The sequence below is a fragment of the Musca vetustissima genome, unplaced genomic scaffold (genome assembly GCF_032173495.1).
Source record: "Musca vetustissima isolate MV318-11 ecotype Yass unplaced genomic scaffold, APGP_CSIRO_Mvet_v1 utg3401, whole genome shotgun sequence".
Taxonomy (NCBI): Eukaryota; Metazoa; Arthropoda; class Insecta; order Diptera; family Muscidae; genus Musca; species Musca vetustissima.
The window spans coordinates 251,621-323,709 of NW_026884888.1; the positions used below are offsets into that span (position 1 = coordinate 251,621).

At 34.6% G+C, this 72,089-nt stretch overlaps 3 protein-coding genes across 3 annotated transcripts; 2 read left to right on the forward strand and 1 right to left on the reverse strand.

Annotated features, from left to right (window-relative positions):
• The first annotated feature begins 22,687 nt into the window (after nt 1-22,687).
• Nucleotides 22,688-29,236, forward strand: LOC133331965 (F-box/WD repeat-containing protein 5). Its single transcript, XM_061540350.1, has 9 exons — nt 22,688-22,970; nt 23,038-23,195; nt 24,871-25,054; nt 25,113-25,445; nt 25,495-25,967; nt 26,151-26,278; nt 26,345-26,557; nt 28,923-29,073; nt 29,141-29,236. Exons 1-9 carry the CDS (start codon nt 22,688-22,690, stop codon nt 29,234-29,236), a joined length of 2,019 nt encoding a protein of 672 aa, XP_061396334.1.
• Nucleotides 29,237-30,164: 928 nt separating this feature from the next.
• LOC133331966 (uncharacterized protein ZK945.8) lies at nt 30,165-33,406 on the reverse strand. Its single transcript, XM_061540351.1, has 3 exons — nt 33,326-33,406; nt 30,427-30,535; nt 30,165-30,367 (listed from the first exon to the last, which is right to left on the reverse strand). Exons 1-3 carry the CDS (start codon nt 33,404-33,406, stop codon nt 30,165-30,167), a joined length of 393 nt encoding a protein of 130 aa, XP_061396335.1.
• Nucleotides 33,407-47,897: 14,491 nt separating this feature from the next.
• LOC133331980 (NADH dehydrogenase [ubiquinone] flavoprotein 1, mitochondrial) lies at nt 47,898-51,291 on the forward strand. Its single transcript, XM_061540367.1, has 4 exons — nt 47,898-47,971; nt 48,295-48,648; nt 48,724-49,558; nt 51,102-51,291. The coding sequence occupies exons 1-4, from the start codon at nt 47,923-47,925 to the stop codon at nt 51,286-51,288; spliced, it is 1,425 nt and encodes a 474-aa protein (XP_061396351.1). The 5' UTR covers nt 47,898-47,922; the 3' UTR covers nt 51,289-51,291.
• Nucleotides 51,292-72,089: the final 20,798 nt, after the last annotated feature.

Sequence of the window (72,089 nt, forward strand, 5' to 3'; positions counted from 1 at the left end):
CTTCAAAGAACAGTTAAATGGAGACATTATTTATGAAATAACGTGAGCCGAAAATTTCGAAATATTAATAAGAATTAATATTTTTAGTGTGGCCATCTTTAAATATGGGCGTTATTAAGTTAGTTCCTCCACATCCAATGTTAGGGGTCCCCATGACAGGTCCAAAATGGCGCCCGTTTTGGGCCTTTTTTAAAGACATATCGATTATAACGAAATTTTGTAGAGACATTCTTTAATCAGTGTAGATTCCAGTATATCTCAAAAGTTAGGGGTCCCTTAAATGTGACTTGATGTACAAGCTAATAGGCGACTTCGTAGGGCAACTAATTGAAGGGGCCGAAATTTTCGAAACATTTAATAAGACATATCGATTATAACGATGATCGTTATTGAGTTAGTTCATCCACCTCCAAAAAACAATGAGAGGAGAAAGTGGCCCCCAAAGTGTGGCACCTATACACCTCCAAAAGTTTGGGATCCCATGATAGGTCCAAAATGGCGCCCAACGTGGGACCTTCTTTAACGACCTATCGATTATAACGATGAGTGTTTTTGAGTTACTTCCACCTCAAAGAATAGGTGTCCCCATAATAGGACAAAAATGGCGCCCAACATGTAATCTTCTGTAGCGACATATCAGTTATAACGATGATATCTAAGATTTCGGAAAATAAGTTTTTCATTTGATCTGGTATTTATTTGATTTGTTTAGAGCGATTTATTTTGAGGTTTCCTTGACCTTCGTTAATAACGATTTTATGTATATATATTTGTAGTGGTCCATATATATAGCAGATTTATATATGTATATACTCGTAGTTGTATAAAATGGAGATCATATCACTGATTATTTATAGCTTGACAAACTTGTATGGGCATTTAACATAATCAATACCTCTGATGGACCTTCTCAAAGACCACCCCAATAAGTCTACAAGGCCTTTGGTATAATTCAAACCCCCCAAATTTTCGAAACCTGTAGACTTTTGAGAAATTAACATAAATCATAGGAATAATTTGTTTCGCCTTCAATACAAATTAACAGCCATCACACAAATCCACATTGATCTCAAGATTTTCAAAATAATTATTAATGACAGCTGTTGTTCAACTGTCAAAATTATCTAGATAATTTGCAATTAAGAAATGGCTAATACTCTTATACGCGAACATATAATTACATACATACATTGTAATGTGTTTAATTATACCGGCTTTGTACTACAAAATTAATTCCAACACACTCTCACACACACAAATCTCATAGAGAAACAATTATTCAATACACCTGTTCCATCTTCAGCTACAGCACAGTCGATTAGTGTAACCTGAATGAAATAAAAAAGTTTTTCGATCGATGTAATGACTGTCACAAAAATTTGTTTTATATTTTGAGGTGCAAGGAGATTTTTTATATTTGGATCGTAAATTTGTTGTATTTTGAAAAAGGTCATCTGGTTCCATGTGTTTTCTCCTCCTAACGATTTGCAAAACATTGCCTTTGTAGACACGACCCCCAATAGACATACTACCTCGTGTTCCATACATCATAAAATTGGAAAACTGGAAAAAATATGTCTGAATGTCAGTGTCGACAACCGGTAGATAAAACATGAAATGGAATTTGCAGTTATTGTTGTTGCTGCTGCTGCAGGTATTTAAAAAAATTAATACAATTATTTTCAAATACATTTTAATACATTTTTTCTTGCTTCAGTTTAACCCGATTCTGTAGCAATTTACATGATTGACCTGAGGCAAGAAATTATATGCTATTATATGCGAGAGATAGTTGGCAATTAAATAAAATTTAACCTGAAGTAGCCCATCGCATAGAATAGAAGGGGAAAGTATATTTTTTGCAGCTTTTTTTAGTCCAGAAAAAACGTCCTTATTCGGCTCGTTTATAAAGGCTCTTTACTAAAGACAACCTTCAGCACATTTATAAAATCACCCCGCTAGTTTGCATAGACTTAGGTTCGGATTCGGATATAAACTCTCTTTAAGACCTCTTCGAAGATCCATTTACAAAAACCACCTCCAGCTCAACCCCCCTTCATCAAAAACGTTTTCATCATTATAACCCATATATCGTTAAAAAAGTCTAACGTCGGGCGCAATTTTTATTCTATCGTGAGAATTCCCAACATTTAGAGGGGGAAATAACTCATTAACCCTTGGGCAAAGTTTTTATCAAGCCATCATAGACAGTGAGCTAGTTCCACCTCCAAATTATGGGGTTGCTCACGACGGGACAATATTCGAATTTCCATCTCGTCCGCAAAGAACCTCCTCAGCTGGCATATATAAAAACTGACTTCTTCAACTACTCATTTACAAATATTCCCTACAACTCGTTTACTGAAAGACCCCTTCAGGCATCCATATATAAACTCACTTTAGGTCTACTACGAAGATACGTCCACAAAAACCATCTCCAGCCTTCAAAAACACTCTCAGCAAAATACTCAATTCAGCTCGCCTACAAAGAGACTCCCTCAGTTCGACCATATAGACACATTTCAAATCTTCTATAAAGACTCTCTTTAGCTCGTCTACAAAGACCCCCTCAGCAAAACCTTTTTCGAGACTACCATCATTATACGATATATGTCGTTAACCCTTTCAGTGTCAAAAAAATTTTTTGTCGGAATAAAAATCTAAAATTTTTTATTTAAAATCATATGAAGCCACAGAGTTTAGAAAAAAAGCAATTCTTATTTTAACCCTCGGAAAGTTTTGTCTGTCTTTCAGCAAAAACAAAGACATCAGTTGTAACGGTACATGGGATAACCGAAAATTTGCAAAGGAAGAGAGTAATTTTAAATGTCGAATATATTCGACAAAAACACTGAAAGGGTTAAAGAAGCACTACGTTGGGCGCCATTTTTATCCTATCATGTGCGCTCCTAACATTTGGAGGTGTTACTAACTCATTAACGCTTGGGCAAATTTTTCATGAAGTCCCTTCATCTCGTCTACAAACACTCCATTCTACTAGCCTATAAGGACTTCCTTCAGCTCGCCTACAAAGAGACTCCCTGTAGCTCGGCTGTAAATACCCCTCTCAGATCTTCAATAAAGACTCCTTCGAACTCGCCCCAATAAAGACACCCTTCAGCTCGTCTGCAAAGACTGCCTCGTTATAACCGAAATGTCGTTAAGAAGGTCCCACGTTGGGCGCCATTTTTATCCAATCATGGAAACTCCTAACATTTGAAGGTAGAACTAACTCATAAACGCTCGGGCATCGTTTTTATGAAGTCAGCATATTCAGTGAATTCTACTTCCAATTGTTAGGGGTCCCCAGGACGGGACAATATTCGAATTTGTTGATAAGGACTGTACAATAAAATTGAATACAAATATAGATTCTAATCATTTTTTTTCCAAAATTTCGACTCGACTGCCAAGAACCCCTCTTCAATTCGTCTATAAAATTTCTCCCTCTATAAAAACTCACTGCAGCTAGCTTTTACATACCCCCTTCAACTCATCTATAAAAAAACTCCGTTCAGCTAGGCTATAAAAACTCACGTTAGTTTATTACTAAAGACCCCAGGGCAGGACAATATTCGAATTTATTGATAAAAAAAAAATTAACTCTTATCAGTATTTTCCAAATTATAAGCTCATCTGCAAAGTCTTCTTTCAACTCTTCTATAAAAACGTCCTTCAGTATATATAAACCTACTTTCAGTTGGTCTATAGTGGCTCCCTTCAACTCGTCTATAGAGAGACTACCTATAGCTCGTCTACAAAAAATCCCTTCAGATCGACCAAAAAAACCCCGCTTCAACTCTCCTTTTAAGCCTTCCTTCAGTTCACTTTTATAAAGGCTTCCTCCAAAACACAAATGTAGAGACACACCTCAGCTTGTCTATAAATATTCTCTTCATCTCATTCATTCGGACTCTCTCCAATTGACCTATAAATACCCCCTCCACTGCATCTATAAAGACTCCCTTCCGATTGTCTATAAAGGCATCCTTCACCTCATCCATAAATAATACTTTTAAATCATCTATATTGACTTCTTTCAGCTCGTCTACAAATATTCATATTAGCTCATCTATAAAAATTCGCCCAGCTCTTCTATAAACACTCCCTTCAGCTCCCTATGCCTTCGTCTAGTCCATAAAGATTTTCTTCTGCTTGCCTATAAAAACTCTCATCAGTTCGCCTGTAAACACATCCCCATCTCATTTTCAGCCTTTCAGCTGGTTTACAAAAATTTCATTCAGATTTTAAAGACGGCTTTCCGCTTATTCCATTAAAGATAAATATTCCATTAAAGATTCCCTCCTTGTCATCTATAAAGACTCCTTTGAGGTGGTCTATAAAGACTCCCTTTGGTTCCCTATTCCTTCAGCTAGCCTATAAAAACTCCCTTTAATTCGCCTCTGAACATTTCCCCATCTCATTTTCAGCCTTTCAGCTGGTCAACAAAGATTTATTTCAGTTTTTATATAAAGGTTCCGATGAGCTCGTTCAAAAAGACTGCCTTCCGCTTGTCCATAAGTATTCCCTTTCACTACTCCATGGATTCCCTCCGTTTCAGGTGATCTATAAAGACTCCCTACTTCGTGTCTATAAAAACTTCCTTACAATTGCCTATAAAGACCCATTTCAACTCGTATGTAACAATCTCTCCCCAGCTTTTCGATTAATTGTTCCTCCATCCCGTCTATAAAGACCCCTTATCAGTTAGTTACAAAGATTTCTTTCAGCTCATCTATGACGGCCTCACAAGATCTTTTACAAAATCCGCCTTTAAGGCTGCCCTTTAGCTTGGCTCTACGTTTCCCAATTCTCTCTAAGCTATATTGTTGCAATATCAGCCTTCCTAACGGCGAGCTCTTGCAGTAGCCACGAAGTGATAACAACAACAGTAACAATAAAAAATATTCACAATCAAAATGCATATTCAACAATGTCTCTTATTTGTTTGTTGTTGTTGTATTACCCCACAAATGTTATATTCGGAATGATCTTTTTTGTATATTCGAAATTTATTGATAAGGGCTTGGACAAAAATAATTAAAAAAGAAAATAATAATTCTTATCAGTATTTCAGATTTGTTTTCAAAACAATTTTTTTACAAACAAAATCGCCATAGGTCAAGAGAAGGGTCCGCCTCATATACTGCCCTACATATAGCAATTGCATAGTTAAAAATCAGCAGACAGAAAATGAAGAAAACCAAAAGTTTGTGGGCGAACCTATTTGGGGTCGTCTTAGAATTTTTTGGGACCAGATGGAACCACATGCGAACATCGTGATTGTAATAATGAAATGATCAAATTAAAATATTTTGTTCTTTCAAAATCAGAGAAGTTAAAATAGGCTAAATAAATCAGCCCTCTCTTCCATACCCTTTTGATATGATCTCCTGAAGAAACTTAGAAAAAAATCGTCCCCAATATGGTTCCGAAATTTGTTTTCTATTATTTTTTTTTCTTTTTATTATTACAGCAGGTTTTAATAACGGTTTAATCGTTGGCTCTTCGATACCTGTCTAATTTCTTTGTTTATAATTGTTTTGCGCCTGCGCTCTATTCGGACTGCACATGTGCGATCAATGACTCGATTTAACCTAGAGAGTTGGAATATGGGGTGCACAGAACAAAAATCGTAAACGGCAATGACCTTTTTTCTGCAATTAGATGCTAAATATACGACTCATATAAATACCTTAAAGAATTGCCGGTTTATTAATTACACGTTTAGGTAGACGGCACGTGCATGAGACCAGTTGGACGTTTGATAGCTATACAATTATTTAAATAATAATTGAATTTTTAATAATTTTAATGATGATAGAGATAACGAGAAGGTGCGGAGAGGACCCTTTAGATTTTTCTTCGAGTCTAAGGAGGTGTTATTAATCCACGAGGGGTGGATTTTAAATAAAAAATCTCCTAACCACATAGGCGAGGATTTTTTAAAAAATTATATTTATAACCTACACAACTATGAATCGATCTAGACATGTGTGTCCGAGTCGATCTAGACATGTGTGTCCATTATAATTTGTAAACACGATACAGGCCGCAGATCTTCACCAAATTTTGCATGTAGGATGGGTTCTGTCCAATGAATACCCCTATATTTTTTTGGAAAAGATCGGTTAATATGTAGGAGATGAAATGGACTAAAAACTTTATTTTTGTCTGATATTCTGGTCGATCCAGAGCCCGCAATTATGGCCCAAATATTTTTACATGGAGAAGGGGATCGGGCTAAAGAATAAGCCTGTGAATAAAGATCGGTCAATATTTAGCGGGTCAAATGGACCCTGACTTTTGTGTGAAAAATTACAAATTTTGTATTCATAGCGTACATATTTACTCCTGAAGGACATATACCCAAATAAGTTGATTGTATATCCAAGAGGAGCGGTTGATCTTCAAATTGATACTAATTATATTGTCGTATGTGCTCGGATGTGGGAGTTACACGTCAATATTTTCAGGTGCTTACGTATTCAGATATTATCAAATAAACCATTACCAATCCAGGTATGGTCAAGGACAACGCCAATAATTTTCGGTGATGATCTGATAATAACATTGGGATGAAGTGGACCGAAAACTTTTTTCGTGATTTTTGAGTCAATCTATAGGCCACAATTGAAAACCGAACATCACAACACAACCTACGGTGAAGGGAATCTGGACAAGTAATTAGAAGGGCTGTACTGAATATTAGTAATATTTGTTGACATCTAGTCGGTCAAGAGGCCCAAACTCAGAACATAGACCCGCAGAAAGTTGGATTTTCTTGGAAGTTGTGTAGGGTACGATATGGTCGGCCCCGTCCGACTATAATGCTCCGCTCACTGGTTTAAAAATATTTTTTTAGGGATTTAGACGTGGATTTTAAAAAAATATTTTTTTTAGCGACCTACACGAGGTGTCGATCTCAAAAAAAAATTGAAGAAGCCCACAAGATGTCGATCTGAAAAAAGATTAAAAAGGCCACAAGACGTCGATCAAAAAAAAAATATTTTGCAAATAGGTCAAAAGGCGAGGATTTTTTACAGGCGTGAATATTTTAACAATATTTTTTATGGACCTACATAAGGCGTTGATTTTTTAACATTTATAATCCGAATTGGATGATTTCGATGAAATGTGGCATAGCTCATCTATTGAAATTGGGAAAAATCGGTTCAGATTTAGATGTAGCTCCCATATATATTTTCGTCCGATTTTAGGTAAAAAGTGCACCAAAGTCCCTGAAAATCATTCGATTTGCACGATTTTTGGCATAGCGTACTGAATTGAGACCAGACTGATGTGTGTAGAATTTCTTGAAAATCGGTTCAGATTTAGATATAGCTCCCATATATAGTTTCGCCTGATTTAAAGTAAATGGTTCACCAAAGTCCCTATATATCCCTCGATTTGCACGAAATTTGGCATTGCGTACTGAATTAAGTCCAGAATGATGTGTGTTAAATTTCTTGCAAATCGGTTCAGATTTAGATATAGCTCCCATATATTGTTTCGCCCGATTTAAGGTAAATAGTGCACCAAAATCCATATATATTCTTCGATATGCACGAAATTTGGCATTGGGTACTGAAATAAGTCTAGAACGATGTGTGCAAAATTTTCTTGAAAATTTGTTCAGATTTAGATATAGCTCTCATATATATTTCGACCGATTTAATGTAAATGGTTCACCAAAGTCCCTATATATCATTCGATTTCCATGAAATTTGGCATAGCATACTGAATTGAGTCTAGAATGATGTGTGTAAAATTTCTTGAAAATCGGTCAGATTTAGATATAGCTCCCATATATAGTTTCGCCCGATTTCACATTTAGATAAAGGTCACATATTTAATTCATCCAATTTCATTTTAATGGCGCCCTTCTGTTCGGATGCATTCGTTTAATATACCCATAGTGTTGAAGGGTATCATATAGTCGGCCCCGTCCGACTTTACTTTTTTCCATACTGGTGTTAAAATTTTTTTTAGGAACCTACACAAAAAATATATTTTTATACCCTCCACCATAGTATGGAGGATATATTAATTTTGTCATTCCGTTTGTAACTCATCGAAATATTCATTTCCGACCCTAAAAAGTATATATATACTTGATCAGGGTAATATTATAAGACGATCTAGCCATGCTCGTCCGTCTGTCTGTTGTAACTATCTTCTGAAGGAATTGAGATAGGGTGCTGAAATTTTCCAAAGTTTAAAATTTTTTGTTGCAGGCAGGTCACAAAAAATATATATCGGTCCACATTTAGGATAGCTCCGTGTTTCATCCGAATTAGCTGAAATTTGGTATATTGGGTTCCTATTGGGTACTAAATGTCTCCACAAAAAATTATAAATATAGGTCCACTTTTTTTGGTAGCCCACCATATAACAGTAGGCTGCTGAAATTTTCCAAAGTTTTGTTTTTTGTCTGCAGGCAGGTCAAGTTGGAAGATGGGATATATCGGTCCACGTTTAGGCATAGCTCCGTTTTTCATCCGAATTCGCTGAAATTTGATATATTGGGTTCCTATTGGGTACTAAATGCATCCACAAAAAATTATAAATATAGGTCCACTTTTTCTGGTAGCCCCCATATAACAGTACCTCCTAATTTTCAGTATTTTGGGGGTTTTGAGCGTATTTTCCCGTCGAATTGCCTGTAATTTGGTATTTTGAGTTCTTAATAGGTACCAAATCTCTCCACAAAAAAATTATGAATATAGGTCCATTTTTTCGTATAGCCCCCATATATGGGTACCCCCAATTTTCGATATGTTGGGGTTCTTGAGTGCGTTATTCTACCGAATGCGTTGGAATTTGGTATTTTCTAGTCGTATATGGTAACAAATCTCCCTACCAAAAATTGTTAATATTCGACCCCTCCCCTTTTTTGAGTTTGGTTCTATGACTCTGTTGCAATCATTTCACCTGCGGAGGATATCGGAGGATAAAAAACTAGAACGTAAGGTTCGATAATGAACTATAACCCGCATTTAGGCCTTCCCCCCTCTGTGGGAGGTACCAGGTGGAGTAGACCGATATTCCCCATCTTCGAACTTGAACTAAGTTTGGAAGAAAAAATAAGATGGGCAAAGTTTGGAAGAAATCAAAATTTTCTAAAACAAAATTGGTCCAAAGAAACATGGGGTCTAGAACAAAATATTTCGATGAGGCTCATTTTCACCGTGTCAAAATGTATACACCCTCATTAGCCATAAGGCAATAACTATCCATTAAAACTTTCTGAGAGTTGTACCACGGTTTACATAATCGGTTTGTAGAAATGTCGGTATGAGTCCACTTTTTGGTATTTTCCCTATATTATCATTTCAAGTACCTGTCAGTATATATGTATGGTGGAGGGTATCCAAAGTTCGATCCGGCCGAACTTAACGCCTTTTCACTTGTTTATTTTTTAGTCATGTTTTCAGGGTTGTTGTTAAGCCTAGTCTCAGTGTATTGCTGTGGATCATCGACACCCTATTAAAATGTCAAATTGTAATGTTAATACCATTATTAACAATCTACCTTAATGGCTGTGGTGATTAGTCTGCTCACACCCCTATATTACAGCATAATTGACCTTATAACCTAATAATATTAATTTTTTATATTACAAGTCTTAAAGTGAAATGGAAATTTTAATAAAGAAATTTAATTAAAAAATCTCATAAAATTTTTTTATTAGTCGATTGGTGATAAATAAAAATAAATTTGTAATTATTTATTTTTGAAACAGAAATTTACTTCCTTATAAATCATGGATGTATTAAATAAATCTGATTTGCATATTTCAATACGTCATTATGGCTATTCAATTCAATAATCATGACTCTTCAATTTATTAATATTTGAAGAGTGGATATTTTTAAAACATAAATTAAGGAAGACCTTAGTGGTAGACATTTTCAATATTTTCATTGCAGAACTTTCATAACTTAATTTGAATATTCAATTCTGTATTAATTGCTGTGGCGAGGTAGTCATCGTTGTACCATGCCATACCATATAAGGTGTCATTGGTTTTTGTTGTTGTTGTTGTCATTTGTTTACTTCTGCCACACTTTTCCATAATTTGCTTTATTGTTGTTGTTAATTTTTATTTATAAATATATTTGTTTGTTTAATTTCTGGTTACCTCTTTCTTTTACATATTTAGAATATATAACAGTAACTGAATTAAATTTAATTTCAAAATACGAATGTTGTTTTTCCTTAAATCAGATGCATGATGTCAACACAAAAATTAATCGTTTTCAATTCGATTTTATTCTTGATGTTTTTAAATCACTTAATTTCAGATGTTCGTATGGCTAATCATCACGACTTTTAGTTGTTGGCCAAGTGACCCAATTTTCGAAACGACTTTTTTTGAGATAATTTGTTGGGATTGAACTATTTTTTTTTTTTTTCAAAATTGTTATTAAAATGAAAAAAAAAAATAAATAAATCCGCTCCTTTTTGGCTACTTGAAAAATATTTTTAAAAAATCCACGCCTTGTGTAGGTCCTCAAAAAATAATTTTTAAACCAGTAAGGGAAGTAGTAAAGTCGGACTGGGCCGACTATATGATACCCTTCACCACTTTGAAGGATACATATATTCTTTATATGTATCCTAACAGACGTCGCCTTTTCGAGGGAATACTAATTTCAGTACGTTGTGCCAATCGGCCTAGCTATGGGTCTTTAGTGCCCAATTTACATTAAATCGGAACCAATTTAATCTTAATACACACCATTACACACACGAAACTTAATACATACCAATCTAGACTGAATTCAGTACGCTGTGCCAAATTTCAGGCACATCGAAGGATATATAGGGACTTTGGTGCACTATTTATCAAAAATCGGACGAAAATATATATGGAAGCTATATCTAAATTTGACCCGATTTTCTCGAAACTTGATACACATCATTCTAAGTATAATTCAGTACGCTGTCCCAAATTTCGTACAAATCAAAAGATATATAGGGACCTTAAATCGGTCGAAAATATATATGGGAGCTATATCTAAATCTTAACCGATTATTACGAAACCTAGCACACATCATTCTAGATTTAATGTGCCAAATTTCGTACAAATCGAAAGATATATAGGAACTTTAGTGCACCATTTACATAAAATCGGACGAAAATACATATGGGAGCTATATCTAAATCTGAACCGAATTTCAGGAAACTTAACACACACTAGGCCTAATTCAGTTCACTATGCCAAATTTTGTGCAAATCGAAAGATATGTAGGGACATTGGTACAACATTTACCTTAAATCGGACGAAAATGTATATGGGAGCTATATCTAAAACTGAACCGATTTTCACGAAACTTAGCACACATCATTCTAGACCTAATTCAGTAGTCTATGCCAAATTTCATGGAAATCGAAGGACATATAGGGACTTTGGTGAACTATTTACCTTAAATCGGACAAAACGATATATGGAAGCTATATCTAAATCTGAACCGATTTGCGCGAAATTTAGCACACATCATTCTAGACCTCATTCAGTAGTCTATGCCGAATTTCATTCAAATCGAAAGATATATAGGGCTTTGGTGTCCCATTTACAGTTAAATCGGACGAAAATATATGTATATGGGAGCTATATCTAAATCTAAACCGAATTTCACGAAACTTAGCACACATCATTCTAGGTTTAATTCAGCATGCTTTGCCGAATTTCGTGCAAATCGAAGGATATATATGGACCTTTTTCCACCATTTACCTTAAATCGGACGAAAATATATATGGGAGCTATATCTAAATCTGAACCGATTTTCACGAAACTTGGCAGACATCATTCTATGTTCAATTCAGTACGCTGTGCCAAATTTCGTGCAAATCGAAATATATAGGGACATTTTTGCACCATTTGCCTTAAATCGGACGAAAATATATATGGGAGCTATATCTAAATCTGAACCGATTTTCAGGAAACTTAACACACATCATTCTAGACGTAATTCATTACACTATGCCAAATTTCGTGCAAATCGAAAGATATATAGGGACTTTGGTACACCATTTACCTTAAATCGGAAAAAATATATGTATATGTGAGTTATATCTAAATCTTAACATATATTCACGAAACTTAGCACACATTATTCTAGGCCTAATTCAGTAGTCTATGCCGAATTTCATGCAAATCGAAAGATATATAGGACTTTGGCGTCCCATTTACCTTAAATCTGACGAAAATATATATATGGGGGCTATATCCAAATCTAAACCGATTTTCATGAAACTTAGCACACATTATTCTAGGTATAATTCAGTACGCTGCGCCAAATTTCGTGCAAATCGAAAGATGTATAGAGACTTTGGTACACTATTTACCTTAAATCGGACGAAAATATATATGGGAGCTACTATATCTAAATTTGAACCGATTTTTTCCAATTTCAATGGGGTTCGTCCTTGTGCCAAATAAATGATCTGTACCAAAATTCATCCAATTTGAATCATAAATGCGTGCTGTACTTTGTTTACAATTTAACATGGACAGACGGACGGACATGCATAAATCGACTCAGAAAGTTATTCTATGCATATTCTCATAAGGAACCATGTGCCTATCTCGTTTCCTTTTGCCTGTTACAAACATATGCACAAAGACACAATACCCTGTACCACAGTGTGGTGAAGGGTATAAAAATACTCGCCTTTTTAAAAAATCCACGCCTTCGATAGGTTTTTAAAAATATTTTTTAAACAATCGAAGCCTTTGATAGGTTTTCAAAAATATTTTTTAAACAATCGAAGCCTTCGATAGGTTTTCAAAAATATTTTTTAAACAATCGAAGACTTCGATAGGTTTTCAAAAATATTTTTAAACAATCGAGGCCTTCGATTTGTTTTCAAAAATATCCCTTAAAAATATATATCCTCAAAAATATTTTAAAAAAATCCACGCCTTCGATAGGTCCTCAAAAATATTTTAAAAAAATCCACGCCTTCGATAGGTCCTCAAAAATATTTTAAAAAAATCCACGCCTTCGATAGGTCCTCAAAAATATTTTAAAAAAATCCACGCCTTCGATAGGTCCTCAAAAATATTTTAAAAAAATCCACGCCTTCGATAGGTCCTCAAAAATATTTTAAAAAAAATCCATGCCTTCGATAGGTCCTCAAAAATATTTTTAAAAAAATCCACGCCTTCGATAGATCCTCAAAAATATTTTTTAAAAAAATCCACGCCTTCGATAGGTCCTCAAAAATATTTTTAAAAAAATCCACGCCTTCGATAGGTCCTCAAAAATATTTTTTAAAAAAATCCACGCCTTCGATAGGTCTTCAAAAAATATATTTTAAAAAATCAACGCCTTGTTGGGCCTTGTGTAAACGCTGTTGTAATCTTTTATTATAAATAATAAATATTTATGTGGTATAAATTATAGAATAATCCACGCCAAGGTGGATTCCCATAAGGAAAAATGCATAAATTACAACAATAAAAAATTTTACAAAAACAAAGACACTTATTATAATTAGAAATAAAATGGCAATGATTCAATATTAACACCCTTCGATTTTTTTATTGTTAAAAATATACTCCAAAATTTTGATTCTGATTTTTTTTCGAAATTTTTTTAACTTCCGTATTTATTTTTTTTTACAAAATTTTCAATTGTTTTTTCTTAAATTCCGTAAAATTAACAGTTAGCTCACTCACTAAATAAATACCTTTTTGTTTTTGTTCTGTCAATATTTATTTTTTTATTTATTTAGTTTTTTAACACTATATTTGTATTATTCCTTTTTATTAAGCTGTTAAATTCTATGTAAATATTAGACCGAACAAGAATCAGAAACACCGGAACGAACTTAGTTGAAACAAAGCTTCAAGCAAACTGATTGCAATTTTCCAACATTCGAATAACTATATTCGAAACAGTTTACAACTTAGCTTCGAATCCGGCCGGACAGTCAGAATTGCTGGCGAGAGTACAGAACAACTGATAAAAACTGATCAATCGCACTATACATTCTCATTAACCGAATGGGATCAGAACAAAGGAGAGAGTTCGGAGACTGACCGGCCCAGCAAACGAGGAGAAAAACATCTAGAGAATGCATGCATGTCTGGCTGGCTGGCTTATTGTTGCATTTCTGTTGATGATGCTAGATGCTGACTCTAGCTTGCCCGAAGCATTAATGGCAAAACGTCATCGCAAGGCTAGTGCGAAATATTAGTTTAGAACCAAGCAGAGATGGGAAGTTTTAATCAATTACAAAATCAGGGATCAAAAAATCGAAATTATTTTAAATCCACACAATGTTGGCTACTTGAAAAAATGTTTTTTTTTTTTTTTTTTTTTTGAACAACACCTTGTTGGCCACTTGGAAATAGCGTCCACAAGGTGTGGATTTTTCAAAAAATATTTTTTCAAGCATTTTTTGAAAAATCCACGCCTTGTGTAAGTCCTCAAAAATGTTTTTTGGAAAATCCACTCCTTGTGTAGGTCATCAGAAATGTCGATTTAGGGCATCAGAAAAATCGATTTATGCATGTCCGTCCGTCTGTAGATGTTAAATTGCAAACAAAGAACAGGTCGCATTTTTGGTCCGAATTGGATGAAATTTGGCATAGGTCAATTATTTGGCCCAAGGACGAACCCTATTGAAATTGGGAAAAATCGGTTCAAATTTAGATATATCTCCCGTATATATTTTCGTCCGATTTAATGTAAATGGTGTACCAATGTTCCTGAATATCTTTCGATTTGCACGAAATTTGGCACAACGTAATGAATTGGGTCCAGAATGATGTGTGCTAAGTTTCGAGAAAATCGGTTCAAATTTAGATATAGCTTCCATATAAATTTTTGTGCGATTATATGTAAATGATGCACCAATGTCCCTATATATCTTTCGATTTGCACGAAATTTGGCACATCGTAATGAATTGGGTCCAGAATGATGTGTGCTAAGTTTCGTGAAAATCGGTTCAGATTTAGATATAGCTCCCATATATATTTTCGTCCGATTTAAGGTAAAGTACGCTTTTATATAATTTCGATATGCACGAAATCCGGCATAGGATTCTGAATTATGTCTAGAATGATGTGTGTTAAGTTTCCTGAAAATCGGTTCAGATTTAGATATAGCTCTCATATATATTTTCGTCCGATTTAATGTAAATGATTTAATGTAAATGGTGCACCAATGTCCCTATATATCTTTCGATTTGCACGAAATTTGGCACAGGGTACTAAATTTTACACACATGATGTATGCTAAGTTTCAGAAAATGAGATTTAGATATAGCTCCTGTATATATTTTCGTCCGATTTAAGGTAAATGGGGCACCAAAGTCCCTATATATCTTTCGATTTCCAATTTTGCATTGGGTACTGAATTAGGTCAAGCATTATGTGTGCTAAGTTTCGCGAAAATCGGTTCAGATATAGATATAGCTCCCATATACAATTTCGTCCGATTTTATGTAAATGGTGCACTAAAATCCCTATATATATTTCGATATGCACGGATTTCTGCATATCGTACTGAATTAGGTCCAGAATGTTGTGTGTTAAGTTTCGAGAAAATCGGGTCAGATTTAGATATAGCTCCCATATATATTTTCGTCCGATTTAAGGTAAATGGTGCCCCAAAGTCCCTATATATCTTTCGATATGCACGAAATCCGGCATAGGATTCTGAATTAGGTCCAGAATGATGTGTGATAAGTTTCGTGAAAATCGGTTCAGATTTAGATATAGCTCTCATATATATTTTCGTCCGATTTTATGTAAGTGGTGCACCAATGTCCCTATATATCTTTCGATTTGCACGAAATTTTGCATAGGGTACTAAATTGGATCAAGAATGATGTATGCTAAGTTTCGAGAAAATCGGGTCAGATTTAGATATATCTCCTGTATATATTTTCGTCCGATTTAAGGTAAATGGGGCACCAAAGTCCCTATATATCTTTCGATTTCCAATTTTGCATTGGGCACTGAATTAGGTCAAGCATTATGTGTGCTAAGTTTCGCAAAAATCGGTTCAGATATAGATATAGCTCCCATACACAATTTCGTCCGATTTTATGTAAATGGTGCACTAAAATCCCTATATATATTTCGATATGCACGGATTTCTGCATATCGTACTGAATGTTGTGTGTTAAGTTTCGAGAAAATCGATTCAGATATAGCTCCCATATATATTTTCGTCCGATTTTATGTAAGTGGTGCACCAATGTCCCTATTTATCTTTCGATTTGCACGAAATTTGGCACAACGTAATGAATTGGATGCAGAATGATGTGTTCTTAGTTTCCTGAAAATAGGTCCATATATAGATATAGCTCCCTTTTATATTTTCGTCCGATTTTATATAAATGGTGCACCAAAATCCCTAAATATCTTTCGGTTTGCTAGAAATTAAGCATAGCGTAATGAATGGATCCAATTTCATTTTACTGGTCCTTTAAAAATGCGACGTCTGTTAGGATTCATCTGTTGAATATACCCAAAGTAGTGAAGGGTATCATATAGTCGGCCCCGTTCGACTTTACTACTTTCCTCACTCTCTCACCTTAATCCTCTCAAGAAATATTTAAAACAAAACTTGGTACCTCCGACATCCTCCCATCCCTGTATGGTATGTCTTCTTACAAAAAAACGCACTTTGACTTAATGACTCATGACAAATAAAAAAAAAAAAACAAAACAAAGAATGCTATTCTACTTGACTCCCTCATTGTTGGCCCCCTTTAACCCGATCCCTTTTAATTAACCAGTCCCTCTGAAACTCTGTTAACAACATTAAGGAACACCATGGAAACGTCACTATCGACTTGAAAGATGATTTACAGTTGAAAACTAGTTTCCATAGATGGATAACAAGTTTGTAGTTTGTAATAATATAAATCGGTATGTATGTATGTATGTATGTAATAAAACATTGTAATGATCATGCTTACTGACAGGTATGTAAATTATAATTTAATTTGTAATTAAAGTTTTAATTTAATTATAGTAATAGTTTTTTTATAGTAATACTTTTTTCATTATAAGCAATAAACAATTGTATTTTCTATTTAAGGAAATGGGAGGGATTTTTGAATAGTTAATGGGATTCAATTCGATTCACCCCATTCGCCATAATCGATTTGAAAACACTGTATCTTTTTTGTGTTGGGTTCTGATAGTCATAGCAAAAAATCTTGTGAGACAACGGTATTGTCCCCTCTTGTATTCAGTTGATAGCTTTCGATGCTTTTTGTTGCATTCCGCATAAACCGGTCTTTTTTTCTTCGATTATGTTCACAATTGGCTTTTTCCATTGACAATCCAGTTGTCCAAGGTCAGGGATTCGTTTCAGCCTGTCTTAAAGTAGTAAAACGACAGTGAAAAAATGTGGAGTTCATTAACCACACCTTTCGATTTGGTTTTTGGAGGGCTCGTCAATGGGAATTTTGGGAATATGTTGTAATAAAAATCATACACAAAGGAAATTAATCAGAGATGTGAAATGCAAGAACTGATCATTCGTATACGGAAGCAATATTTTAAAATCGATTTATTGAATTCAATGCACATAGCTAGATCGTTTCAGTTGGTCAAATTTTTTTGTTATTTTTTCATCAGTCACAAATTTAATCTCCTGTGGTTTAGGTTCAATGTCAAAGCCAACTCATCCATAGCTCACTTAAATACATTAAATCTCAACAAATTTTGTTCTATTTTTTGTATTTAAAGTGAAACACAAATTTAATCTCCTGTGGTATACTCTTTTGCAATATCCAATTTAGTCAAAGCAAACCGTCAAATGTTTAGGTGATATTAACCCATGCGTTATCTACTCCATGTTTGGGAAAGTGCAACCTTGACACGTAATACATCTTTTGTGCGATCTCTATTGTCATCTTAAAGCCATCAAATCCTGTTACATCAAATCTGATGCCGTCTTCAAGTGTAGAACAGTTTTGGAAGAACTTGCCTACAGCTATCGGCTGTGTTGGGTATCAGGACATCATGGGTAATGAAAGAGCAAACGAATTAGCTAGACGAGGATCTCAACCTACAGATCTAGCAATTGATGGCTCAATCAAATCACCCATATGTCATCTCTCCATATCTCTTTACCAAAAGGACACACTCACTGTTGAACCTGAGCAAAGCTGAAATAAGAGTAATGACATGGATCATTACTGGTCATTGCAATATCAAGGACTTTACCAGTAAAGACTCCACCGAGTCTTAGTTTCTTATAACGGGACCTGCTCTAATCTACAGCATAATTAGACACCTAAAGTGTTTGGGAAAGTGCACGTAATATATCTTTTGTCCGATCTCATCGATACTAACTCATACTTAACTTCTCACACTTCCTTGTAAGCTTCTCATCTCTCTCTATCCGCCTTTTTTTCTCTCTCCATAGATCCCCATAGATCTTTTTCTTTTCGTGGATGATCACAATGGACCTGACGGTCTCAGAGTGCTGCAGCCACTTTAGTAACTGCACATCCCCAAACCTAACATAAGGACTAATTATCCAATTACTTACCCACCATTACTAATATATACCGGATAAGTTCAGTAGATTTTTTTTGCGCAAGATGTCGTCAACCTGTGACAGACTGGTCGAAACCTTTAATATATTTTTCCTTCAAGCTTTAAAGGAACATATTTCTACATTTCTACCTATCTGTACAATAGACAGAAAATTTGACATTCGACTCCAAATTATCTGAAAATAATTTGGCGACAAATAATCCCAATCTCTAAGGTTGAATGAAACAAGTTAAATATAAAAGTTGAAATCAGATCGATCTAAATCAGCTCTAAAACTAGCCAAGTGTTTGTTTTAACATGGGGTCAGGATCCATGAGCCATAGACTTCACACTATTTTTATACCCTTTACCACACTGTGCATATGTTTGTAACAGGCAAAATGAAACGAGATAGAAACGTGGTTCCTTTTGAGAATATGCATAGAATCACTTTCTGAGTCGATTTACGCATGTCCTTCCGTCCGTTCATGTATTGAGAACAAAGTACAGGTCGTATTTATGATCCGATTTGGATGAAATTCGGCATAGGTCACTTATTTGGCTCAAGGACGAACCCTATTGTACAGGAACAGACCAAATATTTAATAGTCTGTAAAAAGAATTCGGATTTGTATAAAAAAACTTTAAAGTATTTGTATAAATTCAATTGAATTAAACAAAAAAAATCCATTTGGTCCTAATTGGTTTTCAATAAGCAATGTAATTTTGGATTATCATTATGAAATGATTAATATTAATGCAATTTAAAAGATACACCCCATATAACGGTACTTACCGAAATTCAAAAGTTCATATCATATCCCTGGGATCCTTTTCTTTTCATACCGTACACATTTCAATTCGATGCGTAACCGCTTCTTGAACTTTATTAAGTCTGCTTTTCTTAGAGCATTCATCATTGTGTTTACCTGGAAAAAAGCAAATATTTTTTTTTTTTTTTTTTTTTATTATTTTGGTTGGCCCACTTTCTATAGGGATAGAAGGTTTAGTGCCATGTATCCGTATGTAGCTTTGCTACGAATTTGACTTTATCCATAGATGGTGGTTTGTGTTTTGCAGGTTGACTTATCTTCTTTAAGAATTTGACCACAATGTTCAGACTTTCTAAGCCTTGTGTATCAGTGAACTCTTCTACTGTGAAGGAGTCACATAGTAGCGAAAAGCATCTTCTTTTGCTATTAAATTTACGAAAATTAAAAATTTCATGCGCAGCTGTTTGGATTTTGTTGAACGACTCGTAATTTATAGGTTATCCGTATTTAAAAACACACGTGTTAGTTAAGCGAACGCTTAACAACCGCCATTTTGTAAAAATCTATTTTTAAGCCCGTGGGCGTGTAGTACTCATTTAAAATTTTTTTACGTCTTTCTTGTGAGCCGTCCGAGGACGAACTGAAAGCAAATATTTGTGATTCTGATTTTATTTGATGTGGTATTTAATAAACAGAGTTGTCTTTTTTAAGTCCTGATTTATATTAGGCGAGTTTGATTGCAGCAATTTTTATATATACAAGGCAATTCGGTTTCTAAATTTTTTTTATTTGTTGTTTTTTCACAGTTAAATATATATAAAATATATAAAATGTGTATATATATAAAATGTCAACAAATACGAAATACACAAAACGAATTGCCAGAAAATTGTCGGTACGAGCAATTTTTTTCATTTCTATACCCCTTGCCCCTCTCTCTCCGCAAGTAAACTCGCCTAATCTAAATTTGGACTAAAGGTGCAGCAATAATAGTGGATTTGAAAATATTTGTTTATAATCTATAGACGTAAATTGTTTTAATAATAAATATTTCTAATTGTTTAAGGGATTTTTCATGGGATTCCAAGGCCGTTGATTTTTATATTCACGGCCAATGAGCGCATATACACTTTGTTACGCTCAAAATGTACCTTATTGGTTTTAGATCACTTTTTTTGCCAATGCCATTTTCGACTACTTAAAGTCGATTTATAAATTACCGTCCGTCTATCCGGCCGGCTATAACGCACGATAACTCTCGAAGGGAGAGTTATCGTGCTAAACTTTGCACATCGTAATATTTATTCCAAACGTAGATAAGGTTCGAAGATGGAGAATATCATGCTAAGATTAAGTCTGAATATGGGATTAATTTGTCAACATCTTCTGGTACATCTCCTGCAAAGGGTCAATATTTTATAAACGTGTAAATTTAATTTGGAGCTAATTGAATAACCTATTTGATCAGCATTATATTATACTTTTTGAAGTGCCTCAGTTTTTTTAATATTTTATTTGGTGTATATTTTTAAGAATATTTTTTTAAAGGTACAGCAATAGGCGTAGATTTATAAAAATATTTTGTAAATCATTTGGCGTAGATTTTATAAACAAAATATTTTTAATTGTGTATCATTAGACGAAGATTTTTGAAAATAGTACTCAAAGGTCCAGCAACAAGTGTGGTTTTTTTAAACATATTTGTCCAAGACCGAGCAATACGAGTGGAATTTTAAAAATATTTTTTCAAGGCCTAGCAATAAGCGTCGAATTTAAAAAAAGGTTTTTTTTAAGTCCAGCAATAACTGTAAGTCAAAAGTCGATCTAATTAACCCTATTTCATGCTTTTTGTGCTTTGCCCCCATATTTGTAAACAAAATCAGCTGTTTATTCAAAATTCCCTCATATCTCTTTCTAAACACAGACACTATTCTGTGCCATACCTCTCACACTCATTCGTAAACACTCATACACCAGCTTTTTTGTTTTGTATCTTTTTTTGTTTAATCGGCATTCTCTTTTTGTCGTATCTTTTGGAACGTTTTTTACGAATTACGTACGTTTTGTGGTTTAAAAATAAATAACAAAAAATACAAAAAAACCAAAACAAATGCTGGTGGTGATGCAAAAGAGAACGAGGAGAGTGAGCAAGGAGGGAGGAAGAGAGCTGCAGAATGAGGGGGTGGGGTAGTATCAACTGTGTGATAAGAAAAACTGAATAAAATTTCGAAGACGACCATCTGTTTTGAATTAAAAATTTGAATATTAACAACAAAAATTTGATTGTGGTGCTGAGCGTTAGCAGGTCAAGTGGACACTATCTAGTGCATTGATGATTAAAACTAGCTGGTTGTTCCAAGATTAGCTGCAAGTGTGTGTTGAGGTTTGGTTTGGCCCCTATGCATGCATAATTATGCTAATGTATAAGCTAATATATTTTTATTTTATATTTTTTAACAAAGTCAATGACACATGGAAAAATGTGGAATAATTAAGAGGAGCAGCATCAGCATAATCATCATCTAACACAATTATCAAAGAAATGCCATGGTGAAAGTTATTTTTGAAACAAAAAAACATTGCCAGCAGCTAATCGAAAATATTGGAATGGCTAGGTAGGGAGATAGGTATACAACAGCTACAACAAAACAGCCAATAAGAGTGATTATCAAATCGAATTTAATATTACGTTGTGTGTTTTTTTGCAGTTGACCCCCCTTCATCGAAGACAACAACAAGAGTGCACCTCTAGCCACCTATAACCAAAACAGCTGCTGCTGACGTTGGGGACTGTTGATTATTTGGCTTTAAGAGGGGGCCATCCATACTTTTGATTATACCCAAAAAGAAAACAAACACTCAGTTTGATTTCGCCTGTCCGCTGTTGTGCTTGTCGATCTACTGGTGGTGGCTGGTTGTCGGTGTGTTCAGTTCATTTTTTTTCGATTTTGTCGCTGCTTGCCTATTGGGGTGGCCTTCATCATTTACTTTTTAGTCGGTCGGTCGGTTTTGAGTTAACACAAAAAAAGAGAACCAACAGAAAACATTATATACGGATATTCGGTCGGTTGGTCGGACAGTCGGTCGGGCGGTTCGTTCTCTGGTGTCAAACAAAAGTGAAACAATTTTCTTTACATATTTTTACGACGCATTGTGCAGTGCAGCAAAGAAATTCTTATTCGGATCGAAAAGAAAGAAAAAAATAATACGCAAAAATATTGAAAATTGAAATTATGACAAAATTAAATTAGACAATTAACCAGAATTCAGCGAAAAAGAAAAAACAAATATAACCAAAAAAAGCGAACCATAAGCAAAACAAGTTCCGAAAAAAGAAATTCCAACAACACACCAAGTCATCGACATGGAATGCCAGCAGGAAATAACAACGATGACTGATGTCGGCGGCGGCGATGACAATAAAGCCAAAAAGGCGAAAATTTCTTCGGATAGTGAAACGGAAAGTGACAACGATGATAGTGGCCGTTCCTCACTATGGTGGTCCATACCGGAACCTGTACTCATCAATGTGCTACGCCTGCTTGAACCTCAAGATATATTAAATGCCTCGGCCACTTGTCGTCGTTGGTACGAAGTGGCCAATGATAATATTTTGTGGAAACATAAATTTCAACAGCATTTTCGTACCGATCCCTCAATACCTTTAAAACCGGGTAAGCAGGCAAGCGCCTTGGTTAGGTGATAATATTTTATTTATCGATTTGTTTTGCTTCGCAACAGGTGCCGCCTCCTGGAAAGATGAATATGCCCGTCTCACCTCACGCATACCATTTGTACAGGCAGAACGTCTGTATGGTCACACGCATCAGGTGCTGCATGTTAGCTTCTCCCATAATGGGGAGATGTTTGCAACCTGTTCCAAGGATGGTTATGTTATTGTAAGTGAAAAAACAGAATTTTGAAGAGGTTTTTAAGTACATCGGTATTTAAAATTGTTGATATATTTATGGCTTTTATTTTCTTTGTTATTAAACAAAAGGCAATATGTGGAAAATATAGATAAAAAAGTGGCCAATATCAAGTGGTTCAGATAATCAAAGAATGTGCAATAAATAGAAGCGTTATTAAGGGTCTATTAAGAGGTGTAGATTTCTTAAAAGCATTTTTAAAAGTCCCTAAATAAGGCGTGGATTTTTAAAGGTCCCTAAATAAGGCGTGGATTTTTTAATGGTCCCTAAATAAGGCGTGGATTTTTTAAAGGTCCCTAAATAAGACGTGGATTATTTAAAGGTCCCTAAATACGGCATGGATTTTTTAAAGGTCCTTAAAAAAGGCGTGGATTTTTTAAAGGTCCCTAAATAAGGCGTGGATTTTTTAAAGGTCCCTAAATAAGGCGTGTTTTTTTAGAGGTCCCTAAATAAGGCGTGGATTTTTTAAATGTCCCTAAATAAGGCGTGGATTTTTTAAAGGTCCCTAAATAAGGCGTGGATTTTTTAGAGGTCCCTAAATAAGGCGTGGATTTTTTAAAGGTCCCTATATAAGGCGTGGATTTTTTAAAGGTCCCTATATAAGGCGTGGATTTTTTAAAGGTTTCTAAATAAGGCGTGGATTTTTTAAAGGTTCCTAAATAAGACTTGGATTTTTTAAAGGTCCCTAAATAAGGCGTGGATTTTTTAAAAGTAAAGGATTTTTATACCCTTCATCACACTGTGGTACTGGGTATTATGTCTTTGTGCATATGGTTGTAACAGGCAAAAGGAAACGAGATAGACACATGGTTCCTTTAGAGAATATGCATAGAATCACTTTCTGAGTCGATTTATGCTTGTCATTCCGTTCGTTCCTCTGTCAATGTGCAGGTCGCATTTATGATCCGATTTGGATAAAATTTGGTATAAGTCATTTATTTGTACGAATGACGAACCCTATTGAAATTGGGAAAAATCGGTTCAGGTTTAGATGTAGCTCTCATATATATTTTCGTCCGATTTAAGGTAAATGGTGCACCAAGGTCCCCATATATCTTTCCATTTCCACGAAATTTGGCATAGGATACTGAATTAGGTCTAGAATGACGTGTGTAGAGTTTCGAGGAAATCGGGTCAGATTTAGCTGTAGCTCCTATATATATTTTCGTCCGATTTTATGTAAATGGTGCATCAAGGTCTCTATATATCTTTCGATTTGCTCAAAATTTGGCATAGGATAATGAATTAAATCTTGAATGACGTGTGTCAAGTTTCGAGGAAATCAGGTCAGATTTAGCTATAGCTCCTATATATATTTTCGTCCGATTTTATGTAAATGGTGCACCAAAGTCCCTATATATCTTTCGATTTGCACGAAATTTGGCATAGGATATTGAATTAAATCTAGAATGACGTGTGTCAAGTTCCGAGAAAATCGGTTCAGATGTATATATAGCTCCCATATATAGTTTCGTCCGATTTTATGTAAATGGTGCACCAAAGTCCCTATATATCTTTCTTTTTTTTATATCCACGTCTAAATAAATATAGGCATATAAAAATACTTTTAAAAAATTCCACATCTAATGATAGCCCCTAAAAAAATATTTTTAGAAAATCTAACCTTAAAATATATATTTTTCAGATCTGGAACTCCAACCACCCTTGTACCGAACGCTACTTTCACAATATGAAACACTTCAGTTGGAAATATACGCAATACTCACAGTTCAATCAAAGTGATACCCTGCTCTTGGTCTCGGGTGTACACTTTGGGGCACCACACAGCACCTCCGGTGAAATTGTGGTCTTTACAATTGGAGAAAATGGTAAATATTCTGAAATTATTTTCAAATAATCCTTAATAAAATATATCTCCCTTTCCAGGTTCCCATATGAAATGTCGGGTGCGTAATCGCCCCTATGACATCTTTGGTACATGGTTTAGTGATCAATATTTAATATCGGGTGATCTCCACTGGTTGGCCCATTTAATTAGCACCTCCGTATTGTGGTTAAATAAAGCCAATCAGGAAGTTGATTCGGAACATGTACCCGTTATGAATCAATTGTATAAATTCTATAATCGTAATGCCACATCGGTGAGGGCGATTATGATGGCGCGATGTCCATGGTTGGATGACTCCAATGATCCATTGGCAGAGGATAGTGCGGCGAAGGAAGAAGATGTGAGTAAGGAAAATAAATATCAACCTTTATGTACTAAATATCCCCCTTCATTATTTTCTTTTTCAGACGGATGATGTAGATATGGCCCAGGGTCCATCAACATCAAACACAGTTGGCAATCCATTATCCCACTTAGCTTCGGTGCGACCTTCTGTGGATACTTTTGAAAATACTGATGCAGATCCCGATTTAGATGATTCGATGCCATCAACCTCAAGAAGACGAAGACGTACCCACACATCTGATGATATTTCAATTTATTTTGCCGATGAATATCGTCGTTTGTTTAATGGCGAAACAGATCCTGCCACAATTGATGATGATGACGACGACGATGATGATGAAGACGAATCGGTGGCGGCTGCTGCTGCGGTGGAAGAAGAACACGATGAAATGGAAAATTCAATACCGAAATATTTAATATTTTCAACGGGTTCGAAAACCTATACGCCGCATCAAATTGGTATTAAACGTATTCGCCATGTGACATTTCCCAAGAAATTAGATTTGGGTCCATCGCTTAAGGAGAGAGTGGCAGCTAAAAAGGAAAAGGTTGGTTCACAATATTTTATTTCAAATCTCTATTGGACAAATTTGACATAAACCAATATATCCGATATACCGTAGAGGGTTTGAACTCTACTAAAATCCATTTGAGAAATCTTTTCTTCGGATTAGTGTTTTCACTTTAATTTCCTACCTTCATTTATTTTCTGTTTTCTTCCTTTCTACCAGAACCAAGTACGTGAACCCGATCCCGATTGGAATAATTATGATTCGGTAGCCGATCGTTTTGACAAGGTGGATAAAGTGATTGATTTACATGGTCATATTATTGGCATGGCCTTAAGTCCCGATCACAGGTAAGTCATGGCCATAATTCATAGTTCAGACTTCTAAAAGTTTTATTTTTTCTTCTTGTCCTGCAGATACCTCTATGTCAATACCCGACCATGGCCGGAAAATTATGTAATCTCAAATCCGTTGGAACCCCCGCCCATAGCTCAGGAAATTGACATACATGTTATTGATCTCATGACACTGAAACGTGTTGGCAATATGCTGAGGGCCCACAAAGCCTACACGCCCAGCAATGAGTGTTTCTTTATATTTTTAGATGTGTGCGATGATTATGTGGCAAGGTGAGCCATTTTAAATATACCAGACATTGATTAAAAATATTTTTTAGAGTTCTACAATTAGGCATCGATTTTTAAAAATATTTTTAGAAGTCTACCATTACCATTCAACAAAATTACAATGTGTTTGTTTAGACAAATCTTAGTCAATACATCGGCAACCATATTTGTTGAAGGACTATATTTCAATTTTATTTTATTAGTCTGGACTAAATCACGTATTTGGTGGAATCTTATGTCTATATATTTCAACAGCTTGTGATAAAGTGGGTTTTCGCCAACTTTAATGCTCCTTGGTTGTCGATGTGCAAAATTACGTATTCACACTTCCATACGCCTATTTCTTTTAATAGACGCTGCAAATATATCGCCTCCTTTGCTGCTTCTGAAGAAGCTACGTATTCAGCTTCCGTGCTACTAAGAGCGACTTATTTTTGCTTTCTGGATTCCCACGATATAGGGCATCCTCCAATTGAAAATATAAATCCGGTATATGATTTCCGGTCTACTGGGTTACCATCCCATTCCGCATCCACGTAACCTTCCAGGTTACTCCCATTAGGTTGATATATTAATTTCTTGTTGATCGATCCTACCAAGTATCTCAGAATATGTTTCAGGCCAACCATATCTGAATTTGGATGGTCAGAATTTTTCTGAGCCATTTTCGACACTAAATGCAAGATGTCAGGTCTCGTAGAGATTGATACTCGGTTTCATCTACATGTTCGTCATCATCACTACAATTTACCTTATAACCGGGTTCCAATGGTACTTGATGTGTTTTACAATCTTCCATTCCATATTGTTGTAATAGATGGCGAATGTATTGACTTTGTCCAAGTTTTATCATACCCGTTTCACCTTCTCTTTCGATCTCCATACCCAGGAAGTGACTTAACTGCCCCTTATCGCTGACATCGAACTCACTTGCCAAATTATTTTTGATCTCCAAAACAACCATTTTTTCTTTGCATCCAATAATAATGTATCTACGTAAACGGCGATCAACACTAGCATATTTCTCATCTTGCCTTTATAGAGCCAGGGTTCGTTATCACCTGGTTTAAAATTCATCTTACGTAATGTGGCATCTAGTTTGGAGTTCCATTCCCGTCCGTTTTGTTTTAGTCCATAAATAGCCTTATGGAGACGTAGAACTTTGTTCGGCGAACTATTTTCCTCAAAATTCGATGGCTGCTGCATATATACTTCATTAAGGAGTTCCCTGTTCAAATATGCAGTACTGACATCGATTTGATGTAAATACATTCCCTTCTTAACAGCCAGAGCCAATAAAATACGAATTGTTGAGTAACGAGCGACAGGCAATAAATCTTGTTGAAATCTATTCCGTATCGTTGGTGAGAACCATTGGCTACTAGGCGAGCCTTATACCTCTCAATTTCACCATTTACATTCCTCTTTATGGCATAGACCCACATACATCGAATAGCTTTTTGTCCTCTTGGGAGATCCACCAGCGACCAAGTCTTATTTTTGCAAAGAGCACGATATTCATCTTTCATTGTCTTTAGCCATTTGTCTCCATTATTACCAGATATTGCCTGCTCCACCGTATTTGGAATATTTTCGTCAACAGCATAACATAGGACCTCATTAGGTTGCTTTCGTGGACGACCAGACTTTCACTTGCGAATAATTTTATGCCTACCTGCACCGACTTTCTTCGGTATATCCTGTGCAGCACCAATTTCCTCATCTCTGGACTCACTTTCATTTTCAGCTGTTTCTACCCTTCGAAATCACTCATATTATCCTCGGAATACACTGCACTTTGAATTTCAGCTCCATAGTCATTTCCACCATCCGATGCTTGTCTTTGATGTAAATTATTGTCTGTGACTCTTTCATTACCATCGGATTCAATTTCGTCTTGCAGAATATAATCAAAAAATTTATTACTCGTGGAAAATCCTTCATCGCAAGATATCTCACTGCAACTACCAAAACTATTTTCGTCAAAAAGCACATCCCGGCATTCGATGACTTTATATCATACAGACGGTTCGCCTTAGCTGTCGATGAATATCCAACCATTATATACCGCCTGCCTTTAGCATCGAATTTGGATTTATTCCCAGACTTATCTTGAATACAAACATGTTGTCCGTTCGGTCCGCTTGCAACACAATTTCACCATCTGGTCTCTTCACTGATGATCTCTTCTCATCAAAAGTAACGATTAAACCTCCATTCTAGAATTTGCAGGTTTTGCGATAAATCCCCTTTAAAAAATCCACGCCTTAAAAATACTTTTAAAAAAATCCAAGCCTTGCCTAAGACCCCCAAAAATGTTTCTAAAAAAATCAATGCCTTTTTAAAATATATTTTCCTTTTTTTCCAGTGGTGCCGAGGACATGCATGCCTATTTATGGGATCGCTACTATGGAATCTCCTTGGCTAAGTACAAACACACCGATGTGGTCAACAGTGTAGCCTTTAATCCAAAAGATTCTCAAATGTTGGTAACAACAAGTGATGACTATTCAATTAAGGTGGGTGATACATTTTCAAAATCGTGTTTAAATTTTTTTAATAAAAACATTTTCCAAATATTTACAGATATGGCGTTCTCGTGCTGCTGCCAAAAAACTCAATATCGACATGTCTGATAATAGTGAGGCTTTTGATTTAAAATTAAATAAGGATGTGAACTAGAGGATACTCCCTCCTTCTCTCCTGCCCTCATGGGATGTTCAAGAGCAATATGATTTGATATTAAATTATATAGAAAAAAATTAAATTAATTTTAGATATGAAATAAATCGGATATTAGGCATATAAATTTAAAGAAAAAATAAGTTTTAGGATCCCAAAAGAAATTAAATTTTCTTCCCTGGAAATGTCTATGTCTTAATGCAGAATAATCAAATATCTTAAGGAAAATTGTACATTTCGACTATACTATTTGTATTTTATATAAAAAATATATATAAGACAATGTCGCCTAGACTAGAAAAGAAGTGAATATTTTAAATTTTATGATGAAACGAAAACACTTTGAAATCAATGCAAAAATATTAAAATTAGGTAACTTTATCTCAGTTCGATATAAACATCATTCAAAACCCTATTGTTTTGTAATAAATTATATTTTTCGAATATTAAAATTAAAAATTTGTTTAATTAAAATTAATCTTTAAAAAGATATTAAATATTATTTTTTGTTTTCTTGACAAAAAAAATTAAAACATGTATATGTCCAGTTTTAAATTTTTTTATTATACTGTTCTCATTTATTATTGTATATTTTTTTTAATTGTTAATTTTTTCGTATATATATATATAGTTTTTTGTTATTTTGTTTTTTCTCTCATTTATTTTATAAATATATTTTTATTTTCAATTTAAAAATACAAAACTATTATATATAAATAAAATTTAACTCTGTTGTTGTTTTAGTTTCTACAATGAATGTGATTGGAAAATGGCAAAAAATCAAACTACTAATGATTTATTTATTTTGTTTGTATATATGTATTTATGAGTGTGACGGCTGTTAACTATTTTTAATTTAACATCTTAAACTAATACTCGTATGTGCTTGGGTAGGTGTGTGTCTAAGTTAATAGAAGATCCTTTTAATTTAATCACCCGTTTGATGATTATGATGGTCGCAAGGTTCATCACCATCGTGATGATGATGATCATCATCATGACCACCATTATCACCATGGTGTTTACGATTACGTCGCTTCTTTTCCGGATGGCCAAAACAATTCTCACACTCTTCATCATCTTCCGATGAACTTTCACCAAAGACTGTGGGTTTTTTGTAGATGCAACAACCTGAAGAACCGAAAATGTTCATATTTCATATTTTTAAATTATTTTATTTTTTTACTCACACTTGGACTTCTTTTTTCCCATATGTTCATTGTCCACTGTGCCTTCTTGCCAGCCGACTTTTTTGTTGGACTTTGGTTTATTTAGGCGTAAACGTAGGACAGGTGGTGACTAGAAATTAAACATGTTTTTGCAATATTAAAAGTTACAAGGCTTGGATTTTTGAAAATAAAATATTTTTTAAAGTTCCCTGAATAAATGTGGATTTTTAAAACTATTTTTTGAATTTGTGGATTTAAAAAAAATATTTTTTTTTGAATTTTTGGATTTAAAAAAATTTTTTTTTGATTTTTTGAATTTAAAAAAAAATTTTTTTTTTAATTTTTGGATTTTTAAAAAAAATATTTTTTGAATTTTTAAAAAAATGTGTTTTTTAAAGATCTGAGAATGCGTACATTTAAAAAAAAATATTTTTTTGAAAAGTCTGAGAATTATTTAAAATGTCGTGGATTTTTTAAAAATATTTTTGGAAACATCTACCAACCAAGGCTTGGGTTTTTAGAAGATCGGTGTGTTTGAAAGGTTTGAGAAGGCGTGGAGGATACCCCAGAACCAATAATAGATGACGGTATCGAGTGCATACCACCTAGCCAAGATGGGGTTAGAATAACAATCAATCGGTTGAAGAACAATAAAGCCGCAGATGCCGATGGAATACCAGCCGAACTATTGAAGGCCGGTGGTCAGATGCTGATCAGGAGTATGCAGCAGCTGATTAGTACAAGACGATATGTGCCAACTATAGAGGAATAAGTCTCCTTCCCATTGCATATAAAGTGCTATCCAGTGTGCTGTGTGAACGAATGAAGCCAATGTTCAATGACATTATTGGACCATACCAATGTGGCTTCAGACCTGGCAAATCCACCATCGACCAGATTTTCACTCTGCGCCAAATCCTGGAAAAAACACATCGACACACACCACCTATTCCTCGACTATAAAGCCGCATTCGACAGCCCTATCTGTTCAGAGGTGTTTAAAGCCAGTCTACGTTCCGCATTCCTGCAAAATTAATTCGGCTATGCAGGATAACTTAAACTGGCACAATATCAGCAGTTAATGTCATAAAGGACCTCTCGGAGCCCTTCAATACCGAATGAGGATTCAGACAAGGTGACAGTTTTTCGTGTGATCTTTTTTAACATCCTGCTGGAAAAGGCCATACGAGAGGCAAAGGTGAACAGAAATGGCACTCTGTACACCAAACAACACATGTTACTTGCCTACGCCGATGACATCGATATAATGGTTCGAACATTGCCAGCGGTAACAGCCACCTTTAAACAAATTGAGAAGGAGTCTGCAAAAGTGGGGATGGCAGTAAACGGCGAGAAGACCAATCTGATGGTATCAAGACGCAAGACGTCAGGTAGACTCGGACCAATTGTGGAACTTGAGAACTACAGCTTCGAGGTAGTCAAAGATTTTATATACCTGGTACCGTCATAAATAAAACGAATGACATCAGTTTTAAAATTCGGAGAAGGATAGTGATGGCCAACCAATGCTACTATGGTCTAAGTAAGCAGTTTAGAAACAAGGCCACCTCCCGCCAGACCAAACTCACACTTTACAAGACGCTGATACTACCCGTGCTGTTATATGGGTACTTCCGCAAGCAGATAAGGCAGCTCATAGAGCGTTTGAGAAAAAAATTCTCCGAAAGATCTATGGGCCGATCTGCGTTGACGGTGAATATCGCCATCGAATGAACCATGAATTGTACCAGCTGTTCTCGGACATCGACACTGTTAGATGTATTGAGCTGCAGCGACTACGTTGGCTAGGTCATGTTGTGAGAAATTATGATGGTGCCTCAGCTCAGAAGGCATATAAAAGCGAACCAGCTGATGGTTCACGCAGAAGGGGAATGTCACGAATAAGATGGAAAGACCAAGTGGAAGATAACATTGCCGAATATTGTCTTTCAAATTGGAAAAACTGTGCAAAAGGCCGACGGGGCTGGAAATCTTTTTTAAGCTCGGCTTGTGGAACGAAAGTTCTGTCACAAACCAGCTAAGTAAGTAAGTTTGTTTAATCTCTCTTATTTTGACTCAATCTCTTTTAAATATAGGACCATAAATATACCATCCAAAGATGGAATGCTACCAAAAATATCGCTACCAATTAACATATCAACCTCATTTGATTTTAGGAATCCAGGATCTGCAGGTTTTATTCTTTAAAACACCGGTTTGTCGTCTATAAGTCCTCTTGCTGTTTTGTATGAATCCCTGCCATTTGTAAGAAACTAAGGAAGGAAGTCTATTGGTATTCTTGAAGGTCTCTTGATCTAAGAAAATGTTTACGTCCTCTAGAAGAAGACTTTTTGTTATATATGATATATAAAATAGCTAACTAATATTTAAATTAATTACACAATTACAAACGGTGTTTGCTTAAGATTCTTATCTAAAAATGGCTCACACATCATCGAGTCACAACAATTAATCTTCATTAAAATACAAACAAATGTGAACAAATTAGCTAATATCAACAATGATAAATACGTCCGTATGATGATGGACAGTTGTTGGCATCGTATACAACCGAATCCGTAAAAAACGTCTATTTTATTTATAGGTAGAAGAAATTTCCTGGTAGCCTTCTCCAAAATCGTATCCATTTTACCCTGAATACATTTCAAATAGTATTCTAATAGTTTTTTGGGGAACACCAGCATAACAGTCTGTATACCAGAAATCTGACCTACATATAATGCCCTGCAACTTGTCCTCATTATGAGTTTTTAACTATATTTTATATCCCCTAATTGGCTTGATTGCCTTAACACATCAACATGTCCTCACTCTAAAAAAATCTCAAAAATATATTAAATTCGATATATAGGACCTGTTTATAAGTTGTCGATGTGTGTCTTTTTGTGCTTCTACTTACATTTGCCTCATTTTCCTCGGGCTTGGGCAGAACCTCAGTTTGTGCTATTGCAACGTCTGCCGGAACAACAGTAGCTGCCATTGCTTATGTGTTTTTTGTTGTAGTTGCAGTTATTTTCCTGAAGATAACTTTTTGTTGCAATTTCAAACGTCAACACGATAAGATAAACAATTTTTTTCTTTTGGAAACAAATCTCTAGATATGCCGAACTTTTCAGAAATATCCAAAAATATAGCAGGTCAACGATCAGCTGTTTGGTGAAAAAACAACAACAACAAACACTGTTACTGTGACATAAAGCGCTTTGGCAATATGACAGATTGTTATTATTCTTTGAGAGTGATGAGTTAGTGGAAGACGTAACGTAAGGTATTAACACTATTCAGTTACTTTTCTATAATATGAAAGGAAATCGATAGATGCGAATAAAATATGAATATTGTGCCGAATTTGTATCTTTCCGGGTTAGTAATATAAATTGTCGGGCAATAACGGTTTTGTGTGTCAGTGTGGAAATGGATATGTATAGCACGAAAAGTAACGTGATATATATTTCTGCCTACCAGAGCAGGCATGAATGCTATCGGACGCCTGCATAGGATGTGGATAGTGGCAAACTCAATAAAATGCATTGGGTAGCTGCAAATAGAAAAATAGTCGCGGACAGTCAGCGGGTTTCTGGGAAGAGTCTTGGAAGAAATAATGGAGTTGCTATTATCTCAAAATTGACTTGGCGAAATTGGCGTCCCATAATAATCAATCTTTAGGCCTAGGATAGGTTAAGGAATTTCTTTTACATCCGTTCACTCAGAGACATTTGTCCATTGTGCTCATCCTGGGTACCTAAAATAAAAGGCGTAAAGGAAAGTGGAAAAGAGGGGGAATACATAGACTAAGTTTAAAATAGTGTGGAAAATTATATTATTTTAGCCATGTCAAAGTTTTAACAAAGCTAAGGATCTGCATGGGATCAATTTCCAGGCCTATCAGTGTCTTCTGCTAATTAGCGATGGACACCTACAGAGTATATGCTCAATTATTTTCAGCTCTTCCTCATCCTCTCATAAAAGACAATAATTCACTCCGTTTCTATCTCATTTGGAAGTGAGCGATATAATCCTGCAGTGACCTAGTATGATCCCCAATCTCCCTCTTACTATGAGAATGCAGCGAGAATTTTCTACGGCGAGATAATTGTGGCCTACCTCACAGTAGCGCATACGGATTTTGCCAATTAATTAACCATAGGAGGTTGTACCCCTCGAGCAAGCTCATCGGCTATCTCATTCCCTTGTATGTTACTGTGTCCTGAGACCCATCATAATTTAACTATCCGTCGTATATCATGAAGAGCATCCGAACCGCTTTTGAGTAAGTAGTAGTCGACATAAGTGCCTTAAGGCCCGCTTGAGTATCGATATTTATATATATATATATATATATATATATGCCGGTCTTATATTATCGCCAGCAAGTGTTTTGACTATCTCAGTCGCTTTCGTGATAGCCAGGATTTATTGCCAGAAAAACGCTACAATGATCGTTATATTTATGAGTTACAGATGACTAGTTGCCTGCAGTAAACACCTGCACCAGTATCTTCCTCCTTTTTCGACCCGTCTGTAAATATCCACAGACCGGCCAGATGTAAAGTCGTTATGAGAGGGAATATAGTCACTGATGTGAGCACTCCTCTGACGTTGTGTTTAGGATAGTAGCATGCCCAAAGTTCAGTGACTTCCAGGCATCAGTTTCTCGGAACCTCAGGGCCTGGAATTTAACCAGAAAATTCTGTAAATTGGTGATTCAGGATTATATTCCAGAGCTCTATAAGGCATTTCTTAGTGCGTTCCTCAAAATTGTTTTTCCACGTAAGTTTTTGGTCAAGGACTGTACCGAGGTATTTTGCTTCTAAGGAAAAGGGTTAATGAGACTCCACCCAAGCATGGCAATCGGAAGGTTGGGATCTTTCGCCTCTGTCATCGTGGAGTTTACGCCATGTCCATTGGCGTGTGCCCTGTTGGACACAGTTTATAAGGCACCCTGCATGAAGGACTACATCATTATCCTTAGGCGAATCAGTAGTATCTCATTTATCACCGGAAGTCATAGTAGAGGAGATAGTACTCCTTACTGTGGTATGCCTCTGTTGAAAGATGTCCTCACGCAACTCTCTCCAATAGACGAATTGATAATTTAGGAGGGAGGGGATAACTGAGCTATCGAGAGCATGAATGTCAAGGAACGCAGCCAATGTGTAACCGAAGTTCTCCATATTCTTCTCGATATGTCCGATATGTTTTTGGGTTGATAATGTTCCTATTTACAGAGTCTAGTAACCTTTCTAAAGTGACTTGACTTGGCTTCTCTGTTCGGGATGAAAGTCATAGTTACCTCTTTCCATAGACTTGATATATAGCATTTCCACATTAAATGAAACCTTTTACAAATTAAATGAACCCTTTTCCAAATTAAATGAAACCTTTTCCAAATTAAATGAAACCTTTTCCAAATTAAATGAACCCTTTTCCAAATTAAATGAAACCTTTTCCAATTGAAATGAAACCTTTTACAAATAGAATGAATCCTGAAACATGGATTTAGGATCACTGTGGGGTTGTATGATTGGGGTATGTAGGAAGTTTTGGAAATTTGTACTAATGTGTACCAAATTTGGTACAATTTGAATTGTGGGTGAACCGATAGAGTTGGAATCCTGAAATTTGAATTTGGAATCACTATGGGGGTGTAGGATCAGGGTGTGCAGGAAGTTTTATTGGATGGTTGAGGAGGGTACTTGTGGACATAATGTGTGCTAAATGGAACTAAATTTGGTCAAATTTGGATTTGGATGAACTTTTAGAGCTCGAATCATGAAATTTGGTACTAAATGGTACTCAAAATTAATTTATGGTCGATATTAAAATAGTATGTTAATACATGTTTAAGTATTTCCTACATTCGCTAACGAAGTTGCGGGCATATGCTAGTGATCTATAAAACAAGGGAAGTGGGTTGATGATAGAAAATCAATAGTCTCTCTGCCATAGTTATATATGGGCCGCATTGTTGCTTTGATTGAATCGCCATATCACACCCAAGACTCACGTCTTCTTGATTGATGTGTTCTCAGTAAACGTCCCAAGCTGTACTAAGTTTTGTCTTACTAGCTTTAGGCATAAGTACACTGATGATAAGAGGCGCCTCTGATGATAAGAGGCTATCACTTTAGTCTGATGTTGGTGTGACTGTCACAATCTCAAACTTTACAAGCGCCAATTGTCAATTCTACCCCTCAATGGCATCTACCCCTTTTGTTGAATAACATCGGAACACTGTAATGTTGTCTAGCACCTTTCTTTGTGTATAGATAAATTTTCAATAATGCCAAAATACGGAGGTATTTAATGAAAATTGTAGTTCTATTTGCCCTTGTCACAAGCCCTTAAAAGCTGGCCTTCTAGTCGCATGCAATATGGCGCCCAACGGAAATATTAAATCTTTGAAAAAATTCTCACTGGGATGAAAATTTCGTCAAATAGCCACCACAAAAATGGCACCGAAAATTAAGATCGCAATAATTAACGTAACGACCTAGAAGGAAATAATATTAACGACCTAATGGTACGTTTACATAGCACTGGATTTCGTTAACCCAATGTGATAGTGCAATACTGGCGCCCAATGACTTTGCCTCAGGAATATACATATCAAAAATATTATATTTGATTATGGTTGTGATGGTTGTGAACAGGATTAACGTGACATCTATGCTACGGAATTGACGTTTTGAAACCTACAATACGTAAATGTCCGGGCTGATTCATATGAAACTTCTTTCTCTGTGTTGTGCTGTATGATTTGGAAAGTACCTACCCCAACTCCAATTTCTTGCAAATAATAATAACGTCGTTGTACTAAACTTTGCCATTGCGAAATGCGTTTCATTAAATACCACCAAAATATGCTTTATTTAGTCTATTGTTGGCTTTGTAACTGGTCTCGTTTATTACATGTAGTACAAAAGCCGGTTCGTGCAATGCAATTTATTATTACTTCATTATATGCTAATTTAGCGTTTTGTCAGAAAAACAAAAAGTTTTCAAAAATCACCAAAATACTGCGTCAATTTGGAAGAAAATCGACAAAATCGCCTCAAGTGTTCAACACTATCCACAGCATCTTGAGAGGATAGCTCGATCGTCGTTCTGAGTCGAGACTTGTATACAGGGAAGGTAATATGTTGTTTGGGATTTAGAGACCTGAATAAGCACTCTCACAACAGCTGGGATATGATGCTTCAACTAGGTTATGTCTAAGTGGAGTTAGTCTAAAGGCAGACAAAATATGCTACAGGATTCTACCTGAAGAGATCATAGTAGTTATTCAAGCAGAGGTACGAAAGGATTCTGCAGCAAAAGCCCTTAATAACTACTCAGGCAAGGACACATTAGGAATTTACAGCAAGAGATCTTGGTAAGTACTCAGGGAGGATACCGGAGATTTGGGGGCACTGGAGGATTGAACATCATTGTAAATGCTTAACCTAAGATATGGAGGCATTTTACTACAGGATTCTACACTACATCTAGCAGTCCTTTGATTATATCCTTTATAGAGACTTCCTTAGGATACCCCATCTTCAAAATTTCGACCATCCAATCGAAAATCGCTTCATTGACATGTTACAGGATTCTACCTGAAGAGATCATAGTAGTTATTCAAGCAGATGTACGAAAGGATTCTGCAGCAAAAGCCCCTAATAACTACTCAGGCAAGGACACAGTAGGAATTTACAGCAAGAGATCTTAGTAAGTACTCAGGGAGGGTACCGGAGGTTTGGGTGCACTGGAGAATTGTACATCATTGTAAATGCTTAACATAGGATATGGAGGCATTTAACTACAGTATTGTACACTACATCTAACATTCCTCCGAATGCATCCTTTATAGAGAGCTCCTTAGGATAGCCCATTTACAAAATGTCGACCATCCAATCGAAAATCGCTTCATTGACATAAACTACAAATACAACAAAAAGCGTCTTTTTGTCTGAGGATTTTCTATTTTACAACAATACTTTTGTATGGATGAATAGACGATGCTAGCTGGCTGGCTGGCTGACTGGATGTTGCTACTGATGCTTCGGCTTCTGCTTCTATACTTTGTTCTCTATTAGAGAATGATGTGATGTGATGCACCTTGCAGGGTTTATTGTTGGGCGAAAACAAAAGCAACCGTAAAATCATATTCAAAAGGAATGAGGCAACACAAAGCAAAGGAATAACAACGACGACAACAACAACAGCAGCAATGTCACAATGGAATAAATAAGAACAGGATAAAAGCGCCAGTCAGGCAGCCAGTCCGACCAACCAACAAACTACCTCTGTCTGTAATGTACAAAAACAACTCTTGTAAATCATTCGCTTGGATGGATGCATAAACATACATCGGTATGTATGTATGTTTATTTATATGTATGTCGATATACGAGTTGGTTTTGTACAATGCTTTGGCGAACAAAACAGCTTGCTACACATATTTATACATACTCAGATATTCAGAGCAGAGAGTATCATTTGAAAAATACAACTGACAGAAATGTTGAAATGCGAATGGTGTGAGGGAAAGTGACTTAAGTCAAGGATTTTTGAACAAGAAAAGGATCGGTGAGGTTTCTGGGGGAAAGAATAAGGCATCGAAAGCTTCGAAGGGGAATTATTGCGGAATATTTTCACAGTCAGGTATCAATGCTCTTAAAGTTTCAACTTCGAGGCCAATTTTTTTACTTAGCTGGCTTATGACAGAACGGTTGTTCCATAAGCCGAGCTAGAGAAAGATTTCCAGGTGAGTCGGTCTTGTGCGCATGTCATCCCATATGAAAGACCATTTTCCGACTTGCGCACTTTTATATGCCTTTTGAGATGGGGCATCCTCATCCATTCTCACGACCTAGCCAACGTAGTCGCTGCAGCCCGATCCGTCTGACTATGTCGATGTCTGATGTCCCATAGAACTTCCGGATAATTTTTTTTCTCAAACTCTCCAAGAGCTGCATTATCTGCTTGCGCAAGTACAAGATCAATACAACAGCACGGGTAATATCAGGTTTCATTTGGCGAGAGGTGGCCTTGCTTTTGAGTTGCTTACTCAGACCATAGCAGCATCTGCTGGCCAACACTATTCACCTCCGGATTTCAAAGCTGATGTTATTAGTTTTGCTTATGGCGGTACCGAGGTATATAAAATCGTTCACTACCTCGAAGCTGTAGTGGACCAATTTATAGTCGTCGTAATTGTCCTAACAGATCTACAAATGAGCTTAATGGACCAAAGAAGTGTCTCAAAGATCAAGAATATTACTGCCGACGAGGCTTCAGTTCAAGAAAGCACAAATATGTCTCTCACACGTCGTCCTCAAGCCTGGTGGGTATCTCCTTGATGTGGTTGGAGCTTCATCCTTACAAGATCAAATGAACGCTAGAACTGAAGCCGTTGGATCATCATAAATGTCGTTTGTCGGGAATTGGACTGAGCAAAAACTTAAAAATTATTCGGATTCTAATTAGAAAATCATAATAAGGCTCACTGAACGGCTTCTTAAATACGCAAACTATGCGTTATTGGTGAGGTAGCAATCCACAGGTACTCCATGTGAAAATGACAGACTAAATGCATATTTGAGGGAACTCTCAGAATACTCCCAAACTTAAAAAATAAATTTAAATGTCGATAAATGTCAAGGGCAAGAAGAAATATTTATACCGCAGCGCCAGGCAGTATGAACCAATTCTTGTAAATGACGAGGCTGTGCATTTTGGGAGATGAGGTTTCATGTTTGGGCTTAAGGATAGTACAAGGGATAGATGGAATCTGGATACTACCTACAATTAGAGTAATGTATGAACACATCGACATCATCCGTATAGATAATTTTCTAATAGTCAGCGTTCTTAGGTGTTTAGTTCGACCGGCATTTTGCATGAAAAAAATATCGAAAGGGTAATTCAGGCCAATTATAGGCCTTTCGAACAGTATAGTCACGTTGAATGAAGAATGTCTTGTATATAGAAATTACCAGCTCCTCTTTTATGGTCGTAGGTTTGGGACACTTTATGTAGGTAGTACAATTTACAGTACATCTCAGCAGCGGGTAAAACGTCCTTACTTATATATAGTACAAATAAACCGCATTCCACTCCCAAACTGACGCGCCTGGAAATATTTTTTAAGCTCAGCCTCTGGAACAAAAGTTCTGTCACAGGCCAGCTAAGTAGGTACTCCTGCAGTAGAATCCCTCCACATTTTTGCTTGAGTCCTTATTATGGCTTCTTGCAGTAGAATCCTTGCATATACTTGCTTGAGTACTTATTAAGGTCTCTCACCGTGGAATCTTCGCATATCATTGCTTGAGTGCTTACTAAGGTATCTTGCCTTAGAATCCGCCCGTGTCCTTGTACTTATTAAGACCTCTTGCAGTGAAATCCTGTAGTATATTCTATCTTCCATGGGAATAACTTCAATTGTGTAAAACCTAGGTGAAGTATCCATATCCCAGTTAAGAGTAATTATGAAGGTATCTAAATCCCAAATTGTCATGCCACATTTTCCCGCCAAAAGTATTTATCCAGGCCTTGGCTTAGAAAGACGACTAAGCAGATTAGATCCAGTGTTTATAGAAAGAATTCAAAGCTGGAAGCGATTGAAATTCGATTTCCCTAAGGTAGCGACATCGAATTTGTTTTCCATTTTTCCGACTTAGCTCAATTTTCAAAAAATTACCCACCATTCATTCGTAACAATACGAAATAGAGGATAACAAACATAGCTTTGTTTTGTTGTGTTATTACAATCAAATGGACACCACGTCCCTTTCCTGTCATCCTTCCATCTCCACAGTTAGGTAGTCTACCAAGCTCGCTAGCTAGTCAGCCCAGTGAAACTAGTATTACTGGCAGCATGTTGTTGTTGTTGCTGATGTTTCTGCATTCTGTTGTTTGTGTATTTCTATTGTAACGTTATATTATTTGTTCGTTGTTTGTCGACGCTTCCTTGGTCGGACGACGAAGTTGAGCGGAGGAGGACAAAAGCTCTTTGTAAGATTTCGTCTAACATGTTTGTGATTTTATGCTATCAGTAATATTCCGTTGCTGGTTCGATACACATCTAAGAGCGGATTGCAGTGCAAAGTTTGGACGAGTTTAGATTTTTAGGCAGTATGTTTCGTGCATACTGTCATCGTGTTGCATGGCATGATAGATTCGGAAAAATGTTTAACGCAAATGAAATGAAATTGTGAAAAGTGTTACTTTTGGTGTGTGTGATTGAGGTAAAAATATCTTCTGTGACCGTAATATTCCGAAAGAGGAGAATATGTGTTATAATTCAAAATCTAAAATTCTCAGAGTCGGGCCTTCAGAATAACAAAAATTTTCAAAGAATTTGACTCCAATGGACAGTATAATTAAATGTAAAAGAATAATATGCATATTTAAGTGTAAGGCTAATGGAGATGCATCGGATTGTCAGCGTTGAGATTCCCGCATAATCCTGAACGTAGTAGCCATGTTTGAATAGTCTCGATAGTCTTATTAATCTAGAGACACTCTACATATTTGGATCGTCTTTACAGGATATCATGCAGATTCTATGATGGTTAGGATGAACATGTTTGAGTTTCGACTTTGGCGCCATTCTCCTTAATTATTTTACATTAAACAATTCCAACTTAGCATGAAATCTTCGTATATATTTTCACAATGAGCCCTGATTTCTCAGTGTATTGCCAGCGCCTTCAATTTTTGGTCCTATATTTGGCCACACGACAGTTTTATCTGGCGAGAGGCGACCTTACTTCTAAACTACATAGACTTTCTTCTTAGCATCTGTTGACCAACACTTCTACGAATTTCAAAACTGATGTTCTTAATTATGTTTATGACGGTACCGAGGTATATAAAATCGTTCACTACCTCCAATCTGTAGTTTTCAAGATCCACAGTTGTTCAGAGTCTACTGGACGGCTTGCTCGTTGCTGCCATCAGCCATGGGGTTCACCTTATTGGCCAAACCCTCTGCTTTTGTCTGCTTAATTCCTTCTACATTCTTATTGACAACAAAATCTTCCTTAGATTGGTCATCTTTGTTCACAGGCTCTAACTTCCCGGCCGCATTTCCAGGATTTGTAGCCGCAATCTTCATGACAGGGACATCCGTAAATAACGACCTTTGCTTAAATATCCAATCATCTTGTGTTGTCGCTTCATCGACATTATCCGTCAGCTTTACCTTCATATCTGCAACACAATTATCAACTGGCGGCTCAAACTTCTCGGGCATTATTTCCTGATTGACTTCTTCTAGCAATATCTTCCGCATCTTTTGAAGCATTTCCCACTTCACAATTTCATATCGATTATGTACTTCTTTAATTTATTTTTCCAGAATATATCTAGTCTGCGGATAGTACATAAAAATATGAAGCCACGCGCCTGTTAAACATGAACTGTGACTTTTCCAGTCGTCCACCAAACACTCCATCTCAAAAAGATCACACGACAAACGGTAACCTCGTTCAGTCAAACCCTCTGCTTTTGTCTGCTCAATTCCTTCTACATTCTTATTGCCAACAAAATCTTCCTTACTTCCGTCTAACTTCCCGGCCGCATTTACAGGATGTGTAGCCGCAATCTTCATGACAGGGACATCCGTAACTAACGGTCTTTACTTACATATCAAATCGTCTTGTGTTGTCGGTTCATCGCCATTCTTTATCTTCATATCTGCAACACAATTATCAACTGGCGGCTCACACTTCCCACGCATTATTTCCTGATTGACTTTTTCTAGCAATATCTTCCGCATTTTTTGAAGTAGTTCCCACTTCGATATTTCATATCGATTATTTACTTCTTTAATTTTTTCCAGAATATATCTATTCTGCGGATAGTACATCAAAAGATTAGTTTCGAAACTCAATTCATTGAGACTTCTTTCAGATTTCTGGATCTTAAACCATACAAAGTTTTAAAGCCTTTTATCTTTGGTCGGTGCCGAGTCTTCTACCGATTCGTGCTCCAGGGAATATAGCCCTATTACCGCATATTTTCTGCTGTCATTTTGCCCAGAATCTCCTTTTGACTCAGCATTCCATTATTCAAATTTTATTTTGTTCCTGTAGATTTTCTAACCAGCTGACAGAATTCTTCAGTATATCTTTTTTCACCTTCGGTCACTAATCCGGCTCGAAGGACTAATGCTAAACGAGGGATCTGTTATGTGGTTCACGTGGATATTGTCCACGTAGTGAAAGCACGTCTTATTTCTTTGTGTACAAGCATTCAACCAATATAATATCTTATCTTAAGTGGACTGTATACGAAAATAGATCCAGGTTTAACTACATATTATCTTCTTTACACAAGAGAACCACAGCAAGATATTCACTATCTCTATTATTTGAAAACCATGTTCGCTACGTGAACAAGTGCATTTAGTAGTCTAAGCGCGCTCTAATTTTGTATGGTAAATCGAAGTAAATTCAGCTCGATTTAGCATTTAAATGGAGATAATTATCATCATTATCAGTCTAAATGCGCCTTAAGTTTTAAAAGTTAACAATAAATATGTTTCCCTTTTTCTTTCAGGCTTACTTAAATTTTATGATGGTATGGCGACAAGACAAATCTGGGGATCATGTATGGATTCCATAATTCTATACTTGAAGACATTTCTTTGAATATATTTTTAATGTATTCATTTTGAAAGTTATTCCCAATGTTTAAATATTTTTCAAAATTTCACATGTTGTAAATAATTATTCCCATTGACTTAAAAAGAATTCGCACTCCCTAACGCTTCAAAAAATATAAAATATTAATAATAATAAAAAATATTCAATTAATTACTTAAGTAAATGAATTTATTCTTAGCCATATATAATGCTATTCACTTTATAAAAATAAATATAATATTAAGTAAACTACCAGAATTATGATTATGGTGAGAGCAATAATATTATCATTATATGAATATCCCTATAAAAAAAAATTAATCAAACCTTGAATGTGTGGTAATTTCTTCATATATAAATTATAAAAATTAATTAGTTATTAAGCACAAATTATGTTATAAAACTTAAATATAAACAAATATCTAATGTGACATGTCATATGACAGCATTAACATCTTATAGAACACATATTTAGCGCCATGTGTTTCTCTGTATTTGAAATGTCATATTTTATATTTGCGAAAATAAACAAAATATAAATATTGATATTAATTATATCTAAGTATATAGTCTAGAAAATAGTGCCATATATTAATATACTCATAAACATATAATAAAATTATATATATGAAATTATAAAACAAAACATAACGCTAAAATAATTCTTAATAAGCATCAATGTAAACGTATTTTAGGAAACGATTATTAAAACGCGTTTGAGTTACGTTTAGATTTACGAAATCCACTCCATTTAAAATGTCAACTCCATAGCATATACGTCAATATAATCCACTGGATTTGTGAACAGGATTAACGCGACGTATATATAATGGAATTGACGTTTGAGACCGAGTGGATTTAGTAGTCTAAACGTAGCCTAAGGCTACTAAATCCACACGATTTCAAATGTCATTTTCCATAGCGTATACGTCACTTTAATCATGTTCACATATCCTGTGTATTATATTGGACGTGTACGCTATGGAATTGACACTTGAGATCGAGTGGATTTCGTAAATAAAAATAATCGTTTCCTTTGAACGATAAATGTAAAATTATTTCTTAAGGACACAAAAAAATTTATCGAATTTAATAATGTCAGTCAATGGTAATTTTAGATATGAAATTTTCCGCATTTCTAGCATAGAAATTTATATAATATATTTTAAGCTAATTTGCTAGGCATTTCAATAAAATAACCTTAATCGTTTTAAATTCAAAATCAACTATGTGAAAATTTGCACAAATTAAAAAAATATGGCTATTCAAAAAAAACTTGCACCTAACCTAAACACTTTTATTTGTAACTTAAGAAAATCTCAACCGTCAGAATGAAAAAAAGAAAAATCGAATAAAATGGATTTAAAGGGTGTTATACAGAGTTTCATTTAATTGGATTGGAATGTGGAGAGCGAATACATCTTAATTTAAAATTAAATATCATAAAGAGATTGTAATGAGCAAAAAAGTCTACTAGGGCTTTATTAAATTAAATTTACATATACGATTTTAAACTGATTTGATCAAGATCTATTAATAAGATCACCTAACTATCGAAAATCATCTGTTTTCTCAAGTCTAATGTAGGTTAGGGTTAGGTTTGGGGATATGCAGTCGTCACACTGCAGCACTCTGAGACCGTCAGGTCGATTGTGATCATACACGAGAAGAAATGGGATAAGGAGAGATCTATAGGGGAAAGAAGTTTGGGGAAATAAAGAGAGATGAGAAAGATATAAGAAGGTAAATTTGGAATAATGTCGATGGCTATAGAGATCAGACAGAAGATATATTACGTGTCAAGGCTGCACTTTCCCAGCCACTTTAGGTTTGTAATTATGCTATAGATTAGAGCAGGTTCAGTTGTTGAGAAGAAGCTAAGACTCGGTGGAAAATTATCACCCACAAGTCTGTACCGCCTGTAAGCCAGGGCTGGACAGTGACACAGAGTCTACAGTAATCAACGCAGAGTCTACAGTAATCAATTGCCTAAAGATCCCATTTAATAGTTAAAGTCCTGATATTGCAATGACCAGTAATGATTCCTGTCATTACTTTTATTTCAGGTTAAACCTTTTGAGTAGACAGAGTCGGCCAAATGGATCTTGTCACTTTGCACCTAGGTTCGTTGTTCCAAAGTTCATAGGATCTTTCGTCAAAGAACGTCTCAAAGTTCCAGTAAAGAGGACATATGGGTGGTCTGATTGAGTCATCAATTGCTAGATCAAATGTCAAAATGTTTTATTTTGAGAAGACAATTTACAATAGTGAATTTTGACAGCAAACCTCAAAAGCAGCTGGTCTTCATGAACGACCTTATTAATAGGCATTGGTGTATGCTAAAAAGCAAACGACGATATGTGAACTTCTTACGAATTTTGAACGTGAAATTTCAGCAGTATCTACCGATTTTGTACTTGAAAATCTATAAGGTCATCCAGGGAGACCATATGGGTATCACCTGCCACTCAAATTTTCTGTCAAAAGCCATTATTGTGAATTGACTTTCATTATGAAAATGTAAACAAAGTCCACATTTTTTGACATTAGACACGAGGGAAAAACAGCTAACTTTCGCTTGCTGGATGATCTTAGTAATAGATCTTGCGTTCAGCATCTAACAATGACGTCGAACCTATTTTCAGGAAAGGAATACAAAAATGTAATTGATATCTAAAACGTGGTTTATTTAATTGAAACACATGTAAAAACGTCTATATGTTCGGTTGGGCCGAACTTTTTATAGCTTCTGGAAATTTCAAATTATTATGTTCGGGACCTTCACAAATGGCGCGCTATGTCAGGGTAAATTTTTGGTATACATTTTTAACACCCACCGAGAACCAAATAGGAGCTAAATTCGTTAAAAAAACGTGTCGAAAATACGGAATAGTGGGGGTAACGTTATATTAGGACTATCATAAAAAGTGGACAATAGTGATATTTCGTAGGGGGGACACAAAATACCCAATTACAGCCAATACGGTTGAAGAAGTGCCATAAAATCCAATAAATACTGAATATTTTGTGTTTATATTGGGGATTTCTTAAAGGGCTATCCAATATAGAAAATTTTTGGTTGAATTACTTGCCACCAAAATTCCCAAATGGGAACTCAAAGTACCAAATTGCGACTAATTCAGTGAAAAACGTCCTCTAACTCGTCAAAACGTGGACCGATATATTATATTTTCAATACCAAAATTCCCAACCGTATAGGGAATGATTTTTTTGGTACAAATAAGTTGGAACATATGTTCAGAAGCAAAAGTATAAAGAATATTTATATGTTTAAATTGATTTTAAAGAAAAATCTCTGGTTAACATTTAAATCACATGTTCTAATAAAACACCCTACATGTAAACGTCATTTAAAACCAGATTATAATCAAAAAAATATCTCCCAATTCCCAAAAACTTGCATTTTCGATTCAAAATCCCTTTAAGAATTCTCTATTTTATGGCAAAGAAAAATATCTGATATTTGCCTCGTTCTTCTGGCAGACAATGCACCAATGATTGATAACAAAACGTACACAGTGTAATGGTGAATGATTAATATTTGTTGTTGTATTTGGAATTCACTTTATAATATTTCTGAATATTTTAATTGGAAACGCCTATTTCTCTTTTTATTATATTATTTTTTATATATTTATTATTATTAATACATCACATAAATCACCTAATAGTCTTCTTCTTCTCCCTCTCTCTCACACATACAAATCACCTACAATTGATAACACATCGCAAGCACACAGTGTTCTTTTGTTTTGGTCTCTCTCCAAACAGCAGCTGCTGCTGCTTCGGCAATTATAGCTGTCAATACGGCAAAGAGCAACTGTGTCATTCTATCGAGACGATGGCAGGAGCACTTGTGCGAGTAAATATTTTACAAAAATCGCAAATTGGTAAGTATTTAAATAGAAAATCCAATTAATTGGATAGAAAGGTGAAATGGCAAGGAAAATCTTCTATTATTTGCAATGCCGCTAGCAGCTGTAACGGAATCAATCAACGCCAATGTCGTTCTTTGGAATCTGTGAAAATTATGTAATTTTTTTCACTCTTATTGAAAAACAACAACAACGTTGTCGACCAAGTTATGAAAAAAATACAACATTTTCCGTCTTATTATTCCAATTAATGCATCTAGTATTTAATTACCTCGCATTGTTGCTTTTTGTTTTAATTTATGTAATGTTGTGAAATTCTTGTGTTTGTCTTTTTACAGCATGCGCCATTCCGGCTGCATTGCAACGCCGTTTCCAGGGCACCCAAGCCCCACCACCCGGTACTCCACCACCACAGACCAAGACCAAGTTTGGTGGTTTGGCCGATCAAGATCGCATTTTCACAAATCTGTATGGGCGTCATGATTGGCGTTTGAAGGGTGCCTTAAAGCGCGGTGACTGGTACAAAACCAAGGAAATTGTACTGAAGGGTGCCGATTGGATTATCAATGAAATCAAAACATCGGGTCTTCGTGGCCGTGGTGGTGCTGGTTTCCCCAGTGGCATGAAATGGTCTTTCATGAACAAACCCTCCGATGGTCGCCCCAAGTATTTGGTTGTCAATGCTGATGAAGGTAAGACTTTTTAAACATTTATTGTCTGGTGTTTTCTGATAAAGTGAGGTTATTTTGTGTGTGTGTTTGTTTCAGGTGAACCCGGTACCTGCAAGGATCGTGAAATTATGCGTCACGATCCCCACAAGTTGGTGGAAGGTTGTCTCATTGCTGGCCGTGCCATGGGTGCCCAGGCGGCCTACATTTATATCCGCGGTGAATTCTACAATGAAGCCTCCAACATGCAATTGGCCATTGCCGAAGCCTACCAAGCCGGTTTGATTGGCAAAAATGCCTGTGGTACCGGCTACGATTTTGATGTCTTTATGCATCGTGGTGCTGGCGCCTATATCTGTGGTGAAGAAACCGCTCTCATTGAATCCCTCGAGGGCAAGCAGGGCAAACCCCGCCTAAAGCCTCCATTCCCTGCTGATGTCGGTGTCTTCGGTTGTCCCACAACTGTGACAAATGTCGAAACAGTTGCTGTAGCTCCAACAATTTGTCGCCGTGGTGGTGCATGGTTTGCCAGTTTCGGTCGTACCCGTAACTCTGGCACTAAATTGTTTAACATTTCCGGTCATGTTAATCGTCCATGCACTGTTGAAGAAGAAATGTCCATACCATTGAAAGAATTGATTGAACGTCATTGTGGTGGTGTCATTGGTGGTTGGGATAATTTGTTGGGTGTCATCCCCGGTGGTTCCTCGACACCAATTATTCCCAAAGATGTTTGCACCGATGTTATTATGGACTTTGATGGTTTAATTGCGGCACAAACTTCGTTGGGTACAGCAGCTGTCATTGTTATGAACAAACAAACTGATGTCATTAAGGCCATCGCTCGTTTGATTTCATTCTATAAACACGAAAGTTGTGGACAATGTACACCATGTCGTGAGGGTATCGGCTGGATGAAGAAAATTATGGATAGGTGAGTTGGAGGAGTGTTTTTTTATTGGAAAACAAATTTTTAAAATAATTTTTTTAAAAGGATTTCAAAATGCCATTTTGAATGGTATATTGAAGACCATTTGAAGGGTACTTAGAAGACCTTCTAAAATATCTTTAGAAATCCGATAAAAGGGCCTTTAGAATAACTATTTAAAAGGTATTTGGAAGATCATCCAAAGGGGTCTATAGAAGACGTTTTCAAATTCATTCAAAAAACTTTTTCAAAAAGCCTTTAGATAACATATTTAAAAGGTCTTTGGAAGACCCTTTTAAAAGGTATTTTGAATACCCCCGTAAATGGTATTTTGAAGACCCCCAGAAGTTCTCTGAAGACTGCTCCAAAAGGTCTTTAGAAATCCATAAAAATGTGTCTTTAGTCCAAATTTTCTGTAGATGACCTGTCCAAAAGGTATTTTTTCAAAATTCTTCAGAGCACATTTAGCAGCTCTTTAGGAAAGTAGAAAGTTTTAAAAGACCTTTGAAATGATTTTCGCACTCAGAAGAGCCTTTGAAAAATCCACGATGCGTAGATTTTTAAAAAAATATTTTTTGAAGTCGTAGATTTTTAAAAAAAAATATTTTTGAATGCTTCGTTTTTTTTTAAATTTTGAGGCGTAGATTTTTTAAAAAAATATTTTTTAAGGCGCAGATTTTTAAAAAAATATTTTTTGAGACGTAGATTTTTAAAAGAATATTTTTTGAGGCGTAGATTTTTAAAAGAATATTTTTTGAAGGCGTAGATGTTTTAAAAAATATTTTTTTGAAGGAGTAAATTTTTTAAAAAATATTTTTTGAAGGCTTATATTTTTTAAAAAAATATTTTTTGAAGGCTTATATTTTAAAAAAAAAATATTTTTTGAAGGCTTATATTTTTTAAAAAAATATTTTTTGAAGGCTTATATTTTTTAAAAAATATATTTTTTGAAGGCTTATATTTTTTAAAAAATATATTTTTTGAAGGCTTATATTTTTTAAAAAATAGTTTTTGAAGGCGCAGATGTAAAAAAAAAATATTTTTTGAAGAATTAAAAAAAATATATTTTTTGAAGGCGTAGATTTTTTTAAAAAATATTTTTTGAAAGCGTAGATTTAAAAAAAAATTTTTTTGAAGGCGTAAATTTTTTTAAAAAATATTTTTTTGAAGGCTTGGTTTTTTTAAAAAAATATTTTTTGAAGGCGTAGCTTTTTTAAAAAATATTTTTTCAAGGCGTGAATTTTTTAAAAAATATTTTTTGAAGGCTTAGATTTTTTAAAAAATATTTTTTGAAGGCTTAGATTTTTAAAAAATATATTTTTTGAAGGCGTAGATTTTTAAAAAATATATTTTTTGAAGGCGTAGATTTTTAAAAAATATATTTTTTGATGCGTAGAATTTTAAAAAATATATTTTTTGAAGGCGTAGATTTTTAAAAAATATATTTTTTGAAAGCGTAGATTTTTAAAAAATATATTTTTTGAAGGCGTAGATTTTTAAAAAATATTTAATTAAATATTAACTTTCCTATTTTCCCCTTTTCCCCCAGATTTGTCACCGGCAACGCTGATCCATCTGAAATCGATATGTTGTGGGAAATCTCCAAACAAATTGAAGGCCATACCATTTGTGCTTTGGGTGATGGTGCCGCCTGGCCTGTCCAGGGTTTGATTCGTCACTTCCGACCTGAAATCGAGGCTAGAATGAAGCAATACGCTGCTAGAGCTTCAAACTAAAAACGAAGCGAGCGATTAGCGATTTTTTTGTTTTAGCAATTTTGTTTTTGTAAATTCGTTAGGAACGAGAAGAGTAATCGTAATAATAATAAAAATAATTTAAACTCAAAAGAAAAAAGTCATTACAACAATGAAGGAAAATAAGAAAGAAATGTAGCCAAAAGAAGGAAGAAGAAAAGGAAATAAAGGAAAACAATAAAGCGGTTATGACCAATTAAAATAAAACAGAATTCTTTTTTTTAATTTTTTATTTTTTTCAGTCTCAATTTTTTTATTAATCCAATTTCAGTGTTTGTATGTGTTGTATAACGGCATTGATTTCCTCCTGTGACACCGGTTTGTGTTTCGGTGGGAAGGTGCAAATTTTCAATGGTCCATCCAACTGCTGATTGGTGTTGTGTTCAACACATTTGGCGGAAACAAATTGATAACTGATATATAACGAAAATTATTTTAATATTTATTTTTTTAAATATGTATTTCTATTTCAATTACCTTCTGGCTTCCACGACAGACAATAAGGCAACCAAGGCCAAAATGGCAAAAACAACTCCTAATACTTTCATTATTGAAAATGTGTGTGTTTTGATGTTGCTTGAGGACAAGAATATTGGCTACTGAAAGTTCTATTTCTTTTGAACAGATTCTTAAACACTTTTTTATAAAACTATATTTTTAAATTGTTATGAATTTTTAATATATGCAAATTCTTTATTAATAAATTTATGCAAAGAATCCCTAAACTAGAAATTAAAAAGCTAATGGACACTGAAAGAAAAACTCAAGAGGGACCAACGAAAAATTATTCAGAGAATTTTTTCTTGAAGACATTTTGGGAATAGAAGAAGGTGAATGATTTTTAAAAATCTTTTTTGAGAATTTTTTTTAAGTTGGAAGAAGAACAGTAAATACCCATTTTTTCTCAGTGTACTTAAAAACCTGTGGGATTAATGAAAGTTATCTCATAGTAATTTTTTAATTATCTCAGATTTTTTTTATTTATAGATTTTGAATAATTAATTATGAATATTCTTCCAGATATATTTCAATCTGATAAAGTAGACAATAAATTATCTAATTTATGATTTTCCAATATTCTTAAATGCTAGTTTTTGGATTTGCGAAAAAAATAAATGTGTCAACAATCTATTTCAAAAGTGCCGATAAAGTTATCAAACAATTTAATAAAACATACAAAACGTGTTGGAATCTTTTGAAGTCAGAACATAGATTAAAATAATTTTATAAAAAAAAATAGCTGAATTGAATTTTTCTATAGAAAAACGTTGCTGAATTGAGTTTTACTCTACAAAAACGTCGCCTAATTGACTTTATACTCTACAAAAATGAAGCTGAATTGAGTTTTTCCACTGAAAAAAATTTGCTGAATTTTATGTTTTCTAAAAAAAATACAGCTGAATTGAGTTTACATGTAAAAAGCCTAGCTGAATTGAGTTTTTATGTAAAAAACTTAACCAAATTTAGTTTTTAATAAGAAAAAGCTTGCTGAATTAACTTATAATCCACAAAAACGTTGCTGAATTGAGTTTTTTAATAAGAAAACATTTTGCTGAACTAATTTTTTTATGAAAAATAGAAGCTGAATTTAGTTCTTATGTAAAAAATTAACCAATTTTAGTTTTTGATAAGAAAAAGCTTGCTGAATTGGCTTACACCCTTCAAAAACGTAGCTGAATTGTGTTTTTCTGCAGAAAAACTTTGCCGAATATAGTTTTTCTATTAAAAAACGTAGCTAAATTGAATTTTTCATGAAAAAACCTTTGCTGAATTGAGTTTTACTCCAGAAAAACCTTGCTGAATTGAATTATAGTCTACAAAAACATTGAATTGAATTTTTCTATCGGAACACTGCTGAATTTAGTTTTTCTATCAAAAAACCTAGCTGAAATGATTTTTTTAATAATTAAACATATGTTGTATTGAGTTTTTTATAAAAAATTTTGCTGAATTTATTTTTAATTCAGAAAAATTTAGGTGAATTAATTTTTTTATGAATAGTCTTAGCTAAATTGAGTTTTTCTACAGAAATTGTAGCTGAATTGATATTTTCAATTATAAGTCATTGGTGAATGTATGTTTTATTCCGAAAACTCTATGCTGAATTGTGTTTTCAAATATAAGCCATAGCTGAATGGTGATTTCTTATAAGAAAATCTTTGCTGAATTGAGTTTTTATGTAAAAAAAAACTAGCCAAATTTGGTTTAAATGTTAAAAAACGTAGCTGAAATGAGTTTTTCTATAAGAAAATCTTTGCTGAATTGAGTTTTACTTTAGAAATATGTAGCTGAATTCATTTTTTATAAATAATCTTAGCTGAATTGAGTTTGAGTCTACAGAAAATGTAGCTGAATTCATGTTTTCTATTAAAAATTATTGCTGAATGTATTTCTTCCTATGAAAACTCTTTGCTGAATTGTGTTTTTCCATAGAAATCCTTGCTGAATTGTGATTTTTTATTGAAAAACTTTGCTGAATTGGAATTTTACTGTAGAAAATATTCTGATTTGAGGTCTTATATAGAAAATCGATGCTTAATTAATTTTTCTATGAAAAATCTTAGCTGAACTGATATTTTCCACCAAAAATCATTGCTGAATATATGTTTCTCTATGAAATTGGGGCTTCCTATAGAAAACATAGCTGAACTGTAATTTTGTATAGAAAAACGTTGGTGAATGGTTATAATTCTTTAGAAAACCTTTGCTGAATTGAGTTTTCTATAGGCAAAATGTAGCTGAATTGATTTTTTCTATCAAAAACCATCGTTAAATGTAAGTTTTTTATAAATCGTAGCTGAATTGACTTTTTCTATTAAAAACAATTATATTTTCCTATATAAATTTGAGCTGAATTGTGTTTTTTATGGAGAAACTATAATGAAATAATATATTTTTATAGAAAAACTTTAATAAATAGATATATTTCTGAAGAAAACATTTGCTGAATTATGTTTTTCTTTAGAAAAACTGTGCTGAATTGATATTTTCTATTAAAATACATTGCTGAATGTATATTTTCCCATATAAACTCCCTGCTGAATTGTGTTTTCCTATAGAAAATATAGCTGAATTGTGATTTTTTATTGAAAAACTTTAAGGAATTTATATAATTCTATAGAAAACCTTCGCTGAATTGAGTTTTTCTACGGAAAATGTAGCTGAATTGATATTTTCTATCAAAAATCATTGCTGAATATATGTTTTTCTATGAAAACTCTTTGCTAAATTGTGTTTCTCGGTTGAAATCTTAGCTGAATTGTGATTTTTTGTAGAACAACTTTTATAAATCGATATAATTCTATAGAAAACCTTTGCTGAATTGTGTTTCTTCCTAGAAAACTTTAGCTGAATTGATGTTTTTCTATAGAAAAATAGTTTTTATGTTTCACTGTTCTTTACAACAAAAGAAAATGTTTAGCAACAATGTATCCGCAATTATCATCATCATTGTCAAAGCAAAAAAGCTTCCAAGTCTGAAAAAAGCTTTTCACCACCAAAACATTAGGCCAAGATGCCGACACATGGCTTGGTGTGTGTATTTCAGAACAATAACACCAGTAGCAAAAGTGTTACAGATCCCACCACTTGTCACCACGCTCTCCATGGTGCTGGCAGCCGACAGTCGACGTCTGCTGGTTGCTGCTGTTGTCTATGGGCCTGCAAAATTTCATTTGAGTTGTGCTTTTTTAGTCAGTCTTCCGTGTAGTCCTTTTGAGTCATGTTGTTTCTTATCAGTTGTCCCGCCGTCGATGTTTATTGAGTAGCGAATACCACCAACAACTACAACAGCAAGAAAGAAAAAAAGACGGTGCAAATATTTAGTTGTTCCATTGTTATCAGTGTGAAGTTCTGTGTGTGTATTACCGTGAGTGAGCGAGCGAGTGAGTGCGTGTGTGTGTCAGCCTGTTCCCAGTGAAAGTGTCTCGCCAAAAAAATTTTGCAATAATTTTTTTTACAATAGAAAAGAAAATTAAATAAAAAATCGAAATTCAATTACAAATCAAATCATTTAAGTGAAAAAAATCCTCAACTTTTTTAAAAGCCGTTCAAAAACCGAAGAAGAGCTCCCTCCGTAAATATCGCCTTCCTCCATTAGGGTGTAACAAAAAAAAAATATTCAGCCAAGACAAAAAAATCTGTAATGTGTGCCTTTATCTACAAAATGCCTGCGACACAATAACTCAGTTTTTTTGTTCCTACTTTGCCGTCTGTCGTCTGCCGCTGAATCCCGAATAAACCAAAACCGAAATTGAATTAACCAAAAATCACAAAACCAAAAACAAAAAGAAAAGTTATCAACAAAGAATGCCGAACAACAAATCAAAATGCTGTTAGTTCGGATTGCTGGATAATATTTGTTAATAGGTTTGTATTGTCTTTAATTTTTGTTTGCCAAAATAGAAGATAAATACACTTTCCCCCAAAAACACACAAGTGGATGAGGGTGGGGGTGTGGGCGGAGGTGTGTGTAAATGTGGTGTTGTGTGTGTGTGAGTGCCTGTAACTGCTGGATTTCATCTGGGGATAATCGTTGAAGTGGTTTTTACTTTTACAACTTCAAATTTTCCATTTTCTACATATTTGTAAAAAATGTCGTAAATGTAAAATATATATAAAATGTCAAAAACCTCTAAAATACATGTAGGGGTGATCGTAATAGTGATTTTTTAGGTTTGTAACTTAAAAATTATAATTTTTGACACAATTGTATAAAATGTCGTAACTGTAACATATGTATAAAATGTCAAAAACCTCTATATTGAAGGTAGGGGTGATCGTTGTAGTAATTTTATAGGTTTACAACTTCAAATTATTAATTTTTGACACAATTGTACAAATGTCGTAAATATATTTTAGGTTTATAACTTCAAATTTTTAATTTTCTACATATTTGTATAAAATGTCGTAAATGTAAAATGAGTATAAAATGTCAAAAACCTCTAAAATACATGTAGGGGTGATCGTAATAGTGATTTTTTTAGGTTTGTAACTTAAAATTTATAATTTTTTACACAATTGTATAAAATGTCGTAAATGTAAAATATGTATAAAATGACAGAAACCTCTAAATTGCATGTAGGGATGATCGTTGTAGTGATTTTTTTATGTTTACAACTTCTAATTTTTAATTTTCTACACAATTGTATAAAATGTCGTAAATGTAAAATATGTCAAAAACCCAAGAAAATTATTTTTTACATTTTTATATTTCAATAGATAGTCAAGGGATTAAAAGAGAATCAATTTTAAGGTTTACAACTTCAAACTTTTAATTTCTACATATTTGTATAAAATGTATGAAACGTAAAATATGTCAAAAACCCAAAAATATATATTTTCTACTATAGTGAAAGAATTATAAGAAAATCAAATTTGTAAGCTTACAAATTAAAAATTTTTAGTTTTCTACACATTTGTATGAAATGTCGATAACGTATTAAATGTCAAAAACCCAAGAAAATTATTTTTTTGCACGTGTTTATATCAGTAGATAGTCAAGGGATGATAAGGAAAATTATTTCTTAGGTTTACAACTTCATATTTTTAGTTTACAACTTCAAATTGTCAATTGTCTACACATTTTTATAAATGTCGAAAATGTATAAAACGTCAAAAACCCAAGAAAATTACTTTTTACACATTTTTTGTGATATATTGATAAGAAAGGCGACTTTTTATGTATACAACTTGGAAGTTTTAAATTTCTACAAATTTTTATAAAATTTCGAAAATGTAAAATATGTCAAAAACCCAAGAAATTTTTTTTACATATTTATATCCCGTTAGGCGGTGAAGAGATGACAAGAAAATATATTTTTTAGGTTTACAACTTCAAATTTTTAGTTTTCTACACATTTGTATAAAATGTCGAAAATGTAAAATATGTATAAAAATACAAAAGCTTCTAAATTTTATTAAGGGATGATCGTTGTAGTGATTTTTTGGATTACAACTTTGATTTTTTTACTTTCTACACATTTGCATAAAATGTCGAAAACGTATAAAATGTAAAAAGCTACAGAAAATTGAATTTTACAACAGTCAGATAAAATGATAAAAAAACATGATTTTGTAGGTTTACAACATAAAATTTCAAGTTTTTTACACCTTTGTATAAAATGTCGAAAACGTAGAAAATGTTAAAAACCACAGAAAATAACATTTTTGCACACATACAACCCTTTAGCTGACCTATGGAGGTCAAGAAAAATAATTTTTAGGTTTACAACTTAAAATTGGCAATTTTTAACACATTTGTATAAAATATCGCAAACGTCTAAAATGACAAAAAGTGTAGAAAATATTTAATTTAATCAAATAGTCAAGATATCACAACCAGGACTATTTTTTGGGTTTACTACCAAAAATTATACATTTTTGACACAATTGTATAAAACGTATGAAATGTAAAATATGTATAAAATGTCTAAAACGTATAAATTTAATTTAGGAATGATTGTAGTAACGATATTCTAAGTTTACAATTTCAAATTAGCAATTTTTTACACATTTGTATAAAATGTAGAAAACGTAGAAAATGTCAAAAACCACAGAAATAAAATTTTACACATTCAGTGATGCTAAGAACAACCATTTTTAGGCTTGCAACATTAAAATATACATTTTTTTACACATTTGTATAAAATGTCGAAAACGTAGAAAATGTCAAAAAATTGATGATTTCATCTAAAAATGGATTTATTTGGGATTTTTTAGGTTTACAACATCAAATATTCCGTTTTTTACACATTTGTATATTTTTTTTCTAAACAAAGCCTTTGCTGTTTTGAGTTTTTCACAAGAACAACCTCTCTGAATTTGATTTCCTATAAAAAATAGTTTGATCGTCTGAATTGAGTTTTTCTATGGAAAAAGCTAGCTGAATTGAGTTTTTTTGGAGAAATAATCACTAATTTCAGTTTTTATATAAAAAAAGCTCTCTGAATTGAATTTTTTGTACTGAAAATCTTTGCTGAATTGAAATTTTTCTATCAAACACCTTTGTTGAATTGAATTTGCCTACATTAAATGTTTGCTGAATTACATATTCTATAGAAAAACTTTTCTTAACTGGTCACTTCTTCAGATAAAATGCGCAAAAAATAGCTGACTTGAATTTCGTTACAAAAATAGTGTGCCGAATTAAGTTTCCCTTGAGAAAATGTTTGCTGAATTGAGTTTTTCTTAAGAAAAACTTAACAGAAGAGAGTTTCACTATCGAACATGATTGCTGAATTTGAATTTTCTGCAGAAAATGACCACCGTATGTAATTTTTCTTTATAAAAAGTTAGCTGAATTGAGATATTCTATATAAAAAGTTAGCTGAATTGAGGTTTTCTATTAAAAATCAGCTGAATAGAGGTTTTTCTATAGAATAACTATCTTTATTCTAATTTTCCAACAGAAGAGCTTACCTAAATTGAATTTTTATATTTTGTAACGTAGCTGAATTGGGTTTTTGTATATAAAAAGTTTGCGAAATTGAGTTTTTTCTATATAAAAAGTAGCTGAATTGAGTTTTTTCTAAAGAAAAAAGTAGCTGAATTAAGTTATTCCATAGAAAAATATGATCCTATTGACTTTTTCCATGGAAAAGGTTTACTGAATTGAGTTTTTCTATTAAAACACTTAGCTGAATTGAGTTATGCTATAGAAAAAAATTCGCTGAATTGAGTTTTTTTATTGAAAAATTACGCTGAATTGAGTTTTTCTATTAAAAATCTATCTAGGAAAAATTCTTCAAATTGATTTTTGTTATAGAATAACCTCGCTGAATTAAGTTTTTACATAAAATAACCTTGCTGAATTAAGATATTCTAATGAAAAACTTCGCTGAATTGAATTTTTCCATTCAAAAACTCTGCTGAATTGTGTTTTTGTATTGAAAACTTTGAGGAATTAATTTGTTTCCATAGAAGAACGTTGCTGAATTAGGGTTTTCTACTGAAAAACTCTGCTGAATATATGTTTTCTATTGAAAATCGCAGCAGAATTTAATTTAATATAGAAAAACTTCGGCGAATTGACTTTTTCCGTACAACAACCTTGCTGAATTAAGTTTTTCTATTGATAAACACCGCTGAATTGTGTTTTCCTATTGAAAAACACCGCTGAATTTAGTTTTTCTATTCAAAAACTTCACTTAATTCGGTTTTTACAGGGAAAACTTCGGGGAATTAAAAGAAGAACCTTGCTGAATTAAATTTTTCTATTGAAAAACTCCGCTGAATTACATTTTTCTATTCAAAAACTCTGCTGAAATGTGTTTTTCAATTGAAAAACTCCGCTGAATTGAGTTTTCCTATAGAAAATCTCCGCTGAATTGCGATTTTCTATTAAAAAACTCTGCTGAATGGCGATTTTCTATAAAAAAAACTTTGCTGAATGGCGATTTTCTATTAAAAACTCTGCTGAATTAAGTTTATCGGAGTTTTCATGAAGAAAAACGTCACTGAGTTGACTTTTTCGTGTAGAAAAATTCCGCTGAATTATGTTTTTCCTACCAAAATTCGAATTTTTTACCCAAAAACGGTATTTTTCACCCACGTTTACGACATACCATCCCTTTTATATATCTAATGCCAATGTCTGATGTTTTATTTTTTCATTTCGAGTTTTATGAAATGTACTCAGTCTCGTAGTCAGTCACTCACCCATTCGCACACCATACACACACTCGCACACTTTCACTCTCATATACGCACACAGACAGTCAGAAATATTCCAAGTTCTTGTTTTTTACAACTTTGCACATCATCAGAGCTTCTTTGTTGTTTGCAGAGGACGTCAATTCTTCTTTTGTTTGTTTCTTGTCTTGAAAGTCAATTTGCTCGGCTCGTAAAGAAGAAGAAAAGCCGTTGTGTGTGTGTCTGTGTTTTGTTGGGTGTGCATAAATATCCAGGCATCCTACCTACCGACCAGTCAAACATACAACCCACCCACCCATCCACCGAACATAAAACCAGCATCCATTTATCCGCCCACCTACCATCTGCCACCAAAACAGCCAGTCAACCAACCACCCAGCCCAACTCTTTAAGAGAAAACGCCAAAACAGCAGCAACAACAACACCGACGAGATATTTAAATCGACACGAAAAAACCGCAAACACATTATCCGGGTATACAACAACAACAAAACGAAAATCGCACAACTAACCAGACAAAACCAACAACAACAGCTAACCAAATCAAAGAACAAACCACCACAAAAACAACAACAACAAACAAACATCCTTTCAAAACAAAAAAAAAGAGCTGAAGGATAACAAGGAAGAGAGAGAGGGAGAAAGTGAGAGAGAGTGAACGTAAAACACGCGGCAGGACTAACATCTTTGTTCAGGGTAAGTCAATAGTCAAATGTAATTTGTCCGAACCTATCTCCCTTCGACCTCCACTGCCAGGAATTTTGTATCAAAGAAATTGATTTGAAATTTTGATTTTGGATTTTTGTTTTCAAAGTAGCCTGACTTATAAGTGATGTATGAAGAGAATACGCACCCTATCGACACAGGTAGTGTGATTCAGCAAAGTAATTAAAAAAACAATTGAGCAATAGTTTTCGATGAAAATATACAATTCAGCAAAGTTTTGTTTAAGAAAAAAATAAATCAGCGGATTTTTGCACAATTCAGCAAATGTTCTTTGTAGAGAATTAAAATTCAGCAAAATAAATTCCATAAAAATATCAAATGAGGGAATAAAAACCATAAAAAACCATATTCAGCAAAGTTTTGATGTAGAAAAACTCAATTCAGCAAAGATTTATGTAGGAAAACACAATTCCATGATTCTTTAATACAGAGCAACTTAATTCAGCTAAGTTTTTTTTATAGAAATAATAAAATTCGGAGATAATTATTTAAAGCATATCCCAATTCAGCTAAATTTTTGTACAGAGAAATCCAATTCAGCAAGAATTTTTGTTGGAAAATCTCAATTCAGCTATGTTTTTCTTTAATAAAAAGCAAATTAAGCAAAAAAATTTCAATTCAGCAAGATTTTTTATAAAGAAACTTTTTATGAAGAAAAACAAAACTATGAAAATAACAATTCAGCTAAGTTTTTAATAGAAAGAAATAATTCAGCAAAAAATTTCAATATAAAAACACATCTCAGCAACATTTTTCTATAGAAAACCGTAATTCAGCTACGGTTTTCTCTTTATAATCACATTTCAGCAGGGTAATTTTTATAAAATCGCAATTTACCTAAGATTTTCAATGAAAATATAAATTCAGCTAAATTATTTTATCATTATTTTAAAGAAAATGTCAATTCAGCTGCGGGTTTCCCAAAAAGTGACAATTCAGCTATGTTTTTAGGAAGAAAATAAGAATTCAGCCAAGGTTTTTGAAAGAAAATTACATATTAGCAAAGTTTTTAATAGATACAAATAATACAGCAGAGTTCTCAGCAGAAAAACTGATGTCAGCAAAATTTTTTTTATAGAAAATATTAATTTAGCTGCGTTTTTCTCTTTCTTTATCAAAGAAAATATCAATTCAGCAAGGGTTTTCCTACGAAAATGTCAAATCAGCTAAGGTTTTCACAAGAAAATAACAATTCAGCAGAGGTTTTAGAAATAAAATATCAATTCAGCTAAGGTTTTCCTAAGAAAATGACAATTCAGCTAAGGTTTTTTCCAAGAAAATAACAATTCAGCTAGGGTTTAATTGAAAAAAAAATCAGCAGAAATTTTCATTTAGCAATTTTTTTCTATAAGAAATCTAAATTCAGTCAAGGTTTTTGTTATAGAAAATCACAATTCAGCTAAGATTTTGAAAAAAATCGCAATAAATCCAAAGTTTTCAGAACAAAATGTCAATTCAGCTACGTTTTTCAAAATAAAAATCTTAATTCAGCCAAAGTTTCGGAACAAATATGTCAATTCAGCTACGTTTTTCCAAAGAAAATGTCAATTCAGCTACGTTTTTCCAATGAAAATCGTAATTCAGTAAAGGTTTTCTTTTGAAAATCACAATTCAGCTAATGTTTTCGGAACAAAATGTCAATTCAGCTACGTTTTTCCAACGAAAATGTCAATTCAGCTACGTTTTTCCAATGAAAATCGTAATTCAACAAAGCTTTTCTTTTGAAAATCACAATTCAGCCAAAGTTTCGGAAAAAATGTCAATTCAGCTACAATGAAAATCGTAATTCAGCAATGTTTTTCTTTTGAAAATCACAATTCAGCTACAGTTTGGGAACAAAATGTCAATTCAGCTAAGTTTTTCCAATGAAAATGCCAATTCAGCTACGTCTTTCCAAAGAAAATATCAATTCAGCTACATTTTTCCAATGAAAATCATAATTCAGGTAAGTTTTCCCAAAGAAAATCGCCATTCAGCTAATTTTTTCTCCCGAAAATCACAAATCAGGAAATGTTTTCTGTATAAAACCACAATTCAGCAATCTTTTCCTTTATAAAATCATAATTCAGCTACGATCTTTTTAAAGAAAATGTCAATTCAGCTAAGGTTTTCCAAAGAAAATGACATTTCGGCAAAAGTTTCCCCAAGAAAAAAACAGTAACATCCCAATTCAGCAAAGTTTTTCTAAGAAAATCGCCATTTCTTTAAAAAATCACAATTCAGCTAAGTTTTTTCAAAGGAAATATCAATTCAGCTAAGATTTTCCAAAGAAAATTACATTTCGATCAAGAAAATAACAATAAAATCTCAATTCAGCAAAGGTTTTTTTTTTAAAAATCACAATTCAGCTAAGATTTTTTTAAAGAAAATATCAATTCAGCTACATTTTTTCAAAAAAAATGTATTCAGCTACATTATTCAAAAAAAATCGTAATTCAGCTAATTTTTTCTCAGAAAATCCGATTTTTTTAAGAAAATCCGATTTTTTTAAGAAAATCCCAATTTAGCTAAGATTTTTTAAAGAAAATATAAATTCAGCAAAATTTTTTTCAAAGAAAATTGTAATTTAAGACAAGTTTTACTAATAAAAATCGCAATTCAGCTAAGTTTTCATGTATAAATTTGCAATTCAGCAAGTGTTTTCTATATAAAACCACAAATTAGAAATGTTTTTATGTTTATTTGAGAAGTGCTGAGAGATAATATAAATGAAAGTAAATATGTGTGTATGTATGAATTTTTTTATTTTTGTAAAATTTGTTTTTGTTGTTGTTGTTGTTGTGGTTGGAATTGAGAACTAATTGGAAACTAGAGGCAAGGCCACGTTTTTGATATGCCCTCGATCCATTTTCATTATCTTGGCTATGGTTTTTTACATTATTTTTTCTTTTGTAAATTTTGTGGCCATCACATGTGTTTTGATGTGTACGTATATATGTGGGTGTGTGTGTTTGTGTACAAGGAAGACCATGTAATAGGGTGGGTACTTTTTTTTAATATTTAAAAAATCCTGCCAACATTCCAATGTCTCAAATGGGCTCCAAAAAATGTATCACTTATTATCCCGACAAATCCTGGCCCATTATACTACACTAAATATATATGTATACGTGTGTGTATTTATCCTTTTTGACAAATAACATTCGGAACTGCCTTTTCGATACATAATCCGCAAAGGAACCATTATCAATTTTCCTATATTTAAAAAAAAACGCAACCTTACCGATCTTAAATGTCTACTAATTTGTATATGGCAAATATCACCTCATATATATGTATGTAAGTATGTAAATATATATTTACATACACACACATTTCCACATGATTTATTTTTTGTTTACTTGATTGTTGTGGCCATATCAAATGTCAAGTATTTATGAAGGATACATCGCATCATCCTCATCATCGGTTGGTTGGTCGGTCGAGTCTTGTCGTGGCAAATGAGAAAAAATTCTACACAGCCATAGGATGAAGGTCGCCTTGGAATACACAGGCACACACACACTGGGTGTCCATGTCAGTGTGTGCAGTAGCACCTGTAAAGGCTGCAGCGTCTTTCCATCTTATATAAAATGTCACATAATCACTCATTTATTCATTCATCGCGTTGTCAAGAAGCCTCAAGCTCGGTAATCCTTCTTAAGAGCTGGGTATTAAGGTATTCAATATTGGCGAGAGTAACAACAACAACAAAAAATATTGGAGGTGATAAATTCGATGAGACGACAAGAAAATTCATAATAATATATTTCAATAATTGAATTGATTTTTAGTTGAGAATTAATTTTTTTAATTAATTTTTTTTTTCAAACAAAATTATTTTTTTAATAATTTTTATTTTTTGAAAATATTATTTCTTTAATTAATTTTTTTTGAAAAAATTATTTTTTTTTGAAAAATCCACGCCTTGCGAGGATTCTTTAAAAAAAAATATTTTTTGAAAAAATCTTTAAAAAAAGTATTTTTTGAAAAAATCCACGCCTTGCGAGGATTCTTTAAAAAAAATATTTTTTGAAAAAATCTTTAAAAAAAGTATTTTTTGAAAAAATCCACGCCTTGCGAGGATTCTTTAAAAAAAATATTTTTTGAAAAAATCCACGCCTTGTGAGGATTCTTTAAAAAAATATATTTTGAAAAAATCCACGCCTTGCGAGGATTCTTTAAAAAAATATTTTTTGAAAAAATCCACGCCTTGCGAGGATTCTTTAAAAAAAAATATTTTTTGAAAAAATCCACGCCTTGCGAGGATTCTTTAAAAAAATATTTTTTGAAAAAATCCACGCCTTGCGAGGATTCTTTAAAACAATATATTTTTTGAAAAAATCCACGCCTTGCGAGGATTCTTTAAAAAAATATATTTTGAAAAAATCCACGCCTTGCGAGGATTCTTTAAAAAAATATATTTTGAAAAAATCCACGCCTTGCGAGGATTCTTTAAAAAAATATATTTTGAAAAAATCCACGCCTTGCGAGGATTCTTTAAAAAAAATATTTTTTGAAAAAATCTACGCCTTGCGAGGATTCTTTAAAAAAATATATTTTGAAAAAATCCACGCCTTGCGAGGATTCTTTAAAAAAATATTTTTTGAAAAAATCCACACCTTGCGAGGATTCTTTAAAAAAATATATTTTGAAAAAATCCACGCCTTGCGAGGATTCTTTAAAAAATATTTTTTGATAAAATCCACGCCTTGCGAGGATTCTTTAAAAAAATATATTTTGAAAAAATCCACGCCTTGCGAGGATTCTTAAAAAAAATATTTTTTGAAAAAATAAAAAAATAAAAATAAAAAAAGAAAATAAATTTTTAAAAAATCCACGCTCTGTGTAGACCCTTGAAAAAATATTTTTTAAAAAATCCACGCTTTGTGTAGACCCTTGAAAAAATATTTTTTTAAAAAATCCACGCCCTGAAAAAATATTTTTTTTAAAAAATGCAGGCACTGTGTAGACCCTTGGAATAATATTTTATTAAAAAATCCAATCACTGTGTAGACCCTTTGAATAATATTTTTTTAAAAAATTTACGCCCTGTGTAGACCATTGAAAAAATATTTTAATAAAAAATCCATGCCCTGTGTAGACCCTTTTTTAAAAAATCCACGCCCTGTGTAAAGCCTTAAAAAAATATTTTTTTTAAAAATCCAAGCCCTGTCTAGACCCTTTTTTAAAAATCCGCGCCTTGTGTACTTACTTACTAACTTAGCTGGCTTGTGACAGAACTTTCGTTCCAATGGCCGAGCTTAGAAAATATTTACAGGCGCGTCGGTCTTTTGTGCAGTTTTTCCAGTTTGAAAGATCATATTCGGCAATGTTGTCTTCCACTTGATCTTTCCATCTTATTCGTGGCCTTCCCCTTCTGCGTGAATCATCAGCAGGTTCGCTTTTATATGCCTTCTGGACTGGGGCATCTTCAACCATTCTCACAACATGACCTAGCCAACGTAGTCGCTGCAGCTCAATACATCTAACAATGCCGATGTCCGGCATTGTTCATGGTTCATTCGACGGCGATATTCACCGTCAACGCAGACGTCGGCTCATAGATCTTTCGTATAATTTTTCTCTCAAACACTCTAAGAGCTGTCTCAACTGCCTGCGTAAGTACCCATGCTTCCGATCCATATAACAGTTAATGGTTCATTCGACGGCGATATTCACCGTCAACGCAGATCGGCCATAGATCTTTCGGAGAATTTTTCTCTCAAACACTCCAAGAGCTGCCTCAACTGCTTGCGTAAGTACCCATGCTTCAGATCCATATAAGTGAGTGTGTGTAGAGTGTGAGTTTGGTCTGGCGGGAGGTGGCCTTGTTTCTAAACTGCTTACATAGACCATAGTAGCATCTGTTGGCCATCACAATCCTTCTCCGAATTTCAAAACTGATGTCATTCATTTTATTTATGGCGGTACCAAGGTATCTAAACCCTTTAACTACCTCGAAGTTGTAGTTCTCAAGTTCCACAGTTGGTCCGAGTCTAGTGGAGGTCTTGCGTGTTGATACCATCAGCTTTTCTTGTCGTTTACAAGGGTAGCTGTTACCGCTCTCAATGTTCGACCCATTATATCGATGTCATCGGCGTAGGCGAGTAACATGTGTTGTTTGGTGTACAGAGTGTCATTTCTGTTCACTTTTGCCTCTTGTATGACCTTTTCCAGCAGGATGTTAAAAATATCACACGACAAACTGTCACTTTGTCCGAATCCTCGTTCGATATTAAAGGGCTCCGAGAAGTTCTTTCCGACTTTAACTGCTGACCTTGTGCCAGTTAAAGTTATCCTGCATAGCCGAATTAATTTTGCAGGAATACCAAACGCGCGATTTCTCTATACACCTCTGTGTCGAATGTGTTTATTCGACGAATAGGTGGAATGCGATGTGTTTTTCGTGGTTTTTTTCCAGGATTTGGCGCAGAGTGAAAATCTGATCGACCGTGGATCCAATAATATCATTGACCATTGGCTTCAGTTGTTCACACAGCACGCTTTATATGCGATGGGTAGGAGGCTTATTCCTCTATAGTTGGCACATATCGTCTTGTCTCCTTTTTTGTGTAAGGGACACAGGATGCTGAGGTTCCAATCATTAGGCATGCATTCCTCTAGCCAAATTGTACTAATAATCTGATGCATGCTCATTACCAGCATCTAACCACCAGTCTTGAATAGTTCGGCTGTAACCACCTTCTGCATTATTATTTCGTATTATATTTATTCTTCAGCCGATTGATTGCTATTCTGACTTCATCTTGGCTAAGTGGTATACACTCTATACCGTCATCTAATATTGGTGTTGGAGTAACCTCTTCACCGCTACTATTTGATACCAGAAGATCCTCAGCACGCTGTCTGTATCTGTCACCAGGTTTCCTTCTTCATCTCTACAGGAGGATGTACCTGCACCAAAACCTTCGGTTTGGTGTTTTACCCGTTGGTAAAATTTTCGGACTTCATTCTGACTCCTGTAAATCTCGATTTGCTCATGGTTTTCTTGTTCATACTTCTTTTTTCTGAAAATACGTTTTCCTCTCTCCTTTTCTCCCGATAATTCTCCACCGCATTACGTGTTGCTACTGTCTGCAGGATTGCCCTTAACGATGCGTTTTTCACATCAATAGCATTACGACACTGCTGATCGTACCACGGATTTCTTGATGGTGGTCTTTGGTACCCAAGTGTTGCTTTTGCTGCAGTTTGTAGGGAGTGGGCAATACTTTGCCATTGTGCTTCTATACTATTATCGGACAAGGGACAGTGTGGCAAGCTGAGCGGAGTAGGCTTCTCCTATATGTTGTGTTTGAAGCTTTTCGACGTCGAGTTTACGTGTTACATTAGATCGCACCTTTGGTGCAACATTAAAACGGGTGCGAACCTTGGCTGCCACAAGGTAATGGTCCGAATTGATATACGCTCCTCGGATAGATCGAACGTCTAAAACACTGGACGAATGCCTTCCGTCTATCACAACATGGTCAATTTGGTTTCTCGTTGTTCGATCGGGAGAAATCCAAGTGGCCTTGTGTATATCGAATGAATGCCTTCCGTCTATCACTTCTTCATGGAGGCTGAATTTTCGGTCGGTGGGACCAAAAATATTTTCCCTTCCGATTTTTGCATTAAAATCTCCCTGTAGAATTTTAATGTCATGGCCAGGGCAACGGTCATAAGCTGTTTTTAGGCGCTCGAAAAAAATATCTTTGGTCTGTTTATCTTTGTCTTTCGTCGGAGCATGGGCGCAAATAAGACTGATGTAGAAGAACTTCGCTTTTATACGGATTATAGCAATTCGGTAATTTACTGAAGTGAATCTGGATACGAGGTCTTTTATTCCGCTGTTAACCATAAATCCGCAGGCAAATTCATGTCTCGTTTCATGGCAGCTATAATACAGGGTGTAATCATCTGATTTACTTACACCAGTCCCTTTCCATAGCATTTCCAGTAAGGCAATAATATTGGCTTTGTACTTCTTGAGTACATCCGCCAAAGCGAAAACTGCGCCTGTTCTGTACAAGGTGCGCTCATTACAAGTGCAGATTCGCAGATCGTGGAGAGATGAAAGAGGGACCATGATAAGCCTGGACTTCGTCATGTTAAAGACAATCAGAGCCGTTGCTTGGATGGTTAAAAACATATTTTGTTAAAAATCCACGCCTTGCGTAGAACTTTATTGTATGTGCATCTTATTATGTACTTTTATTTGACGCCTACTGTAGTTTATTGTCACGTTAATTTCACTAAAACAATGTTTGACAAAATGGTCCGCAGTTTGATTAAATTACAAATTAATTCGTTACCGAACATAGGCTATGCCTATGTAGAAGTGTAACGGCATAAAAACGATATTAATCATACGCACTAATTGTCTCGTAGATACAAACGAAGCACGAAACAAATCCGCATGAAATCCTCAGCAGGGTGATTGAGAGCAAGGGAGAGGGAGACAGAGAGAGAGATAGAGAAAGAACGGGGACAAATGACTGCTTTTATAGGTACAACATTTCATTACGGGATAGGTTACAGTTTTGGACAATGGTAAACGGTGAAAATACAATTTATTGCACAATGGGCGATTTTCTTTAACGGAGATTTTCAGGGCGGAGCATTTGTGTGAAATGAGGTGCAGTGCGGATTTATACCCAAAAGATAATATAAGTGAAAGAAAGTAATTTTTGTTCAACAGTCAGTTCCCATCGATTTGTAGGCAATGCCACCCACTGTGCGCGTTACTATGGCGGTGTAGAGAGAGTGGGGTTGGTTTTGTCTAATTGTGAAAACGATAAGTAATTACGAAATTGTACCTGAACTGGTCTGTTCATTTTCATTTTTGTTACGAAGTTTTATATCATCGATACACCGGACAAATGTAATTACACGCAAAAAAGAAAAACAATGGAGTACGCAACCAATTAGTTGGGAGGATAAATGGGTGGGTGGATGATTTTGATAAACCGGTAATATATATCTCCATATAAGCGAATAATTATGTGACTGTGTGTGTGTCGGGTCCATTGTTTTTATTTATTTTTTTGGTTGGCGCTCGGTATCAAATTTTAATTATTTTATATTAAGGTTATTTGAATACCACATGCCGATATAAATTGTGGAGGAAGAGGATACACACCCACATAGCCGGAGACAAGTTTCATGGAGAAACTTTATGGAAAAAAAAATAGCCACACAAGGCGTGGATTTAAAAAAATAATTTTTAAGGTTCTAAGCAAGCAAGGATATTCTCCGCGTAGTGATGACACGTCTTTATCTTTTGCTGTGCATTTACACACTAATTTATTGGAATAAAAAGTGATCCTTAAGAACTAAGTATTACAATATGACTTAACCTATCTTAGACTAATGTGTAAAAGAGAGAGAGAGAGAGTGCATCTGACATAACACATGGAGTGGACACACACATTTCTTTATCTCACATGTGGCAAGTGAATATTATTCCCCGTAATCTCTTATTCTTGTGTACAAACATTCAACCAAAATAATAATTTATCTCAAGTGGACTGTATACGACCAGCTTCTCCTATCGGTACCTCGGTACCTTTATCTGCCGGTTTCTTCTTCTAGCCTGAACCCTTGGCCATAGTCATCCTCAGCTTCTCGGTCATACGGTTTCCAAGTGCTTGTCCTCATCTTTGCCCTGCGCCATCATCTCCCAGGCTGTTCCATTTGCAAGTCTGATCATATCGGCGATTTTAATTTTCAGCGTGTTCCCGCTCATGCTGCTTCATTATTCTTGAGCCGATTAATTGCTTTTATGACTTCATCTTGGCTAGGTGATATACACTCTATACCATCATTTCTTATTGGTTCTGGGGTATTCTCTTCACCGCTACTGTTTGATACCAAAAACTTTTCAAAATGCTCCTTCCAGATCCTCAACACGCTGTCTGTATCTGTCACCAGGTTTCCTTCTTCATCAGCATCTCGGTCATACGGTTTCCAAATGGTTTGTCCTCATCTTTGCCTTGCGCGATCATCTCCCATGCTTTACCATTTGCAAGCCTGATCATATCGTTGATTTTAATTTTCAGCGTGTTCCCGCTTCTGTCCACATACTTCATTTTATTAGGCTTTTGTCTGCTCAATTTCGTCGACTTCCTTGTTGCCACCAAAACCTTCCTTTGAATTACGTGTCACACCATCTAACATTGGTTGCTGGATTCAACTTCGCGGTCGCAATTCCACGATTTATATCTTTAGACTTCATGGCCGGAACATCCATAATTACTGGTGTCTGTTTACTGGTCCCATAATCTTTGGTAGCCGATTCACCGCAATTGTCCACCGGCGTCATTTTCCTACCAATGGCGAGGAACAGTTCACAGCAAGTCTTCCTTTATGTACCTGATCCTTGTTCGCCGGCTTCAACTTCCCAACCGGACATTGTTCCATAACCGGTTTCTCCGCATCAGCCACCCCATTGTTCTTTTCCATGGCCAACTCGACTGGAGCTATTTTCTGTGAAGTAGAAATATCAGCAAATTTTACATACCATTTACCGATCCCCTCTGGCATTGGCGACCATTCTTCTGGCCAATGTGTCACGTTCGGCCTCTGCGGTTTCTCGTTCCTTTTCCGAATGTGCCAACTCTTCAGACAGCTTCTTTATCTGCACTCCTCACTGCAGCATTGGCTTGGCCAGCTTGTCTCGCTGCACCTCTGCTGCTCGACGAGACTTCTCTGAAACAGCTAGTTCTTTCAACAGCTTCCTTATCTCTTCTTCCCAGAATTTTTCTGCTGCCTGGGCTTTCTCTGCAGTCGCCACCAATTCACCTTTAAGCTTGTGATCTTAATAGTACAATTCGATGTATGTATCTCTAGCCTCTCTATACCTTGCCTTCCTTTTCTCTTCTTCCCAGGATTTTTTCCGCTGCCTGGGTTTTCTCTGCAGTCGCCACCAATTCACCTTTAAGCTTGCGATCTCGATAGTACAATTCAATACCTTGCCTTCCTTTTCTCTTCTTTCAGGATTTTTCTGCTGCCTTGGCTTTCTCTGCAGTCGCCACTAATTCACTTTTAAGCTTGCGATTTCGATAGTACAATTCGATGTGTGTCTAGCCTCTCTATATCTTGCCTTCCTTTTCTCTTCCTCCCAGGATTTTTCTGCTGCCTGGGCTTTCTCTGCAGTCGCCACCAATTCACCTTTAAGCTGGCGATCTTGATAGTACAAATCGATGTATGTATCTCTAGCCTGTCTATAACTTGACTGAACCTTTCTTTAAGGCAACCATTGGCGTCTTCCGATCTTTTTAGAGCAGCTTCTAGCCCTTTATTCCTTGCCCGTAACTCCGCCATGTCACGCTTCTTTCCTCCAATGCTCTTTGAAGTCTGCCCATTTGTTCTTGGGCTGGCCTAAAACCTCCTGTTACATGTGTGTGTGCGTTCTCATAGCT

Excerpts from the sequence above, each read along its gene's own strand:
- LOC133331965 (XM_061540350.1), top strand. The coding sequence starts at position 22,688 with ATGACTGATGTCGGCGGCGGCGATGACAATAAAGCCAAAAAGGCGAAA. Across the intron at positions 23,196-24,870 it reads CCAAGGATGGTTATGTTATT|ATCTGGAACTCCAACCACCC; the intron begins GTAAGTGAAAAA and ends TATATTTTTCAG. Across the intron at positions 26,558-28,922 it reads TGCGATGATTATGTGGCAAG|TGGTGCCGAGGACATGCATG; the intron begins GTGAGCCATTTT and ends CTTTTTTTCCAG.
- LOC133331966 (XM_061540351.1), bottom strand. The coding sequence starts at position 33,406 with ATGGCAGCTACTGTTGTTCCGGCAGACGTTGCAATAGCACAAACTGAG. Across the intron at positions 30,536-33,325 it reads CCGAGGAAAATGAGGCAAAT|TCACCACCTGTCCTACGTTT; the intron begins GTAAGTAGAAGC and ends TTTAATTTCTAG. Across the intron at positions 30,368-30,426 it reads GGGAAAAAAGAAGTCCAAGT|GTTGTTGCATCTACAAAAAA; the intron begins GTGAGTAAAAAA and ends TCGGTTCTTCAG.
- LOC133331980 (XM_061540367.1), top strand. The coding sequence starts at position 47,923 with ATGGCAGGAGCACTTGTGCGAGTAAATATTTTACAAAAATCGCAAATT. Across the intron at positions 48,649-48,723 it reads GGTTGTCAATGCTGATGAAG|GTGAACCCGGTACCTGCAAG; the intron begins GTAAGACTTTTT and ends TGTTTGTTTCAG. Across the intron at positions 49,559-51,101 it reads ATGAAGAAAATTATGGATAG|ATTTGTCACCGGCAACGCTG; the intron begins GTGAGTTGGAGG and ends CTTTTCCCCCAG.